The sequence below is a fragment of the Phascolarctos cinereus genome, unplaced genomic scaffold (assembly GCF_003287225.1).
Source record: "Phascolarctos cinereus isolate Bilbo 61053 unplaced genomic scaffold, phaCin_HiC Scaffold_5;HRSCAF=322, whole genome shotgun sequence".
Classification (NCBI taxonomy): domain Eukaryota; kingdom Metazoa; phylum Chordata; class Mammalia; order Diprotodontia; family Phascolarctidae; genus Phascolarctos; species Phascolarctos cinereus.
The window spans coordinates 27,969,949-28,041,304 of NW_027555958.1; the positions used below are offsets into that span (position 1 = coordinate 27,969,949).

Sequence of the window (71,356 nt, forward strand, 5' to 3'; positions counted from 1 at the left end):
ATCTGGCCTCAGACACTTAATTAGCTGTGTGATCCTGGGCAAATCACTTCACCCTGTTTGCCTCAGTTTCTTCATCTGTAAAATGAGCTGGAGAAGGAAATGATAAACCTCTCCTTTATCTTTGCCAAGAAAACCCCAGCGGGACAGGACTGAACAACACCCTAGGTGCGATCAGATACCTACAAAAGACCAAGCCCACCTTTGTTAAGTTCACTAAGAGAGGTAAAAAGTCTTCTTGAGAAAAGGTAGCTTTGAAGGATTTCAACCAATGGATACCAACGGGGTGAACACCAGCATGTAGATTAGTCTAGTTCGCCCTTGGGGAGGGCAGGACGGGACACTTTTGGTCCTCGCCTGGGGACCTCCGTCTATAGGTCAGCAGCTCTTTGCTGCAGCCGGGGTTCCTTGACTGGTCCAGAGTCACACATCCAGAGTCAGAGGTGGGGACCCGGGCTTCTAGCTGCCCAGGCCAGTGCCATCCCCGGGCACTTCTCTTTCTCTGTGGCTGGTCAGGCTGTCGAGGAGCTCGGACTTTAGAGGGGTGGTCAAGGGAATGTAGTGGCCCTGGTGGGTCTGGTTCACCCCGCCCCCTCCCCCCTACACACAAACGCGTTCATCATCCAGTGACCTTGGGTGATGAAGAAGGGGCTGGAGACGGAGGGGCTGTGGGTACTGGTGTCTCCCTCACACCTGGCACTGTCTGGTTACAGACCGCCTAACCCACCGCCGCCCCTTCAACCCCCGAGGGAGCAGCTGCCAAAGGCCTTTGTTAAGACTCTTCCCGGAGGCCCGGGGCGGGCGCTGGGCGATGCCCGGATGGGCCTGGCCCAGGGCCGGCCTCGGCTCGGCGCTCCAGGCGGGTCTAGGAGGCTGGGGCCCCGCGAGCGCGTAAAGGCAGCCTAGTCCTCCTTTGTCTGCGGGGTGGGTACCACAGACCGTCTCCATCCCGTTCGAGGGTTTTGGCTGCTCCCGACGCCCCCTGGTGACTAAACTACAGACAACCGAAATCGGTGGCAATTAGCGGGCAGGCGGCGCGACCCGGAGCCTGCGAGGGGCCGAGCTCCGAGGCGAGGGGGGTATCGGGGGCCCCGGGCTGCGCGCCGCACAGCCGCCTCTGCCGAGCGCACGGGAGGCTCCTGGGCGTGTGGGCGCACGGCGGCCGCGGCGGCGGCGGGGGATGCGCGAAGGATGGTGAAAACGAAGGGCGCCGCTGGAGCGGCCGCGAAACCGCGGGCGAGGAGCCGACCGGCCGCCGAGGCCACCGAGGCGCCGCTCCCGGCCCCCCCCGGGGAAGGGAAAGGGCCGGCCTGGAAGAAAAAGGAAGCTGCCTGTCCAGGACCAGAAAGCCGAGGAGCCGCCATTGCCTCCGGGCCCCTTGGAGAGCTGCTCCTTGGATCTCGGGAGCCAGCGGGAGCGCTGGGTAAAGTTTCAGAAGCGTCAGAGCCTGACTTGCGAGGGTGCAGCCAAACTCCTCCTGGACACCTTGTAAGTATGGCCCAGGCGCCTTCCATCCTTCCTTCCCATCAGACCGGGCCACCGGGAGCAGCTGGCCTGCTTCCCCCGTCCCCCCTCCCCCACTTCCCACCTCCCCGTGGTGCATGCAGCCTTTCTGTGGATGTGTTGCATCCTTGGCCTGCTGGAAGACGGGTTCTGGGACAATATTGGGTGCCCAGGAACGTAGATCCCAGAGAGCAAGAGTTGGATTTCTTCTGGGAGAATCACGGTATTCTCAGAAGGGCTCACAGGGACGCGGAACCTGGTTTCATTCAGCCTGATCGGGTCAGAAGTGCCCGCGCTGTCTTCTAAGAGGCCTTCTTTGTATTGCTGGAGAGGGAGGGTTCTTTGATCTTTAAAACAAAGACACATGCTACGTTTGCTGCCTACAGCTTGTTGCATCGTTCCTTGAGGACAGATCACACTTTGTCAGCTCAGTGTCCTCTTGAGCTCGTTGACCCAGCCAGGCAGCCAGGCTCCGTGTCCTGTTATTAGTTTTCCTTTCATAAAAGTAGGGCCTGTCCTTCCATTTCCATTTGCAGTGGGCTCCTGCTTTCCATGAGCATTCATACAGTTTGTGTGGCAATATGTGAGTGAGGCCAGTGTCCTCACCTCCCCCCTTACTTCCAACCCATTTTTACTTGGCTGTGGAAGTTACCATCAAAGGCAGACACCTGTGTTTAGGGTCTTTTGGCCACCAGAAAGATTCTACATAAGCAACTCAAGAACATGTGTATTTGATGTCTCCAATTTAAGCTGCACAGAGTCAAACAAAACCATATGTTTCCATATGATAGGAAATAGGAGAAAACATTTCGGATGCATTCTAATGGGCTGGTTCAGTCCATTGGAGTTGGTGTGGTGCAGACCTGGCCTCTGGAATTTGTTGAGAGTCTTCAAAGGAGAAAGCCCAAGTTTCTTTAGAATATGGAACCATTGAATATCACAGCTAGAAAGGACCTTAGAGGTCATCTAAGGGGCCCAGCCCCTTCATTGTTCTGAGAGGGGGGAGAGACTCTTGGAGGGGTTCAGTGGCAGATGGTGCTTTGTGTAGGGATAAATGCTGTCAGGACAATTGATGAAGAGGCAGGCAGGCTGAAAGTCCAAGATGGCTAAGACTCAACGTTCAAGACCTGGGCCCTTTGATTTGCCTGTGACATAGGGAGGAGTCATTTAGAGTTGGAGCGACTAAGACCTCACTCTGGTTTTCTTGTGTTCTTTCATGTGCCTGTTTAGACTGTGGAGGATCCATTCTAGCAGATTCAAGCAGAGCATTTATTGAGCGAGTACTGTGTGCCAGTCACTGGGCTAACCAGTGGGGGCAGGGGGAATGTTGTAAATACAAGCAAATAAGATAGTCCTTGCCCTTAAGAAGCATGCATTCCAATGGGGGAAGACAAGGGGAGCTGGAAAGGAGAAGAAGGCAAAGGGAGAAGGTATAGGGTGGCCAGTGAAGAGGTAAAGTCACACAGGCACCTAAAGACCCTATGAGGAATTAGTACATTGGTCTAGGTGGAACTCAAAAGGACTTTGAAGATAGGATCCTATCTGTGGCTTCTTTGAAGGGGGAAGAGAATTGGAAGGTAATTATGCCAAGGGGAAGGTAACTGGGGGCCCCCCAAGCTTTGGAAATGCCTTACCTTCTCATATCTGCACTTCAGAGTACTCCTAAGTGGGCCCAGTCAACTTCTTTTGCCTCCTGTACCTCAAACAGGAGCAATAATCACTTTGGCCTAGCTGGTGAGGTGAGCACTTTAACAGAAAGTCTTTGATGGGATGCAGAGAATAATGGTGGATGGCCTTTCCTTGGACTCTCTTAATGGATTCCTAGCATTTTAAAGCTAGGAGGGGACTCAGAGATCATGGAGTCCAACCCCCTTATTTTATGGAGGAGGAAATGGAAGCCAAGAAATTCAAACCTCTGTCTAGCCTCCTCTAGCCTGGTAGAAGAGCCTGGCCTAGAACCCAGTTTTCTTGATTAGAACCCAGTGTTCTTTCTACTAGCATACCATGAAGCTAGTGGTATCTAGTTTTAATAAATAGAATGGCTGTGACATAGGATTCTTTACAATTCAGATTCCTATCTAAAGGGTCTAGGACTTACTGTCAGAACCCTCCTTATGAGATAAGACCATCTCCTATAACACCTATGACATCTATGACGCCATCCTTTGGTGTGGACATTTGGAGGAGGGGTCTAGTGAACTGAAAGCCCCAAACCCATTGACAGAAAAGGCTTGAGTGGGGCCTTCTGTCTTTATAAGGAAAACAGATGTTAACCCCTGGGTCTCTGAAGGGTTGTAGTCTAAACAGCAGTGAAAGTCCTCAGTTCCTGTCTAATAATTAGCTTGGGGAAAGGATTCTGCGTAAAGTGCTTAGTCCCCTCTAGCTCTGTGTCATGACCCTTTTCTGGGTTTTCTTTTTCCTATTGGCTTATTCCTCTATGTCCCTCACACATGATTGCCAGAATTCACCCTACCTCTGTGTGCGTGTGTGTGAACTTCTTCTCATTTAACAGGCCAAGGTCATTTCTTCCCCAAACACTAAGCTGACAGATTTGGGCCATGCATTGCTTTTTCATTTCCTCTCTGGTAAAACCTTTTAACACATTCCTAGCTCATAAAAAAATTCCGTTAATATGTTCATGCACTAATCAACATTTGAGTGTCTGATGTGAAACCTGAGTCACATGAGTTGTTCCAGCTGCACATGGAGGCTACATCCATTTGTCACGGGCAAATCTGGAGGGCTGCTGATCTGAGAAGCCTCCAGCCTGGTGCTTTCACTGGGGGGCGGCCCTGCCTGCCTCTTTATCCTTCTTCCTCTTGTTATTCTGATCATTATCGTTATTGTTCCTAATAAGCATAGGGCATCATCACAAAGCAGCATCTGCTGCCAGTAGTCATGCCGATAATTAATAGAGGAACTGGTCTGTCCAGGCCGTTATCTGAACAGGGAGCGGGACCCTTGAAGAAACAAGTGAAAGAACCACGGCCATAATGGGCAATGCCATTATAATAGAAATGAACTGGGCTCTTGTCAGACCTTTTTTCCAGAATAGGGACAGCCAACCATAAGAGGCTTTTTCTTGTGTCTCCTTCCCAAGGCTGGTGTCCCGCTCGATCCCTTCTGCCCCCACTCCCAGCCTTGCGTTTTTGTTGTGTATACTTTTATGGGGACATTTTGTCTCTGATAGAACGTTAGAGTTTAAGCTTCTTCAGGCCCAGAACTGTTTTGTCTTCTATCCCTAGCACAGTACCTGGCACAAAGTAGGTTCTTAATAAATGCTTGATGACTGAATGAGTGACAAAGACCTGCCCCTCCTCTGTGGGCTGTGCTCTGCCCATTTTGCTCTGCCACAGCAATCTTTCACAGACAGATTTTCCTTGTCTTTTTTTTTGGGGGGGGGCTTGTTTTCTCTCCTACCAGCAGGGGAGATTTTAGTAGCTGAGCTTTAAAGTGCTGTGCTCCCCCCCCCCCTTTTCAGGGGCTAGTTTATTATTTTGTTCTGCCCACATTAAAAGAATGTTGATAGGATTTCAGGCTGTTGGCAGTTCCAAGTCTGCCTTGAATTTTCCTCCTTTCCCAGGAATCCAGAGTCAGTAACATTTCTCTTTTTGCATTTCATGTCTGGGTGCTTTCCCCTGTGGAATTGTAAGCTGCTCCTCAGCTGCCCTTCCCAACCTCCCTAGCCCCTTCCCATTTCTTTTCCTGGGACCCTAAATAAGACAGGTATGATGGTGGAAGAGAGTTTTGTTTAAAAAAAATAAACCAAAAACGTTCAGTAATTTTTGACCATGCTATCTGGGAGAAATCTTGGTGGGAGCCTGGGAAAATGGACTCATGAATAGCTCCTTCCTGAGCATCCTTGTGGCCGTGTGGAAAGAGTGGGGGCAGGGCCATTGTGCTCCGTTACCATGGTGAAGGCACAGCTGGAGGAGAGGGAGGCTGGGAGGAGTCCTGAGCCGCTCTGGTTGGGCTAGAGCCGCTGAAAGACTTGGGGAGAGGAGGCCTCAGATGTTTGGAACTAATTAAGCTGCAATTACTGCTCTCTCCCTGCACCCCTCCCCCAGCCTTTGGCAAGGAAGCAAGATGATAATACTCCTTGTGCAGAAAGGAAGGGCAGGCCCTTGGATTAGATTAGTCTCATTTGGAGGGGTTTTCAGAAAACAACTGCATTTTGTATTCTAAGGGGGACTGGTAACATTTCCAGGGGGTCCAGCAAGCTCCCCCTTCCCCAAAGAAGATAAAAGCAGGAGGCTGATGGCAAATTGAGTTTCATTAACAGAATGCTAAACTTGTATTCAGCAAGGCCCAGGGTTCAAATCCCACCTCTGACGTTTTCTATGCTGTCCGGGGCAAATTGCCCAACCTCTCTGGGCCTCAGGCTACTCTCTAAGGTTGTAAGTTTTCGATGCCTGAGTGGAAGGAGTTCCCACACCTGGAGTTGCAAGACTGACAAAAGCTAGAGTCTTTTATGTATTGACCTAACACTTATGTTATGATGCTATTAGCAAATGGGTCATGGCTCCGGAAGGAACCCCCTAGACTAGCCCATTCATTTTATAGACGAGGAAACAGAAGGCTGGAGAGAGGGAGTCTTGAGTCCAAGATCACACAGGTAATAAATAAGTGACCATCTTGGGATTTAGTCCAGTCCCGTGCTCTTTCCCCTGCAGGTTTGCAGATGAAAAGCATGAGTGAAATGCTGGAAAAGTAGCATATAACAACCCTCCCAGGCTCCCTGTCCCGCCCGTCTGGCAAGGCTCAGTCCCATGTTTGAACTGCAAGGCATTTCCTAGGACACTCCTGTCTCACCCAACCAGCCCCTTCTTTGGTATCCTTCATGTCCTGGAAGAAAGCCCACCTGCTGGCATGTGTGTTCGTTCGTGGCTGTTGGCTTCTTGTCTCTCATGGGGTGCTGGGCCCTTTTGTACTCCAGAAGGGGTGTCAGAGATGGGAACCGGGAGGAAAGCCAATGTCTTTTCTTATGCTGTGTCTGTGACTACTGAGACGCTCACCATCCCATCTGTTTTTTGGCTTTTGCTCTGCCTAGTGAATACCAAGGTCTGGTGAAACACACTGGAGGCTGCCACTGTGGGGCGGTTCGTTTTGAAGTTTGGGCTTCAGCAGATCTGCACGTTTTTGACTGCAAGTGAGTGACTCTTTTCCATTTCTGCTAAGGGGAAGCAGGGAAGTTCACCTTAACGCTGACTCTCCATCTGGGAGCCGTCAACCTAAGCATTGCAAAGGGACAGGACTGACCTTGTGATTTCACTGGCATAGGGAAGGAACTCCCAGGGGAGAACAATCCCTCTAGCAATGCAGGTCATCAACTCCTCTTCGACTAATAGTCTTAGATGCCTAAAACCCTAACAAGTTAAGAGACCTGCCCAGGGTCACACAGCTTTGACGTGTGAAAGGCAGAACTTGTACCCAGGTCTCCATGGCTTCAAGCCAGCCTTCCTCTACTCGACCACACTGCCTTTTGTGTTTTAGGAAGGGGAGGGGAAATGAAAATGCAGAAACACATTTTTTGCCTTTACTGCTTATATATTCTGAAGGATTATATATATTCTGCTTCAGTACAATAAAAAATTCCTACATCCCCAACTGTCCACATGGGATACAGCATGAGTTTTCACCTGTTGCACATTTGTGTCTCTTATTGTGTTGAACTTCATTGTGATATGAGCATCATTTTGTTGATGACACAGCTTTTCTCGAATTTTATGGTTGTCCTGGCTTAGAGCATCTGGAGCAGGGCCCTCCAGATCGTTGAGTCTGGCTGTGACTCGTCCAAGCTCACACAGAAGATTCTGGAGTCTGTCCCCGGTCCTCAGGCTTCAAATTCAGTGCTTCTCCCACTAGATTAGGGCTTCTTCACCTCCTTTTTTGTGTATCCTGGGTCCCTTTGGTGAGCTAGTGAGGCCTAGGGACCCTGTGTCAGAATAATGTTCTTCAATGTACAGAATATAATACATAGGATTACAAAGAAAATAAATTATGTCGAATTATAGTTATCAAAGGCAGCTAAGTGGCGCTGTGGGTAGTGTTAGGCCTGGAGTCACAAAGACCTGAGTTCAAATCCAGCCTCAGACACTTATTGGTCATGTGACCTGGGCAAATCACTTAACTCTGTTTGCCTCAGTTTCCTTATTTGTAAAATAAGCTGGAGAAGGGAGTGGTAAACTACTCCAGTATCTTTACCAAGAAAACCCCAAATGGGGTCATGAAGGATTGGACACGACAGAAAAACAACTGAACAAAAACAACAAATAGTTACCAAAATATTAAAAAAAAGATAATGAAGAAGAAAAAACAAGTTCACGGACCCCAAGTCCACTGTGGGGGTTTTTGTAAAGACAGATTTTCTTCTCTATATTATGAGCCCCATCATGCATGCACACACACACACACACACACACACACAGACACACACACATACACACACACACACACATGAGTACCAGGTCCCTCTGCTTACCAGCCTCTTCTGTGGAATGGGACCCTGGACATATCAGGTTAGGCCTCCTGAAGGGAGGCATCTTTAGCTGGGGATCCCCAGTGCTTAGGATGGTGTGTCACCCTGAAGAGGCGATCAGTAGATGTGCATTGGATTTAATCACATTCAGAGGGGAAGGCTCTCTTGGGCCCTTCGCTGACTTGGTCACTTTTCTCACTTTGCTACAGCTGTAGTATTTGCAAAAAGAAACAGAACCGACATTTCATTGTTCCAGCTTCTCGCTTCAAGCTTCTGAAGGTAAGTCCTGGAGGGGTGTACCCAGGGGAGTGTCTGCTTGGTGGGGGGTGTTGCCCAGGGATGTGTCTGCTGTCCGCACTTTTTTTCAAAGCTTAGTATCTATAGCATAGGGGCAGCTACGTGGTACAGTGGATAGAGTCCTGGGCCTGGAGTCGGCAAGACTCAGCTTCATGAGTTCAAATCTGGCCTCAGACAATTACTAGCTGTGTGACCCTGGGCAAGTCACTTCACCCTGTTTGCCTCAGTTTCCTTATCTGTCAAATGATTGGAGAAGGAAATGGCAAACGGCTCTAGGATCTCTGCCAAGAAAACCCCAAATGGAGTCATGGAGAGTCAGAAGTGACTGAATAACAACAAAGGTTGCTAACACATGCTGGGGGCAAGGCTGCTGGGGGCATGTCAGGAGGGCTGTTCTCTGGGCAGTTTGGACCTCATCCCATTCTTCCTGGGGGTAGCAGGGCGGGAGTCCCTCAGCCTTTGGCTCCCCCTGCTCCATCTTCCCTCTCCCCTCCTGCTTTGTGCTGCCCATGACAGTGCCCTGCGGTGGGTAGGGGTGAGGGCACAGACCCTACCAAGTGAAGGGAGCAGAACCAGGAGAACAGTTTCTGCAATGACGACAACAACGTCAAGGGAATCAACCTGGAAAAACTTGAGAACTCTAATCATCCCTCTGACTAAAGGTGATTTCAGAGGCCTGAGAACAAAGGCTGCCTCCCACCTGGGCAGAGATGGACTTCTAGGTCCTGGCTGACGTGTTCAGACTTGGCCAGGATTAAGTTGGTTTGGTTTGACCATGTGTATTTGTTACATGGGAAGGATCTACTTGGGAGGTGGAAGGGAGGAGAAGAAAGCAAGTCATTGGAAAGTGAGGTTAGCCAAGTTGATAGGTGTGGGTGGTACCTCAGTTGTTTTAATTTGCATTTTTCTAATCAATTGTGAGCATTTTTCTGTGTGACTATTGATAACTTTGATTTCTTCTTCTGAAAACTGCCTATTTTCACATCCTTTGACCATTTATCAATTTCGGGAATGACTCTTATTTTTATATAAATTTGACTCAATCCCACTATGTTAACAAAGATCAATTAAGGCAGGGGTTCTTCCTCCTTTTTGTATCCTGGATCCCTTTGGCAGACAGTTTAGTGAAGCCTATGGACCCCTTCTCAGAATAATGTTCTTAAATGCGTAAAATAAGACACATAGGATTACAAAGGAAAACAATTATACTGAAATAGTGTAATTGAAATAGTTTAAAAACAAGTTCATAACCCCAGGTTAAGAACTGCTACATTAAGGTGACTCATTGGCATGTCAAGAGATTCTCTCCATTTCTCAGAGCACCAAAAAAAACTAACCTTCAGCCCTTCAAGTAGAAGTGACCTCTAATGGTTATTTAGTCCATCCACCAGCCTCTGGGCAGCTCCATAACCTGAACTTCCAAGCCCAGTACTTATTCCTTGTAGAGATCACCTCTAACAGGTTTCATTCTTCTGTGTCATTCTTCTTCTCTCTCTCCTCATGTCTAATTCTCTGAGTTTTCTGGAATCTCATTATTTTTACACTGCCCCATTTCCACTGAAGAAGTACTATCCTGAAATTATCAGGGAAGAGCGTTGCCTGCTCATTAGAGCAGAGAGATAAGCTGATCAGTGGATTGATTTTCTAGGTCCCACAAGGGGGCAGATGTGGTGACTCAAAATTGATGGGACCTATGTGAGTATCCCATTTTATAAGTAGCAGTAGTGGTTCTGATGGTCCTGGACACCTAGGCTGCATTTCCTTATTTTCAGTAAACAAATATTGTGGAGTGTTTTCTGAGAAACAGCATGGTGGAGAATAGAGGAAAGAACACTGGATTTGAGTCAGATAACCTGGTTTGAATCCTGACCATGCTGTGACCTTGGGTCTCAGATTCTTCATTTGTAGAATGGGAGGACTGGAGGAACAATCTCTAAAGTCCTTTCCAGCTCTAGCATTATCTAATGCTATGATTCCTTGCCTAGGCAGGAGTTTTTCATTTTGCCCCAGAGTACCCAGAGAGGCCCCGAGCCTTCCCCTAAAGAGCTTACAAGATGCATGCATGTGAAATAGGACAACATAGCCCTGATTGTGTGCCTCTACTGCTCATAATTCTCCAGTGACTCCCCATTGCCTCCTGAATGGAGTCTAGGCTCCTCAGCTTGCTATCCAAGGCCCTGTGCCATTTCACATACAATGCATCATTCTTAAAGGACGCCTCTCCCCATTCTGGGTCTGCCTGGAACAGTGAAGCAAATGTCCCTGAACAAAATGGAAGAAGCCAAGGACTGAAAACAAAGTGGACAACCCTCAATTGAGTAATCTCTGAAAGACACTCAACTATATAGAAATAGGATGATACGTTACTTGTGTGATCTGTGAGTACTCAAGTAATGACAAATACGAGGAAAGAGAGAAGGGAAGGGAGGGTTAGTATGAACACAACAAGGCAGAATGAAATAAGGAGGACCAGAAAAACAACAGGGACCCTGGCTACAGCAGTGTCAATAAAAAGATGTTAGAGGAAGTTGAATTCTGAGTGATTTAAAAAACCAGGGACAGTCCTGGAGGATGATAATGAAACATCCTGCACTACTCAAAGGAGAGAGGCCAGGGCTTGAGGGCAAGGACACTGTTGTCTTTATGGTCAGATGCACTCTGCGTATGACATACTTTTGTTTAGTCGTTTTTCATACGATTTTCATACACCAGTTCCCACCCCTGGTCTGGGTTTTTTTCATAAAGGCCTCTGATGTAAGGAGAGAAAGGAAGCAATCAATGCAATGTATTTTTTTTTTCCCATTTGGAGAAGGATATTCAGTGCTTTAAAAAAATGTAGAAAAGGGATCTCAGAAAGCAAAGGTGTGGGGGGAACTATACAGGAGGCTGAAGAGTTGGAAGGATGTCATACACAGGAGGAAGAGAAGAGGGGCCAATATACATTTGGAATTAAAAACAGATTTGAGATTCTTCCTGAAAAAGAGGTAGCTGGGTGCTCTGAGGAAAAAGTGTGCTTTGAAGAATAGGAAACTAAATCCACAGCTGATGCCACTGGGTGAGGGATCCTCTGGTCAAGGTCAGAGAAAGAAGAGATGGAGCAGAGGGGTGGTAGTAACTGAGAACATCTTGCTTTGTTGTGTTCCTGGGGCACGTTTGCAGAGAACCTCCCCAAACTGGTCAGCTCACTCCTGGTGATTCCTGTGGGCACCAATGACACTTCCTGAAGGAACCCAGAAAGCGCTGTCAGAGATGACAGTCTTGGGCAAGAAGCTGGTGGCAAAGGGCGTGTTAGGGTCAACACATCCAAAAGAGTAAAGCAGATTTAGGAAATGGAAATGTTTGAGAAGATGGTGTCTGAGCATTAAATGTAGGTTTTAAAAGAATAATGCCAGGCTCCCGACCAGGGATGAAGAGGACCAGACAAGGGCTAGCGCAGCCATGTCCTTGGGGTCTTGACAATCTAGTCAAAAGGGCTTTAATTTGAAGAGGATGAAAGAGGAAGAAAAATGTGTTTATTCACCAAGCTAGATACCGCGGAGAGCCGCTACAGCATAGGAGGAAGACTGGCAGTGGAGACATTCAGAATTTCACAGATGATGAGATCCAAAAAAAAGGAGTCAGTAGTAAAAGTCGTGGGCTCCAAAGTCTGTCACAAATGCACAAAATTAGGCAACAAACCAGATGAAGTAGTAGTCCAACGTAGGGAAGTAGATTTGACCTCATAGGTATCACTGCAAGTTAGTAGGATGAGACCCATGACTGGACCATAGTTCTGAATATTCTTTATTTAAAACAAACAAGATAGATAAGTATCATCAGGGCTGAGGTAGCATTGTATATTAGAAAGTGTATTCACGTGAGGAAATCCAGTAACAAGAGGGTTAGATGTGAGGAGCATTTGGGAAAAGATCAATGGTGGCTGGGATAGAAATAAGGTCACATCTCCCCTTGGAGGAGAAGTGACCCCTCTCTCCTAGAGTTTATGATATAGGAGAGGAATGAATGAAAAAAGCATTTATTAAACTCCTGATATGTGCAAAACACTATGCTAAGTACTAGGGGTAGAAATATAAATCTAGGTATTTCTGCCTCCAAGAGTCCATGTTCTGATTGAGAGAGACAGCACCTATACCCTTGAGGGTTCAGATGCAGGACAGATCGAACTGTCCCGAAGTCCTGAGGGTTCATTGGCAACTTGGATGGCAGTGCCCACAGGTCTGGAAAGTGGAGCAGCAGGGCAGATGGTGAGGCCTGAAGGATCTTTGGCAGGTCAAATGGTAAAGCCGTGTTTGCCTCCACCAGAAAAAGCCAGGAATAGTTTCTCCTTTACCTTAGATCTGGAGAGAGTTCAGTGGAAGGCGAGGTAGGGTTCCATGGACTAAAGTTTTCCCATGAAAGTCAGCCCAGGAGCAATGGAAAACTATTGGGAATGAAATTCTGAAACCACATGGGATTAAAAATTAAAAATTAAACAAAAAAACACTGGCTGAGAAAGTCAGAGCCCAAAAGATCCTTGGACCATGGATTTGAAGCTAGAAGGAACCTTAGAGGGCATCTAATCCAGGGCCTGGCACACAGTAAGCATTTAATAAGTGCTCTCTGTAAGTAATACAAACCCTTCATTTTACAAGTAAGGAGACTCATGGTCACACATCTATTAAATGGCAGAGCTGGGGTGAAAACCCATGTCCTCTGGTGATGATCCAGTGTATGGGTGGGTATGTGTGTGAGTGTCTATGTGAGTGTGAGTGTGGGTGTGGGTATGAGTGTGTGTTAGTGTATCTGTGTGATGTGAGTAGTATGTGCATGTATGGTGTGTGTGTGTGTGTGTGTGTGTGTGTGTGTGTGTGTGTGTGTATGTGTCTGGGTTTGTGAGGGTATGAGTATGTGTGTGAGGGTGAGGTAAGTGTTTGTGTGGGTGTGTTTGGGTTTCTGCACCATATGATCTCTTGACAGGCTTTACTTGGTTTGAACCAAGTAAGATGAAGTCTAAAACTCTAAGTGTAAAATCTTTAACTTGGGCTAAAAACATTTACTTTGAAAGTACAAGATTGGGGAGAAATAGTGAGCCAACACTCTGAAAAGACCTGGAAGAAGACTGTTGTACTGTAAGAAACATTGAAGGGGATGGTTTCAGAGAAACCTGGGAAGACTTATACGAACTGATGCAGAGAGAAGGGAGCAGAACCAGGAGAACAACATATATAGTAACAATAACATTGTAAAGACTTTGGAAGACTTGTATGAACTGATTCAGAGAGAAGTGAGTAGTATCAAGAAAACAATTTATACTAGAACAAGAACATTGTAAAAATGAACAATTTTGAAAGATTTGAGATCTCATCAGTGCAATGGCCAACCATGATTCCAGAGGACCAATGATGATCCATGCTACCTACCTCCTAACAGGGAGAAAGAATAAGACAGATTTTTGGACAGAACCAATATTGGGATTCACTTTGCTTATCCATTTGTATTTTTAACAAGGATTTTGTTTTTCTTTTTCCTGTGACAGGGTCGGGGAGAGGAGGAGGAAGGGAAAAGAAATGCTTTTTGAAAAAAATGTTATTTGAAAATTAAAAAGAAAAGGTCTGGGGGTTATAGTGGGCCACAACCTCAGTGAGGCAACAGTCCCCATAGCTAATGCTTGGATTGCATTAAGAGAAGCATTGCTTCCAGGATTAAGGAGTGATATTCTGCTGTACCTTGTCCTGGTCAGATCCTACCTGGAGTGGGGTGTTCAATTCTAGGCACCACGTTTTAGGAAGGAAATTAATAAGTAGTAGAGCATTTGCAAGAAGACGGCCAAGATGGTGAAGGGTCTTGGGTCTATGTCTTTTGAGGATTAAGTGAGGTAAGTGGGGATGTTGAGCCTAGAGAAGTGACTCAGTGAGGCTTGACTGATGGTTGTCTTTAGGTATTTGAAGGGATGGCACATGGAAGAAGGAATGGACATGTTCTCTTTGGGCCAAGAGGGCAAAACTGAGAGCAGTGGGAGGAAGTGCAAAGAGGTCAATTTAAGCTTCATAAGAAGAGCTCCTTACCTACTTAACCCCAAGGGCAATGGGCTGTCTTGACAGAAAGCAGGCTCCAGCTCATTGGTGGTGGCCAACAGAAGCTGGGTCACCACTGTTGGGGATGTTGTATAGGGCTTCTTTTTGGATCTGGGTTGAACTTGATGCCCCCTGATGTCTTTCCCAAGTCAGATTCTTCACTAGCTTTCTAGCCTTTTCTCTTTATTCTGGGACCAAACTGGACTGTTTGCCTGAACGTTCCTACCTCTGGCCTTTGCTTGCCCTGTTTCTCTGTTCTTGGGGTACCCTGTCCCCATCCCCACCTGTTGCAGATTTGCCCCATTCTTAAGACCCAGCTCAGATGTCACTTCACTATGAAGCCATCTCTAAACATCCTCTATCCCCTTCCCTCCCCATGCTGGGATTGATCTTTCCTTCCTTGGACCTCCATATCACAGCATTCACTCTATTTTTAGGCATTTATTTTTAAAACTTTTTTATTTTATAAAGTCAGCATCCATCAACAGACAAAAAATGAAACAACAAATAAAATCTTATGTAAAACCATGAACTTCCAACTATGTACAGTTTATTAAAAATACATATACCCTGACAAAACAATACCATTAAAGATTTTATTGGTTTCTTCCAATCTTTAAGTGTATTTATTTTTTGCATTTTTCAAATTTATTTTATGTACTTATGTTTAAGTTTGCGTCACAGTTACTTGTACATGTATAACATCCTGCTACTAAATTGTTAGCTCCATAAGGGCAGGGACCATCGTCTGAAGCATTTTTGCAGTGCGTCCCTAGCATGGAGAAGGCCCTTAGGACATTTTGTTAACAACACATTTTATTGATGCTTTCATACTCATTTCTGAAAACACGTCCCTTTCCTCCAGTCCAATCCCTGCATTTGTAATGTCCTTACCATTCTGCCCTATTGGTCCCATCTCTCCCCGAGCCCCGAGAAGTGGCCTGTTTCATCATGTGTTTTTCAGGGCTTTCCCTGGCTGGCCTTGCCCCTCCTCTGAGTCTGGGTTCCTTCTGGCGGTCTTCTTCTTCTTCTTCTTCTTCTTCTTCTTCCTCCTCCTCCTCCTCCTCCTCCTCCTCCTCCTAGGCCATGGGGTTAAGTGACTCACCCAGAGTCACACAGCTTGTAAGTGTTAAGTGTCTGAGGCTGGAGTTGAACTCAGGTCCTCCTGACTCCGGGGTTGGTGCTCTATCCGCTGCACCACCTAGCTGCCCCTCTGGTGCTCTTCTTATGGACATTGTCCTTGTGTTGGGTCTTCTTCCTCTCCGCACCAGTTAATTCGTTAATACATGGATGAGTGAATGAAGGAGAAGACACCTTTTGACAAATCAGTGTATCTGTGTGTTTCCACAGGGTGCTGAGAACATAACCACATACACCTTTAACACTCACAAGGCCCAGCACACATTCTGCAAGAGCTGCGGGGTGCAGAGCTTCTACACGCCTCGGTCCAGTGCGGATAGTTATGGTAGGTAAAGGGAATGGGGCTGTGTCTAGAGGAATGCCAGGACCCAAAGAGCAAAGGCATTTTCTGGTAATCAGTAGGCCTGGAACCCATTTTACCAAAAATCCACCAGCTGAATGTGCTCAAGTGAGTTCTGAGCTGGGGAGGACAGTGAGCCCTGCTACCTACTTATAGTCATCTCAGAATCATAGCTGGTCGGGCTGACTAGCAGGGCTGAGCTAGGTCTGAAGCCTAGTCCCAGCCCTTCTGAGCTGTGTGGCCCTGGGCAGGTTACTAAACTTTTCTGACCTAGTTCCTCATTTGTAAAATGGAGGTTACAATGCATGCTTTGTATTCTAGTTATCAGGAAAATGCTTTGTAATGTCCTATAGACACATGAGCTCTTATAAATGGGGTAGAACTATGGCATGGATTATCCAGGGAAAAGCTGGGCCAGCTTGGCACTGGAGAAAGGGCACTAAATTAGACCCGGAGACCGAGATTCTAGCCATTGCTTCCTAGCAGTGATCATGGGCATTTGTCAACTCTCCAAACCTCGATTTGCTCATCTGTAAAATGGGGGTAATAATACTTACCCAGTCTTGCCCACCTTGGAGAGTTGTCATAAGGATCAACCAGGCTCATGGATGGAGCCCTTGGTAAAGTGTAAGGGAATGGTTATAATGACAGTGGGAAAAGGGTAGGGGGAGGAGAGGAAGTAATGCCTCTCAGCCATTAGCTTGAGGCACACTGTATTAAAGACTTAAGCTAAGAATGCAGAGCATTGCTGGATGGGAAATAGGACCGGCTTTTGCTCCCATAGGATTTTGAGCTGAAGGGATCTCCTCTAGTCCAACCCTGGCATTTTACAGAGCCCAGGTCACTTTGGCTTATGGAGTCAGAGCTAGAGGGGGGACCTTAGAGGTCATCCAGTCCAATCTTCTCATTTCGCCTATGAGCAAACGATGGCTTAGAATAGATAAGTGATTTGCCCAGTGTCACACAGCTAATAAATGCCTGCTAGTAGTGGAAGGGGAACTTAGGGTGGGGATTTAAACCCAGATCATTCTGACCACATGTCCCATGCTCTGCTTGCTGTATCCTGCCTCCTCTTGGACTTGTCCAAGGTCACACACAAAGGGAGCAGCAAAGCCAGATTTGGATCCAGGTCTCCTATGTCTAAATGTAGTTCTCATTCTTCTGCACCAAACTGCCTTCTCTTCATTTTGTTATAGAAATAGAAAGTGAAAGCCATTTACTCTCTCTCTCTCTCTCTCTCTCTCTCTCTCTCTCTCTCTCTCTCTCTCTCTCTCTTCTCGGTAGTTAATAATTGATCCTGGTTCTGAAAGTCGTTCAGGTTTGATCTGTTCAGGCCACAGAGGCGGTACCAGTGGTGACATTCTTTAGATGTGATAGCTGCTAATGGGGGGAATTGTTCATAGAAGGAGGTCAGATTGTTGCCCACTCTGGATAGGGAAAGAATTCCTTTCTACTCACCAGCAGGTCACCTGAAGTCCCAACTTCTGGATCTTGAGGGGAGTATCAGGGGGGTAGTGACAACTATCCCCAAACTAGCTGTACCTGGTACATCTTCCCAGTGGGTTTTATGTCTCTAGTTACATCTCTGCTAAGACAGACCCCTTGTGCTAACAAGCTGTCGCCTACAGAAGCTTGTGAGATGGGGAGGTCAGGGTCAGGCAGCCCTGCTGGAGTTGAAAACTCTGAAACAGGGGTCTGGAGAAGGAGATGGCCAACCGCTCTGGTATCTTTGCCGAGAAAACTCGGAATGGAATCACAAAGAGTCAGACACAAGTAAAACCGCCAAGCAACAACAGAATGGGGGGCAGGATAACTCGTTTCTAGACTTGGTCCTTAACTGGCTGGGTGATGTTGGGGCAGTCACTGACTGGAGCTGTCCCAGGTCCCTGTATGTGTTCCCGGCATCTACACCTAGACGGAAAGTGTCAAAGTTGACGAATGGGCTCTACAGCGTGCTACCCAGGATGCAGCAGAGGGTGGGATCTCTCTCTCTGCAGAGACCTGCCATCTCCCATGTAATGTCTCCCATTGTGCTCCTTCTCCAGGAATCGCTCCCCACTGCCTGGATGAAGGCAGCGTGCGCAGCATTGTCATTGAAGAGTTCAACGGGAACGAGTGGGAGAAGGCGATAAAGGAGCAAAAGACTATTCAGAGCAAGTCCAAAGAGTGACCCCTCCTCCCTCTGCCTCAGCCCGGCCTGGCCCATGACAATGAGGCACCTTGGGACAAGGCAGCTTGGCCCAACCAAGGAGCCTGTGATGACGTTTCTGGGAGCCCAAGGGTTGTCTCCAGTTATGTCTGAAGCAGGACAAATTAAAGCAACTCACTTTTCATACCAAGAGGCAGCCTGAGACAGCTGGTCCTAGAGGCTAGTGTTCTTTCTTGGACCAAGCAGCCCATGCCTGACTCCTTGGGCTGCGTGGCACCCCCCCTCAGCCCAATCTGTGGTCCAGATCATTTCAATTCCCTACCTTCCCTCCCAACTTTCATGTGAGCTTTTAGGGACATGAGCCTCCTTTGGTTTTTATTAAAGATAATTATTACTGTGGTTCCTCATTTCCTTTGCTTCAGAAATTCAATCAGCAGCAGAGATTACTGATCACCTATTCTGTGCAGAGCCTTGTTCGAGGTGGGCAGGGGAAGGCTTTCCTGGAGGAGGCGGGATTTGAGCTGAGCCTGGGATGATTGGCAGGGTTTGGAGTCATAGAGAAGAGGGAGGGTCATATTTGAGGCAGAGGTGTTGTTAGGGGAGAAATATCTCCGCTTTGAGTTCATGTGCTAAGTTATTACTGCCAAAAATAAATCTACCACAATGCAGAGATTATAGAGGCAAAAACCTAGGTTTTAGTATGCTTACGTACAGGTTCCGGGGGTAGAAAAATAACCTCTGAATGAAGATTGAGTTTCTAACAAGGCTTCTCATAGACAAAATTAGACCAGAGAGACAGAGATCTAATGAATTTACATACTGTGGTCTTGTACATCCTCTTAGGCAATAAAAGTTATTAAAAAAAAGGGCACATTTGTAATCCCATGCAGCCTTCAATATCATTAAAGTTGAACAAAGTTGCGTTATGATCATCTCATACATCCTCTAAAGAAATAAGCTTAGTTAAACAGACTATAGGTAAACTAAGTCAGACTACAGATTAAACTACATTTAGAGGGTTCACAGTGGGCTGATGGGGGAAAAGGGATCTATCTACACATGGCCAAGATAACCAAGGAGTCATGGACAGTTGGGTCTTCTTCGATACCTTCTATCACTTTGGCTTCTACCTCAGCAATGCCCATCTTCTCTTAACACTATAATTCTGCGAGGCAGGTTTTGGTCAGGTGAGGTGAATATTAGAGGCCAGGCTTTCAGTCAGTCAAAAGTTTGCAGGGGGAATGGCTCTGAGCCCCAAATAATAAAAATTATTAAAACAAAACCAAAGATGAAAAACCATAATCCTACAGCAGAAGGACCATGGTATGTATCTTCAGAGGACAGTTACAGAGATCAATTTAACAAATAAAGGGCACAAATTAGGAGGTTAATGTCAGTTAGGAGCAGTTAGTCATAGGCAGAGCCAGACTGTGGAAGGCCTCAATTGTCAAGGCACTGGACATCACTGAGAAGCACTACGTAGATAAGCCATTGTTCTTACTGAAAGTTTTGAACAGTTGAGTCAGGCCTAGACATTTGCAGTGTGAGTGAATGAATGAAAGAAAAAGCATTTGTTAAGCGCATACTGTGTGTGAAGCACTGTGTAGAAAAGCAAGGCAGCCCCCCTCCCTTAGGGAGCTCATAGTCTAATGGGGAGATAATGCACAGGGAAGACTTCAGCTGCAAGTCAGATGGAAAGGTCCCATTTTGCTGGCAGCAGCAAAGCACAGGGTCACTCGTCTTCTTTAGTATAATTTCCACTGATAATATATCAGTTTATGACATGGAACTGTTTGATAAGGCCAAGGACTTTGGGGGCACAAGCTTACTCTGGGTCCTCAGATCTGCTGACAAGCCGGATCTCCACGAGGGCTTCTTCCTGGGATGATGGTGGCCAAGGCTTTGCTTATGAGCTTGCTTACTTGTCGGTAGTGGTGGTGGTGGTGATAGAAGGTGGGCTCCTTCTCTACAGGAGAGATTGCTGCCCTCAGTGATGGCTGTGGGGCTTGGGCTGGAGACAGAACCAGTGATCTGGAGGACAAGGCTCTTAGATTCAGTGTCCTGAGCTATCTCCATCGAGGTCAGAAGGGAGGTGCTAGTTAAGGTAGTAGTGATGGCTTGATTTGCCAGCCACATGCCTCTTCCTGTCTCTTCCTCATGATGTCCCTGACTTCAACTCCACCCCACCCTGCTGCCAAATTAATCTTCCTTAAACACCAGTTTTGTCATCAATCAATAAATATTTATTTAAAAACTTGTGCATACACACAGGACCTGACACATAATAGGCATTAAATGAATATTTGCTGATTGATTATTGATGAAATCATGGTATGAAGATGAATCGATAGTTTGGTGCAAATGGAGGCCAGAGGTGAGGAGGCCCAATAGCAGATCTTTCTAGAGATCTGCCTTCCTTCCACGTGGACCAAACTAACGGGATTGAAACATGAACACACTGAGATCCGTTTCTGATGTGAAGTCATTTGACAGTGCCAAGGACTTTGGTTGTGAGCACTTTCTTTTAGAGGCCTTCGGGGCCTGCTGCTGCCAAGGAGGCAGGTCCTACTATACTTGCAGAATAGTTGCCAGGTTGCATCTCCACGAAGATTGATTCGAAGGGTGAGGCCTCTGGAGGTGGGCCGTGGTCTGCGGCTTAGCGGCTGCCTGTTGGACTCAGGTCTTGGGTTGTCTCCAGTGGGGTTAGGGGGACATGGTGGTGGTGGTCTGACTCTCCTGACACAGGCCTCCTCCTGGCTTTCATTCAGGGTGCTTTGCAGTTCCAGCTAGCCTGGCTTGCCTGCTGTGTGGGTGGCAGTTGGTGGGGATGTCCAGTCCCTTCTGTACAAGATTGCTTCTGTAAGTTTCAGAGACCTGCATTGGCAGAGGAAGGAAGTTCCTCATGGAAGCTTCCCAGATATGAAATCACAGCTAAAGAAGCTAAAGAAAGGGGCAACTAGGTGGCGCAGTGGATAGAGCACTGGCCCTGGATTCAGGAGGACCTGAGTTCAAATGTGGCCTCAGACACATAATACTTACTAGCTGTGTGATCCTGGGCAAGTCACTTAACCCCATTTCCTAACCCACCCCCCCAAAAAAAGAAGCTAAAGAAGACCTACTATCCCATCATCAAAATAATAATAATAATTAATAATAATAATAATAATGAGAACAAAAACAAAACTACCATTTATTTTGAAGTCCCAAGTATGGAAACAAGGGTTGAGGTGGAGTGAGACTCTGTTCCAGTTACTGAACTTACTGCAGAAAGCATCAACCATCTGAGCTACCCTGGTGACAGAGTAGGATGCCATGGACCTCAGAGACAGAATCTGCTGAGTGATGGCGACAGAGGTGGGGAAGCAAGGATGCATCAGTGCCTCCTCTTGGTCCATTGTATAAAAGGGGAGCTAGGATTGTACCTCACAGCAAGAATGAAGGAGCCACGTGCCTAGAGAGGGCGGCCAGGGAGGGGATGTTTGTCAGAGGGCCAGTTTTCCATGAGGAGTAGATCATAACAATAGAGACCGAGGATGAAGAGGGGGAAGGGGAATGTGTACGTAGGGAGAGTGCTTTCATAGTGTAATTTCTTAGACCATAATAATGGTCAGTGACATAGTTCACTATGAAAGTGAATAAGCATTATTAAGCATTTACTGTGTGCTAGGCATTATGCTGAAACTTTTCAAATACGATCTCATTTGATCTTCACAACAACACTGAGAGATAGGTGCTATTATTATCCTCATTTTGCAGTTGAGTAAACTGAGGTAGAAGTTAGTGACTTGCCTGAGTTCACAGAGTTAGTAAAGTGTCTGAAGTGGGACTTGAACTCAGATCTTCCTGACCCCAGGCCTGGCACTCCATCTATTGTGCCACTAAATTCCTTCCCTTTTCTGGGCCTCAGTTTCCTAAAATAAAGGGTTTGAACTAGAAGATTCCTCCTTGCTCTAAAGTTCTTCCAAGTTTCTTTCTTCTTGCTAAAATGAAACCTTCCCTTGTAACAAAGGTAAATAGTATACTAATAGAGTGACAATGTATACAAAGATTCTGTCCTAGGAGGTTCGACTTCTCTCTGAGAAGAAAAGGGAGTTATGTTTCATTATCTGTTCTCTTGGTCTATTATTGGGTTTTTAGTTACTTAGAGTTTACAGGTCACACATCTAAACCTGGAAGGAACCTAGACCAACCCTTTCACTTTACAGATGAGTAAACTGAGGCTTAAGGAGTGTCAATAACTTACCCAAGGTCATGCAACTACTAAGTCTCGGAGTAGAGAGCTTCCACAGAGACTTCCTGGGCCAGTATAATTGTGAAGTACTTAGTATAGGGACCTAGCACATAGTACGCACTTAATAAATGCTTGTTCCACCGGGTCATTGGTGAGATACTTTTTTTTAAATTTTATTTTATTTTATGAATAACAAACACACCCACACAAAGAACATTTCCACATACAAGGCAGAACAGCAAATTGTATCTGAAACTGTTACTATTACATATGGCTTCTCTAAAAAAGCATATAATAGCTTTCCTGTTTTTCTGTGTATCCTACTAAGCTTACTTCTGTTCTTTTTGATACCTTTTTTTTAAAAAATGCTTCAGTGATCCTTTTTTCTTTTCTTTCCCTTTCTTTCCTTTTTCGGCATTATTCTCCCCATCCCCAAATCTTCTCAAATTGGAGGAAAAAAAAAGGAGGGGGAAAGCCTTATAACAAATAAGTATATTAAGGTAAAAGAAGTCTACACTTTTGCCACATCTGAAAATGTATGTATTACTCTGCACCTTGGATCTAATACTACTTTGTCAAAAGATGGGTAGCACCTTTCATTCCCGGTCCTCTGCAGTCCTGGCCACAGCACTGATTAGAATTCTTAAGTCTTTGGAATTTGTCTGTCTTTACAACATTGCTGTTGCATAAATTGTTCTCCTGGTTCTGCTCAATTCACTCTGCATCAGTTCACGTAAGCCTTTCCAGGTTTCTCTGAATCTATCCTTTTTGTAATTTCATAGACCATAATAACGGGCAGCGAGGTGGTGCAGTGGATAGACTACAAGGGCTAGAGAAGACTCATCTTCCTGAGGTCAAATCTGGCCTCAGACACTTACTAGCTGTGTGATCCTGAGCAAGTCACTTCATCCTGTTTGCCTGTTTCCTCATCTGTCAAATGAGCTAGAGAAGGAAATGGCAAAACACTCTAGGATCTTTGTCAAGAAAACTCCAAATGGGGTCACAAACAGTTGGATATGACTGAAAACCAACTGAACAACAATAGACCACAATAATATTCCATTCACATACCAGTTTATTCAGCCATTCTCTAATCAGTGGGTATCTACTTCGTTTTCATTTCTTTCTTGCTTGCTTTTTTAGGCAATTGGGGTTAAGTGACTTGCCCAGGGTCCCACAGCTAGCAAGTGTCAAGTTTTGAACTCAGGTCCTCCTGGCTCCAGGACTGAGGCTCTATCCACTGCACCACCTCAGTGCCCCTATCATTTTTTTAATACAATAAAAAGTCCTACTATAAACATTTTTGTCCATATGAGTCCTTTCCAGCTTTTTAAAATTGCTTTGAGGTATAATCTATTAGTGCTGGGGTTAAAGAGCATGCACAGTTTAGTGACTTTTAGGACATATTTTCAAGTTTCTCTCCAGAGTGGCCGGGGGCTGGACCAATCCACAGATTCATTAACAGTGCATTCGTGTGCCTGCAGTTCCTCCAACAATTGCTGTTTTCTTGTTGGGTTATCTTTGACGATTTAATGGTTGTGAGACAGAATCTCAGCCCTGGTTTAATTTGCCTTTTTTTTCTTATTAGCGATTCAGAATTGTTGTTGTTTGTCCTTCATTCTGGAAGAGAACCAATGGCATGAGGAGAGTGATGTCTTGACTTGAAAGTGAATCGGATTTAAGGGAGGGAGGACTGTACAAAGTCATCAGCCTCACTCTCTGTTCCAGAGCCATCAGGGTCCAGTGGCCAGATACAGATCAGGATGCCTGGAGATGGCCCTGGCTGCAGTAGGAGACCTTGGCCTTTTTAAGCTGAGGTCTTTCCCAGGTCTCAGTTTGCTGAAGACAACGCCCATTCAGTGATTAGAGAATAGGTAAGAATTGAGGCAAAAGACGGCTTAGTTTGCCTTCTCAAAGGAATCAGTCTGGGAATGGAAGACGTGCAGTGACTTGGAATATTTTCTTCACGTGGCCATTGACAACTTGGATTTCATCCTTTGAGAATCACCTGTTCATATCCTTTGACCATTTATCTATCGGGGAATAGCACTAGTTCTTATACATCTGTAGGGACACTTCTAAGGAGGAGGGGCATCACTAGTTTTTTTATATTTCTTCTGTACCTGATATATTCTCATAGTAGACACAGTGGAGATCATGGGCCAGAGTTCCATGGGATGAACAGGCATGGGCGACCTGTATCACTCAGTAAGATCAGAGACTCATGGGTGTATTGGTGACATAGTGGAATACAATATGGTTTGTCATAGTAAGCTCTGCTTCTTGGGAATGGCAGAGAGAAGATTTCTGCTTGGGTATCGGTGGGACTAGATGGTCTCTAGCATTTGCTCCTTTGGCAAGTGGCACAAAACGTCCTTTGAGGACAAAAGATGTCTTCATGCCAGAAGGAGGGCAGAAAAGACTCTGGAGACCATGAGGTCATTGTCGGGGGTGGGGGAATGGAACAAGGTGAGACTAGTGGAGGATGGGTACAACTAGAGTGTGGCTGTTGGGGGAGGAAGCCGCCATCTGCCAGCATCCCATTTACTCTCACTAACTAGGTACCAACTTCTGTTTCTACGCTGCTGAAGGATTCAGAGTGCTTTCTGTGCCCTGCTAAATCTTGGTATTCTGAGACAAAGGCCTTTTCATTCCACCATATTTATGGTCCTGGGGTCCCTTCCAACTCTAAGGTCCTCTGTGCTTCCCAAATTCTTTTCAGCCCATTTCCCTTTGGTTCAATGCTTGTTTCCACGACTGATGCAATCAAAGAAAATCAATAGTTGTGACATAAGCAAATGCTTAGCTACTGCTGCTTCCCAATGTCCTGAAATGGAATGGAAAGTTTGTGTTCTGGGCCAGCTCTGGGAGGTGGTATAGGCTCAGGGCCCATCCTAGGAGTGTAGGGAAAGAAAAGCACCCTGTGCTACCCAAGGGTATTTATTTAGGTGAAATCTGGTGAGCTGATACATGTCCTAACCCATCAGAGGTGATGGATTCGAGGTGCATAATGAGATAGGCATTTTTGGACACAGCCAACATGAAAATTTGTTTGCTTCACAATGTGCATTTGTTACAAGGATTTTATTTTTGTATTTTCTCATTTTTTGTGGGTGGGGGGATTGAGAAGAGTGAGGAAAGCTAGGAATTAGGGTGGCTGAGAGGAAGGGGCGGGGGAGAGAGAGAGAGGAGAGAGAGAGAGAGAGAGAGAGAGAGAGAGAGAGAGAGAGAGAAGAGAGAGAGAGAGAGAGAGAGAGAGAGAGAGAGAGAGAGAGAGGTCATTGAAGCATGTTTTTGAAATGCTTCAGAAGAGAACAGAAGGAAGGCCAGAAGGAATCACAGACAAGCAAGACAGCTTTGAAGGTGACATGTTGAATTTGTTATATACTTAAAAAGAAAAGCGAGCTGTACATGATGGCTATTGGCATCTCTGTTCTACTGAGTGCATGTAAGTGCTTATCTAAATTGACATTTTTGAGTTCAGATTTTTTTTTAAAATGGGGGGTGGTGGTGGAGAGAAATTCAGGGAACAGGCATCCCTGGACTTCAAGAGCAATCCTGGAGGGGAAAAGGAACCACAAGTGGACATTATGCAGTCTGAGGGATGTGTGGAGACAAGGAGTGGTGGGAAGAGAAGAGGAGCTGTCATGAGAGCCGGGTTCCAGTTCTCTCTGCTCCTAACTAGCTGTATGACCTTGGGTAAGTCACACCCCTTCTTATCTACATAAAAAGGGGCATGACCAGATGATCTTTACTCCCTAGCCATCTCTGAGATCAGACCCCTAGCCCTAGACTTAACCCTTTATGTCTGGAACTCCTGCCCAGTATCCCAACGTCCTGACTGATGGTTGTCTCTGTTACCCAATACATCTAGCGTTGGCTCTAGCCACACCTTCCCTGTGGTCATCTCACTGGCCTCCATGTCACTGCAGGTGTGCCCGCCTCCTTCCCCTACTCTCCAATTCTGGATCCTCAAGCTAATCAACTCTCATTGCTTCCAGAACGGATGTATTCATCCACCAGGCTATCACTCCACTCACCATGCCTGTCACTTTCCCAACCAAAATAACTCTCCTTAGCCACCACTGACCTTTATGTGCTGTCTCTCCCTCTAAGAATGTAATCTCCCTGAGGACAGGGTCTGTCTTTGCTTTTGCCTTTGTATCCCTACCACTCAGCAGTGTGTGACACATAGCAATGCTTTTTCATTCATGCATTCACTTATTTATTCATTCATTCTCCTAGCTCCTTTTCAGTTCTATGGTTCTGGGGGGAGAGAGAAATGGAGAGACAGAGACAGAGATAGAAACAGAGATAGAGATAGAGACAGAAACAGAGAAAGAGACAGAGAGAGAAACAGAGAGAGACAGAGAGAGACAGAGAGAGACAGAGACAGAGAGACAGAGACAGAGAGAGATGGACAGAGATAGACAGAGACAGACAGAGAGAGACAGAGAGAGGGAGAAGGAGACCGAGAGACAGACATGGAAAGAAACTGAAAGAGAGAGAGAGGGAGGAAGGGGGGGGCAGAGAGAGAGAGAGGGAGAGAGAGAGAAGAGAAACTTAATTTACTAAAGCTCAAACCATTGGCATAGCTTAAGTCCTAAAAAGCCAAGCCCATGAGGAGTTGGGGCTCCTCAGACTTGACAGATTCCTTGGGGCACTGTGAGTCAACACACCTTCTGACTAAGGGCACCACTGTGGTATTTGCCACAGTGAGAAGCTTTGCTCACCTGTATCAACACTGTATTTTGCTGAATTTCCTTCCCACACTATTGTTAAGTAAGTGTCTTTTGTTCAATGTTGGATGGTCTAGGAGGGTCTCATTTTGTTCTAATGCCAAACCTGAACCACCGGACACACACACACACGTGGCCTGAAGAGGCCTAGCCCTAATCACCTGCTCACACTCACACGTATAGCCATGATGCGTCAGAATCAGGATTTGAACTCAGGATTTCCTGAATTCAAATCTATTTCTCTGGTCACCACACCACACTGTTATTTACCTTCCATAGACTTAAACAACCCTTTTCTTGGTCAGTAATTAGATGCAGAGATGTGATGCTTTCTCAAACTGAGGGCAAAAGTTAAAGAATCTGAGAAATACCAGATTTTAAAAAACTGTCCTGCTTTCCTCTTTGTATACTGCCTGCAGGAAGGATCTAGAGAAATGAGTTTGTCTTACAGATGAGGAGAGTGTGTGTGTGTGGGGGGGTTTCAGCCAAATACGTGGCTATCTGCTTCTCTTTCATTTACCTTTGAAATGCCATGGTCTGTTGTGGGCCCAGTAGAAGAGGAATGTTTGGGATGAGACTGTGGGAAAGAAAACCCAGAGCCCTGAATTGGGAAACTGGTTAGCTGAGTGGTGGTGCACTTGGAATTCAAATATTTCACTTACAAACATCAGCACACTTGCCACTCTCAGCCAAGACTCAGCCTCCATCAGTATGTGGCTCTTTCCTTAAGAGCTTCCTGTTTACTTACCAGGTGGGAGAATCCAGCTGGGCATTATGGTCTACCACATGAAAAAACCCCAGAACTTTCCTGACATTTCTCCTGTGGTTGGGAGCCACCAAAGTCCCCAAACCATTTTAGGCTTTGCTGCACAAACATGTATATTCAGGGAAATGGAATTGACATGTTTCTGTTTTGTTTCCACTTTAACTGAATTTCTCCAGCCTTCCAGACCAGAGATCTAAAGCTGAAGGGACCCTAGAGGCCATCGATTCCATTTCCCTCACATTATTGATGAGGAAAATGAAGTGATTTCCTCAAGGTCATGCGAGTGGCAAGCATGAGGGCAGGACGTGCATCCAGGTCCCCTGACTTGAAATCCATCATTCTATCCACTGCCCCATGATATATTTCTTCTTTCTTATATCTAACATCATATGGAGATCTCCAGTCAGGTTTCTCCTTAGCCAGGAATATATTAAGATTAGCCTATATGCAGCTGTGTGACCCTGGGCAAGTCACTTAACCCCAATTGCCTTAAAAAAAAAGATTGGCCTATATGGATAATGAAACAGGCTTTTTTCTCCTTGGCAGGGAGGTGGGGGGCTACTTGGTCAGGATGTTACATATGTTGTCAAGTGTGGTCACCATGAGAGTTGTTTTTGGTTAATTGGTTTGCTCTGTTACAAGGGAGTGTCCAGTTCCTAAAAGGAATTGGGGTTATGATCCAAAAATGATATACAAACAAAACTCACTTTTTAAGAAGAGAAAGGAAAAGGAATATGTCTATTTTAGAGGAAAGAGAAAGCAGTGGAAGAGATCAAGGGCCCCAGAACAATCATATAAAAAAATGAAGAGGCCTTGGCTATGCATGAGAAGAGTGACTTTTAACTGAAATGGAGTGGTGGGAAATTGCAGCCATCAAGCTTGCCCCCAAAGAGGAGAGAGGAGCAAGCAGCGGGGTGGAGGCGGAGGTGGGGGCTACTCTTCCTTTATGTCATCCGGGTTGGTTTTACTGAACTATTCCCTCCCCACCCTTTTTCATTCTTTGTTTCAACGGATGGCCCACTGGAAGAGGGAGCAATACAGTAGGAAAACAAAAGATATCCACAACCTGAAAAAAGAATGAATTCTCTTCACATTCTGACACAGCCCTGTCCTCCATGGGTACAAGTCCCAGCCCAACCATGCTTTTTTCCCTAATGGGCCCTTCTCATTTGTGTCCTTCCCAAAATCCTCCGCAGAGGCTCCCCACAATAGGGAGACGGCCTCCTTCTAGGTCTTTTCATATTTCATGGCTTCCATGGTAAAGCATAATCTGTTACCTTCATGTTCACTATTCTTCTCCAATTAGGCCTCACCTTGATATCTTTTCTCCCACTTCTCATACACAAATTCCTTTAAATAGTGAGCTTTGCCCCCTCCCCAGCCCCAGACATTCAAATTGGAATTCATTACACAGAAATTAAGTTTCACCACAACTTCTTAGGAGGGTGCCTGCTGTGGACAAATGCATTTGGTTGGAAGGAAACTGACTTATGACTGGGGTCATAAAGTGGCCTTTTGGGGAGCCCTCAGGTTAGTGGTCACCTTCACTCTTCTCATGGACTGAGAACTGGCTGGCACTTTGGAGGTGATCAAGACAGTCAGAGAATTGGAGAATCTTTGAGTTGGGAGAGATTGGAAGCCACCCAGTTCATCTCCTCTGTGGACCTCCCTAACAAGTTATATTTGCATATCGGAGCGCAGATCTAGAGCTGGTAGGGCCCTCACAGGCCATCTAGTCCAACTCTTCTGGTTTGCAGATGAGGAAACTGAGGCTGACTTCCCCATGGTCACACAGGTAGTAAGAGGCAGGATTTGAATCCAGGTCCTCTGCCTCCAGAGCCAAGGCCTTTTCCTGGTCATCAAGAGCTTTGAGAACTTCAACAATGAGGAAGCCACTCCTTTACAAGGCATCTCACTTTTCCAGAGTTCTCACAGTGGAGAAGTTTTCCCTTGGATATAGAATAAATTTCTATCTTAGATAGAGGAAGTTTTCCCTTAGAGGTAGCATAAACAACTGCCTCTCTTCTACCTCCGCTCCCGGATCTGCCTTGCCAGGGCCAAGCAAAACAAAGCTAATTCCTCTTCCATTGGCCAGTCATTTAAATACCTGAAGATAAACATCATGGTCCCTTTAAATCTTTCATTGACCTGGGGAGTTCCTCAAAGTCTGCAAGTCCGCCGGAGGGGGAGCAGGAGCTGGAAGGCATCTTATGGTCTCAATATACCATAATCATGCCTCCATTTGGATGCATGGAGCCAGCAACCAATAATGGAGCTGGAGATGGGGAGGAGGGTAGGGAGAGGGGAGGAGTCCCAGGGTCAATCCTTCAGCTCAGACAGTCAATTATCTCTTTGGATGCACTTAAGGCTGGAAGAAATTGAATTTTTGACACCTGATTGGCCCTGAGCTGTTATTTTACAGGTTCACAAAGTTAGAACTGAGAAGATGGCTCATGTGGTGGTGTTCAGTGGACCCTGAGGCGTATTATTACTGGGTTTTTTTTCCCTTTTCTGGAGCTTGAAATGTTTAGGGGGATTGTAGCTCCTTTGGTCAAAGACATAGTGGCTTAAGAATTCTAGGTTCACAAGCCTCCATAGGCCAACATTAATCCCCTCAAAGCCGTGACCAGGAAGAACTGGAATCTTGCGAAATCTTGGGTACTACTCCTATTTGTATTTTCCTTCCTGTTTGTATTAACAGTCTCACAAAGAGTATCAGAGCTGGAAGAGAATCCGGAGAGCAGCCTGTCACTAGGCTGCTCCAAAATCCTTCGTGGCTCTCTAGTACCCACCGAGGAACATTTAAAATCCTTTGCCTGGTTGATGTTTTAGGCCCAATACAAACTGAAGCTACTCTACCTTGCCTGTGTTAACTGGTGTCACTTCCCTCCATGCAGCCCATGTTTCTTCTTAGACTGGGCGGGTCTCTGCCCCCTCACCATCTGCCAAGTCCTCACCCCTCATGTCTTTGCCAGGTAGCTAGTGCAGAATCCCAGGCTTTTTGAGTTGGAAGGGACCTCAGAGGCCTCCAGTCTGCATGGCTAGCAGCCATCTCTCTGATGTGCTTGTTCTGGAGATCAGACCTGGGATCTCCTTGGTACTGGGAGCTGCCGAGGAGGAAATGGCCTCTATCAATGTAGGCCGATGATGCTTCTGCCTCTTATATTCTTAAGAGACTTGCCAGGGCTCACAAAGCCTGGATGTGTCGGAGGTAGGCCATGAATCCAGGTCTTCTGATTCAACGGGTCACGGCTGCCAGCCATAAGGTGCTTTGGGGTTGGCCAAATCCTTTATGGAGCTGATCTCGGGTGAGTCTCTCCATGACGTTGGTCCTGCAGGGGTTCTACTCATTTCACATAGGAGGAAACTAAGACTCAGAGATGACAAATGACCTGGGATCACACGAGGAACAGAGCCAGCTTTCTTGCCTCCAAGTTCAGCCCTCTTTGCACGCTCACAAGAAATATAAGACCAACTTGAAAATATCAAAGCTTTAATGGAGAAAGAAGAGGAATCCGCCCTCTGTCCCTCACCTGATTGGTCCTCTGTCCTTTCCCTCCCATACTGTCTGGAGGGCACAGATCTGTCCCCTTCCCCACCCATTCAGGCTGCAGGCTGTGTGGAGAAGGGCAGACGCTTACTGACTACAACTCCGGGGAGATGACCTCTGCTGTCTGCTTCCTGGAGTCCTCTGCACCTTGGGAAACAGAACAGTTGTAGACTGACCCTGCAGGTGTAGACAGACCCCCGGGCCTCTGGAGCTGGGGCAGGGATGAGGTCAGGGCTTGAAGAGAGCCCTGTCTCCTGGGAACACTCCGCTTTCATTGCTGGGTGCTTGAGACTCTGCAGTGTTAGAGGAAGTTCAGAGAGTTGATGACCATGAAGCGGGAGAAGATGACATAGAGGTGTCGGAACCAGAGGAGCTGACTTTCGTGACACAGCATGGCCTTCTGGAGGGAGGGAGGAAGACAAGGATGAGGACCGGTGCCTACCAAGACAACGGTCCCGGCTTAGCTGGGCAGGACACTCCCCAAGAGGATGCCAAAGCTCTCTCCTTCTTTCTTTGGATCTCCAGGGCTTAGGATAGGGCATGGTAATGAGATGCTCATTGGGCTGGACAGAGCTACCATGCACCTGCAATTTATAGAGGACGGAAGTGAGAGAGATGAAGTGGCTTGTGCAGGGTCCCCCAGCTAGGAAGACGCCAGGACAGTGATGGGAGAAAGGCCAGAGGCAGCCGTGGGAGGCTCCCCTCCCTTGTCCCTTACCCAGTCTGTAGGGTTCTCAGGTGCCTTTCTCCCGTCAGAGCTGCCCCTCATTAATTGCACCACATAAAAATGTGGTTGGGAAGGAGGGCAAAAGCCTTGGGGCCAGAGATGGCTGGACAAGGAGACTGAAAAGAAACTCTTGTACTGCCTGAAGGACAGTGTGAAGCCCCCGGAGCCAAAGCATCTGGGTTGGGGTCTGGGCACTGCTAGGAATGGCCTGTATGACCATTGCACAATGACCTTGCACAAGTCACTTCCCCTTTGTGGGCCTTGCTCTCCCCATTTGTAAAGAGAGGGTGCTGGTCTGGATGACCTGGAAGTGCTGCTCCATCTCTCCAACCAAAGCTCCCATGTGACCAGTAGAAGCCCTTCCCTGACCTCCCTCTTCCCTTTGCCTTCCTCTTTCAGTGTTCTCCTCAGCTCTCATGGGCTCAACTTTCTTCTTCTCTACATAGAGAACTCCCAGCTCCCACAGCCACTCCAAGCCTCTCTCCCGAACTCCAGTCCTGAATCACTGACTGACCCTTGGATGTGTTGAACTGTCCATGCCACAGGCGCCTGAAGCTCAACATGTCAGTTCTTCTGGCTGCCCAAGTTGGAAGACCTAGAGTCATCCTCAACTCACCCTATGCATTCACATCATTCACATTCATCACATACTTATTAAGTGGCCCCCTAGGTGGTACAGTGGATTGAGCACTGGGCTGGGGCTCATGTTCATGAGTTCAAATTCAGCCTGAGGCACTTACTAGCTTCACCCTGGGCAAGTCTCACTTTCCTCATCTGTCAATGAGCTGGAGAAGGAAATGGCAAACCACTCCAGTATCTCTGCCAAGAAAACCCCAAATGGGGTCACAGAGAGTTGGACTGAACAAATTTATTAAGTGCCTCAAGATTCATTCATTCAACACTTACTAAGCACTTACAATGTTCCATTCACTTTGTAAGCCCCTGCAGTGTTGTTCAATCATTCATTCGTGTCCAACTCTTCATGACCCTATTATAGTGTTTTCTTGGCAAAGATACTGAAGTGGTCTGCCATTTCCTTCTCCAAAACCACCGGGGTAGACAAAGTCAAAATCCCAAACAAACCTTGGCCTCAAGGAGCTTACATTCTTCTAGAGTAACTTACCCTTTTCTAGGATTGTACGAGGAGGAATACTAGTTCCAATGACCGCTCCCCCTCCCAAAGAAACTTCTGACATGACTGCCTAGCCCAGAACAGAATAAAAGGTAGTGGCAGATGGTCCTCTGAGTGTAGGCCTGCCAGAGCCTCAGGAGACTCGTGGTCTTCCCTCACCTTGGCCTGCTCTGCTTCTTTTCTGGTTAGCACAAAGAGGACATCCTGGGTTTGTAACCAGGTGAAGGGCAGGTCCAGGATGGACATGTATTTCCGCAGCATATTCACAGACTCCAAGGTAAGGACTGAGCATCCTGGGAAAGGGATTGGGTAAAGGAGGCAGAGAGAGGAGAAGGAAGGGAGACAAAAGGGTTAACTCCGTCATTATGAGCTCATGGCTTCTTCCCATGTACTTCTTCCCCACCACCTTGCCCCCTTGCCAGTCCAGCTCTACTTCCTATGCCGCACTGCCTATCACATTCAGGAGGGGACATGGTGACAGTGAGGAGAATGCTGGACTAGGAATCAGGCACCCAGCTAGGCCACTAAGTCACAGTGTGACTGACTTGGGCAGGTCCCATTGTACAATAAGGACAAGATGTGAAGGCATGGATAAACTGATTCCATAGCGGCTTCTATCTCTGCGGGTTCACAAGTCTTTTCCAGCCAGATCTTCCACCCCTTATTCCCCTTATGTCCCTCTGTGGCCAAAGAGGCGGGAAGCCATGGTGGACCTCGCCCTTTATTTTTGAGTCGGAGGGTGGGGGACCTGTGCCTGTGATGAACATCTGGGCCTGTTACCAGTGGCAAGTCAGAGAACCTTCCTGGGGCTCAGCTTTCCCCACTATCAAAATGCCCCAAATGCCCCAGCTCCTCCGAGATCACTCACGAAATGCAGCCCAAAGCTGGCAGCTACCCTGTCATGCATTCACATGCAAATAAGGGCTAAGGTTTATCTGGAGCTTTGGGGTTGGCAGAGTGTTTCCTGTCTGCACTCCCCTCTTTGATCTTGACAAATTGCTTCTGTTTCTCCCTCCCGGTTCCAAATATTCTGCATCATGCTTCCCCTGACTCCTCCCTCCCTCCTGGACTTCCTCATAGGAGTATAGCTTCTTACTGTACAGTGTGACCCCACTGTCCACTCTATTTACCCAGGGACTTGCCAGGCCAGATTGGCCTCTTCTAAAAGGACCTGGGCTGGTTCCTCCTCCCTTTTGCCTAAACTTTGGGCATTTATGTGGAGGCACCCAAGGGGGCTGGACTAGAATCTCAGGAGTTCGTACCCTGCAGACCTTGAATTTGTTTATTTGGATAACTATTTCTTCCTAGTTGGTTTCCTTTGTAACCCTAAGAGTTTTATCTTATGCACTTAAGCACATGATTCTGAGAAGGGTCCCAGGCCTCCCCAGGCTGCCAAAGGGACCAATGACTTACAAAGGCTAAGAGCCCCTGCCCTAGGTGCTCCTTAAGGGCAGCTCTGCTCTCCCCCTGTGGCTGTCATCAGAGCAGTCCTCATCAGGAGGCCGAGAACCCAAATTGGGGTGAGGAAAAGCTGGACAATCAGGCAGGCCCAGCCCCGCCTTGGGAGTGGGAGGGGAGGCTTAGCACCAAGGTGAAGGTCACCTAGCCCATGCTGGCCTTCGAGTAGGCTGTAGTAGAGGTCTGGGAGCGGTAGATGGCGCTCAGCACTGCTCCCTCGTGGGCAGCCGCCCACGTGTGCCCAGGCGGGGTAGGCAGGAGTCACATGGACTCTTCTCTCTGGGCAGGCGTTGGAGCCCGGCACTTGTCAGATCAGAGACCTTGGCAGAAGTGCCGTGATCCTGGGGTCCTTGTCCTGGGCAGGGGGCTGCTCTGCTGGGCTTGGGATTTGGGGGGTGGGCTCAGGAGCCAGTCTTACTTTTTAAAGTTGTATTACTAGTCTTACTTTTATAAGATGTTCTTATTTTTAAAGTTGTTTTATTCTTTGATATAAGGGATGACTCTGGCATGGAAGAGGAGAAATAGAGGGGAAAGTCCAGGTGAGGTAAGAACTAAAGACATCAATAAAATCTATTTTTTAATAAGTTTCCAAGATACCTTTGTTTTACCCCCTGCCCCCAAGTCACTTCCCCTTAAAACTCCTCACTACAGCTGCTTATTTCTAAGAACTGTACAAGAAAATGCCTCCTCTGTGCTGGGCAGATTTCCTTTCCTTCTGCAGAATCATAGAGCATTGTGGCTAAAAGTGAGCTGAGAGCTCATTAACTCTTATGGAAGCTGGACTGCAGACAAGGAAACTGAGGCAGAGGTCAAGTCACAGGCCTAGGGTCATACAGGGCCAAATCCTAGGCTGCATTTGAACTCAGGGCCTCCCAACTTCACCATCAAGCTGCCTCTTTTTTCAGAAGAGGAAGCTGAGGCTCAGAGAAGCCTCATGCTTATTTCAAGTGCTCTTCCGACCCTGTGAGGTATCTATTATTAGCCCCATTTTATAGATGAAATTCTCAGAGAGGCTAACTTACTTGCCTAGAGTCACACTGCCAGTGTGTGTCTGAGGTGGGGTTCAAACCCAGCTCTTCCTGACTGTAAGTGGTCCTTTCCCTCCCCAGTGTGAGCTAGAGGCTGGGAGGGGAATAGAACCTGGGGTTCATGAGCCCCCAGGGCTCCTTCCATTACCACCACGCTGGGTCTCAATAAATGATGGGCTTACCCAGGTCAGCCAAAATGACCCCTAGACACCCTTTAGTGCGGAGACATGACGAATCAGAGCTGGAAGAGACCTTCACAATCCAGTCCAACCGCTTCATTTTACAGATGAGGAAACAGAGGCCCAGGAGCTAGAACCTGAGTCTTCTGATTCCAAACTCCACTCTTTTCACTATACCATGCTGAATTCAGAAGGTGAGGGGACCCAGGAAGTGTCCTCCCCCTCTCTGGTGATTGGCTAGGCTGGCTAAAGGCGGGTATGGAGGATAAAGGGTGGAGAAGAGTAGGGGTTCAGGGCCTACAGGATATAGATGCATCTGGTGCTCATCTCTTAATCAATTTAGTTACACCAGCAGACATGGTGAGGAGAAGGTGAGGAGCCTGGGTGGGGGTCCTACGAATGGAACGTGTATGGGAGCAGGGGGAGCTGAGCAAAGAAAGGAACCTTTGGCCCCCTAGGTTCTCTCTGAAGGCCTCACTCAGCAGGCTGGGCAATGAGCCAGGGAAACCCCGGCCTGAAGGAGAGTGGCCACAGCTGCTGTGACCCTTGGGAGGGGGTAGTACAGGAGGGGAAAGCATCTGGAGGCCTCCAAACTGCCTCCCAGCAGCGCAGCCCTTAGGGACCAGGGCAAGAGTGGTGCCATCCTTGGCAGCCGGGCAATGATCCCTCCCGCTCTGTGTGTGTGTGTGTGTGTGTGTGTGTGTGTGTGTGTGTGTGTGTGTGTGACCTTGGGCAAAGTCAGCACCTCTCTCAGCCCCCAAGTCTCAGGCCAGTCTCAAGCTTACTCAAGGGCGAGGAGGCTAACTTCCATCCAGGGTAAGAAGAGTCTGATGGGGAATGAAATCATGGGCGGAGCTCAGCACTTTGGAACACCCAGACGCCTCTTTCTCTGACCTCTCCAAGGTGAGCCGGTTCACCCAGCGGGTCCAGCTGGCTTTGCTGTAAATGATTTATCATTTATGAGGGCACTGGGCTGATGTGGGAATGGAGCAGGCACAGGGCCGGTCCATGTTTCCCATATCTCTCCAAGGAAGTATTTGGGCTGCACGCCCCTGTCACTCAGCTCTCATTAAGCCTTTCCGAAAGCCAGCTTCTCAGGCCTGCCCGATCACATGCCAGCTGGGCAGCACGGCCCAGCCTATATTTGGAAGGGCTTAGTGTAAAGTGCTGCTCCCAAGCCTGAGCCTTCCCAGTGGTTGCTATGTGCAGGCTGGGAGACAGAGATGATGTAATCCCTCCCATCCGCTCAGCTCTCCTCCCCGGGGCTGAGGAGGAGGGGGCTGCCCAGCCTACACTAATGCTCAGGTGTGGAGAGGATTGTCTGGAATAAGAGAATATTTGATGCTGGGATCCCAGCCGGGAGCTGCCAGAGCCAATACCTGTGGCAACCTCCTTTGGAGGGCTCCAGAGCTGTGTGGGGGAGGGGTGACAACAGGCCTTGGAGCTCATCTCACCAAACTGTCTTGTTTTACACAGGAGGACACTGAGGCAGGCCTACACAGGTAGCTCGATGTAGTGGAGAGGGCCCTGAGTTTGCTCTCAGGAAGACCCCCTTTTAAATCCTGCCTAAGATACTGGCTGCTTGACTCTGGGCAAGTCAATAAACCTCCCTCTGGGGCCTAGTTTTCTCATCTGTAAAAAACAGAGAGGGATAAGGTTGGCCTTGATGGCTTCTGAGGTCAGATGCAGAACCACGATCCTATAATGGGTGGTCCTACACTTGTCATTCTGATAATTAGGGGCAGAGCTGGGACAAGGAGGCCACATATGCAGACCTCCGGTGCCCTGGTCATCATGCCAGGATGCCGGCTTATCACCCTCCCTTTCCTCGTCTTTAAATGCTCAGGTCATCTGGATCACAATTTCTTTACCTTGGATCCTGGAACTCCTCTGCAGTGTCTGAGGGAGCCTACGGATCCCTTCTCAGAATCATGGTTTTGTATGCATGACATAAAATACGTGGGATTAGAGAGGAAACAAATCATTCTGCAGTATAGTCAGCAAAGTATGGCTTGTTTGTTTTTTAGAGTTCACAGGTCTCAGGTTAAGAATTTTGGACCAAGCTCTTCCTTTTATGGAAGAGGAAATCGAATCTCTCTGGGAGGTGAACTCAGTTACCCAAGCCCACCCAGGTAAGTACTGGGGAGGCAAGACTCCAAGCCAGCTGTTGGCACTCTGGATCAAGTTGGTCCCTTTCCTGGGAAATCACTGCCCTTCAGGGGCTGCATCTCCCGACTCCCAAGCTCTTCATTTCTATTTGCAAGGGGGATCAGTGAGTGTCTTCCCCTGAGCAACCTCCAAGCCAGTTTGGTCTCAGCCTTGCCCCCTTCCCTGGCCCCTCTCTATGCCCCGACAGCCACGGTGATGCCAAGTCTTGGTGAAGACAGAAAGTCTGACGGAGTGCAAGCATTCTTGGTCATATTGCTGGGTCCCAGGTTAACAGGGAATTTCCTAACCATGCTGCCTTGCTCCCAACAGTGCCATAGGGAGCGGCTTCATTTTGTAAGTGAAGGAGTTTAAATGCATATCCTGAATGGGGTGTGCAGCCCAAGAACTTGGTGCCCTCCCTCCGCCATCCTCCTTCTTGCTGCCCTCCCAATGCACAGTGTGGTGCTCTCGGTTTAGAAGGACGATGCTTACATTCAGGGCTCAGTTCAGACACTTTCCTTTGGTGTGATCACAGCATTGTCATCAGTTGGACCAGGAAAGGACCTCATAGGCATCAGGGTCACCCCCTTAATTTTACACCAGAGGAAACTGAGGACCAGAGAGGTTAGATGAGAGAGAAGTCTTTTCCTGAAGGATTTGGATTCACTGTCTCTGATTCAGTCTTGAAATCCAGCAGCCCACTTTACTATGTGACCACTCAATGTGTCAGAGATCCAAATCTAACTTTTTGTTGGCCAAGGTCACACAGGTAATAAGAGGCACCCGTGGGGTATGGGGCAAGTGACTTAGCCTCTGGGCACCGTGGTTAGCTCATCCGCAGCATGGAGACGATGGTATTTACCTTCCCGGTCCTGTGGCACCGCTGGAAGGAGGGCTCTTTGCAGACTTGGAAGCCCCATTGAAATGTGAGCTGTAAGGACGGCTCTGGGCTGCCCTGGCTCTGTTAGGAGGGGGAGAAGCTGTCATTGAATGGGACAAGCCCTTGGTCCGGAGGTGGAAGATCCCAGTTGAATGTCCAGCTCGATCTGTTATTCACACAACACAAGAGCTTAGGCTCATGGTTTGGCAGTGAAAAGGACCTTGAGCGAATCTTGGGATTGTGGCTCCACAGCCTCATCCTAGACAAGGAAACTGAGGCCGGGGGGGGGACAGTTTGCCCAAGATCACAGAGAGGAAGCGGCAGAGCCTGGATTCGAACCCAGAGCCAGTGTTCTTCCCATAAAGTTCTTGAGAGCAAAGATTACTTTTCATTTTAACTTTATATCCCCAGTGCCTTGCACACAGTAGGTGTCTCACAAGTATTTTGGACCTCAGGTCCCACTTTTGTGAAATGAAGGAGCTGGACCAGATATCCTCCCGTGTCCTTCCAGCTGTGAATTCCATGACTGACCCATTCAAGGCATGAGGGGCTTCACAAAGGACCTCGGGAGGCGGAAGCCTTGTCTCAGAAGGTGCTGACTCCTCCTGAGCAGGGCCCCTACTCTAAAGAGTGTCAGAGAAGTAGGGCTGGCAGTGCCCACAGTGCCTGGCACACACGGCACAGGCCTCTCAAGGGCAGGGGCTTGCCCTCCCCTCCCCCTGGGGCAGACAGCCTCCAAGCTTTGGTCTCCCTTCCAAGATGCCAAAGGGAGAAAGAATCAGACTCTCCCAGAGCTGGCAGGAGAAGATGCGCATGACTCAGGGCAAGCCCCTCTTAGGGGGAAGCAGCGCCCTCAGCCCCCTTACTAAGCACAGCATTTCACTTTTCTCCTTCCTTCTTCCAATCAGGGATGCTCCCCATCCTAACCCACCAACAGGCCTGGAATGTCCTCACTAGAGGTTTTGGCTTTGGGTCTGGAATGCTTTGGGTCTCTGAATTCCAGAGCTCAGCACAGTTGGGCCACAGTACGTGCTTAATAAATGCAAATGCATGGAGACTGGGGAGGAGTGGGTTGGAGGATCGGCTCTTTGGCCAACCCTCAGGGTGACCTTGGCCAAGGTCGATAACCTCTCTGAAACTCAGTTTCCTTCCTCTGCAAGACGATAAAGTCTAGCATTCTGCGATCCTTCCTCTGGACTCGCCTTGGGCCTGCCAATAAACATTTCAGAAGGATGGAGGAGGCACAACAGTTTCAATGTGGGATTCCTTTGACTCACAGCCCTCTGCTCCTGACCCCAATCAGCGCTCCAGGTGGAAGCCTTTCTCCTAGCTAACTAGCTGGCTTGAAAACAGTGCAGGGAATGGCCTTACCTTCAGGCAGTTTTCCCTGGGAATGTAGGAACCTGGAGAGGGAAAGAGAGACAAGTGTAAGCCCTCTCTCTCTAAGGACTGATCTTACATTTCAATAATGCCCACTGCCCCCCTCTCCTCCATGATTTCATTGGCACAGGGATCTTCCAATTACAATCTGTAATCTTACAGATTTAGCTGTGGTGGTCAGAGGCCAAGTGACTTGCCCAGGGTCACACAGCTTGACAAGGCCCTGTCAGGAACAGCACTTGAATCCAGTCTTATTGACTCGGAGACCATCTCTCTAACCACCAGACCACCCCACTGCTCTATGGATTGCTGTTTTCAAATATCTTCCTTCTCTATGATAATTTCTATCCATATATGTTTAAAGATAAAATACTGACACGTGATGTAGGAGATAGAGGTATACCCCAGTGCCAGGGAGCCAGGTTCTGCTGACACATACTGGCCGTGTGATACTGAGCACCAGCCCAATCTCCATCTTCTGCCTCTGTGAATTTGTATTGGTCCTTGTCTCTCACCCAGCATCTCCTCCCTCTCTTAGCTTCCAGATGCTCATTTTCCTTCAGGACTCACCGAGAAGCCTTCTCTGAGCCCCTCAGTGAAGGAGTTTCCTTCCTCTGCACATTTCCCTGGTGCACCTTGACTGGATTTCATCTTGGGTCCCATCGATCCCTGTTTATCTATGTACACGTCCCCCACCCCTCAAAAGGACAGATGCTCCTTGAGGGAGGAGAATGGGTCATTTTAAAATTTTCATTTTCTAAGTACCTAAAGACAGTGTGGCAAAGGAGGGAAGAAGATGGTTGTCAGGAGGACCGGGGTTTAAATCCTGCCTTTGAGGGTCACTAGCTTTTAACCCCTTGCCTTAGCACAGTACAGTTGGAAGAGCACCAATTCTAGTCAGAAGCCAGGGTTCAAATCCCACCTCTGAGGCTTGTGACTGTTGGGCAAGTTCCTCAACCCCCCTGGGTCTGTTTCCTCATCTGTCAAACAAGGGGGTTTGGTCCTGGTGGTATCTGGGGTCCGTGCCAGCTCTATAAGGGAGCTTATATAATTTTAGTTCTAGAACCTACAGGCTGCGATCTGAGTTGGTGGAGGGAGTGCCCACACCGGGAGTTCCCTCCAATGAAGGAAGTTAGTCATGGATCTATCATGTCTCCAGGTAGCCCCAGAGCTCAGCATGGTGTCTTGCTTATAATACTTAATAAATACTTGTTTAACTGGTTCTATCCATCATTTTTGATTCTCATCATCTTTCTGTAGTGAAGGTTAAAAAAAAATGTGTCTGACTCCATTCATTTGGAAAGTGAAGGCTAAAGAGGGGATGAGTCAGAGCAGTGACCCTTTCTGGGGGCCAGCCCTCTTACTGTCCCGCCTCTCCCCTCATAGTATGTGGGAGGCTGCTCTCAGGTGGGACACTCCTGGGGGGGGTTCCCTTCTCCCAGTAACTAGAAGATGTGTGGGAAATCTGAAGGATTTAGATTCATTTGTATACCAGCCAGGCACCTGCTCTGGCTGTGACTTCTTTCACTCCAGTGCCATATTTAGGGCAAAGGCACCCAAATATTCCACCCGTGATTTCTGAACCAATCAGTTCAGCACATGGAAGGGGTGAAGGCACAGCCATCAGGGCCAGCCTGGGCTGCCTCTCTGCTCTCAGCCCCAACTGGAGATAAGCGGGCAATGCCTGGGCCTGTCCTGTCCTGCCCTGTCCTCAACCTTGGACACAAGAATGAGGGAGGGAATGCACCCAGGCAAAACTTGAGGGTGTCTTCTGCCTCCCTTGGGGCAGATGCCAAGGTCAGACAAGATGGAAGACTCACAACAGATCTGGGAAAAGTGCAGACTCCTGATGTTGGAGTATACACTCCCTCTCTGCTGGTGCTCCCAGTAGCCAACAAGACTGTGGGAAAGGGGATGAAAAAAGAGAGAAAGAAATTCTGGAGAGGCTGGAGGGAAAGTGAAGGCCAGATTGCCCAAGTGTGATCTACTTTAAAGTGGCACCTCAGCTGCGGAGCAGTCAACCCCCCAGATGCCAGTGTCACATGGTGGGAAGAAAGCCAGCCTCGATGTCAGGAGCCTTCGGAGGGTCTGAGCTCAGTCCTTCGCTGTAGGACCCTGGGCAAGTCCCTTAGCTACCTAAGCTATAGTCTCTTCATCTCTCTCTTTTTTTCTTTTTAATATAAATTTATTTATTTTTTAGCTTTCAACATTCACTCCCACAAGTTTTTGAATTCCAAATTTATACCCCATCTCCCCCTTCCTCCCACCCCAAGATGGCATACATTCTGAATATCCCTTCCCCTAGTCTGTCCTCTCTTCTATCTCTCTTCCCTTCTCTTATCCCCTTCTATTTTCCTGTAGGGCAGGATAGACTTCTGTACCCCATTTCCTGTATTTCTTATTTCCCAGTAGCATGTGAAAACAATTTTTAAAACATATATTTTTAAAACTTTAGGTTTCAAATTTTCTCTCTTCCTCCCTCCCCACCCACCTTTATTGAAGAGGCAAGCAACTCAATATAGGTTGTACATGTGCAGTTATGCAAATCATGTCCATAGTAGACATGTTGTGAAAAACTAACTCTATTTCCCTTAATCCTATCCTGCCCTCCCATTTATTCTATTCTTTCTTTTGACCCTGTCCCTCCTCAGAAGTATTTGAATTACTCCCTTTCCCAATCTGCCCTCCTCTCTATCATCCCCCTGCTCTCTTGTCCCCTTCTCCCCCTATTTTCCTGTAGGGTATGACAGATTTCCATACCCAATTGAATGTGTATGTTATTCCCTCCTTAAGCCAAATCCTATGAGAATAAGATTCACTCATTCCTCTCACCTTCCCCGTTTCCCCTCCACTGTAAGAGACTTTTCTGTTTTTTTTTGTGAGATAATTTACCCCATTCTACCTCTCCCTTTCTTCTTCTCTGAGTATAATCCTCTCTCATCCCTTAATTTTATTCTCCAGATATGACCCCTTAATCTTCAACTCACCCTGTGCCCTCTATCTATCTATCTCATATACATACATATAATTTTTTCCTCCAACTACCCTAATACTGACAAAGGTCTCATGAGTTATAAATATCATCTTTCCATGCAGGAATATAAACAGTTCAATCTTAATAAGTCTCTTATGATTTCTCTTTCCTGTTTACCTCTTCATGTTCCACTTGAGTCCTGTATTTGAAAGTCAAATTTTCTATTCAGCTCTGGTCTTTTCATCAAGAATGCTTGAAAGTCCTCTATTTCACTGAATGACCATTTTTTCCCCTGAAGGATTATACTCAGTTTTGCTGGGTAGGTGATTCTTGGTTGTAATCCTATCTCCTTTGCCCTCCGGAATATTATATTCCATGCCCTGTGGTCCTTTAATGTAGAAGCTGCTAAATCTTGTGTTATCCTGATTGTGTTTCCACAGTACTTGAATTGTTTCCTTCTGGCAGCTTGTAATATTTTCTCCTTGACCTGGGAACTCTGGAATTTGGCTACAATATTCCTAGGAGTTTTCCTTTGGGGATCTCTTTCAGAAGGAGATCTGTGGATTCTTTCAATTTCTATTTTGCCCTCTGGTTCTATATATCAGGGCAGTTTTCCTTGATAATTTCTTGAAAGATGATGTCTAGGCTCTTTTTTTGATCATGGCTTTCAGATAGTCCAATAATTTTTAAATTCTCTCTCCTGGATCTATTTTCCAGGTCAGTTGTTTTTCCAATGAGATATTTCACATTGTTTTCTAATTTTTCATTCTTTTGGATTTGTTCTACTGTGTCTTGATTTCTCATAAAGTCACTATCTTCCAATTGCTCTATTCTAATTTTTAAGGAAGTATTTTCTTCAGTAAGCTTTTGGACTTCCTTTTCCATTTGGCCAATTTTGCTTTTTAGGGCATTCTTCTCCTCATTGGCTTTTTGGACCTCTTTTGCCATTTGGGTTAGGCTATTTTTTAAGGTGTTATTTTCTTCAGTATTTTTTTGGGTCTCCTTTAGCAAGCTGTTGACTTTTTTCATGATTTTCTTGCATCACTCTCATTTCTCTTCCCAGTTTTTCCTCTACTTCCCTTACTTGCTTCTCAAAATCCCTTTTGAGCTCTTCCAAGGCCTGGGACTGATTCATATTTTTCTTGGAGGCTTTGGATGTAGGAGCTTTGACTTTGTTGTCTTCTGGTTGTATATTTTGATCTTCTTTTTCACCAAAGTAAGATCTATAGTCTGACTCTTTTTGCGCTGCTTGCTCATGATCCCAGCCAATTACTTGAGTTTTAAACTCTTTGTTAAGGTAAGAGTCTGCTTCCAATGTGGAGAATGTACTGTCCCAAGCTTCAGGGGTTTGTATAGCTGTTTTCAGAGATACTTGTAGGGACCTGTAAATTTTCAGTTCTTCCAAGGTGGTATGATAAGGGGTGAGGTGTTTACTCCTTTCCTGGCCTGTGACCACAAGTATTCTTTCTGTCCTGTAACTGTGAGGAAGGGTTCCTCTCCACAGCCACTACAAGCTCACCATGCCAGCATTCCTCCTCACCCCAGCACGCCCCCAGAACTGTGACCCAGATCCAAACAGGGGCAAAGCAAGAGATTCCTGCCTCAGCACTGGCAAAGAGATCCCTGCAATCCCTCTCTGATCAGCCACTGGACTCCCCCTCAGTCTGTGGGCCGGAAGCTTTGGGAAGCAGCTGCCCCCTCCCAGGGCCACACTCTTGGGGAATGGAGCTGAAACCCCAACTTCCTGTCTCAGCACTGACAGAAACAGACTTTTCCCACTGACCTTCCAAGCTGTCCTTGGCATTCGTGGATTGAGGAGTCTGGAAACTGCCACAGCTGCCGGAGATTCAGTCCTCTGAGGCCTGCTCCAGGTTCACTGTGGCCTGTGTGCCCTGTGCTGCACTGCACTCCCAGCCTGGCGTGATACACCTTTCTGATCAATCATCTAGGTTGTCTTGGACTGGAAATTTGTTTCACTCTGTCTTTTTGTGGGTTCTGCTGCTTCAGAATTTGTTTACATACATTTTTTAGGAGTATTTGGAGGGGTTTGGAGGAGAGCTCAAGCAAGTCACTGCTTTCACTACACCATCTTGGCTCTGCCCCTCCCCCCCGCCCGTCTCTTCATCTCTCAAATGGTGATGCCAACACTTGGGATTGTGAAGGAGATGCTTTGCACAATGCTTCAGTACGTATTTCAATATTTGTGGATCTGTGACTGTGTCAGCTCTTTGTGGACAAGAGCTGGTTTCTCTCCCCCCTCCAGTTCACCCTTTATGAGGGTGACCTTCCTGAAGTGGAGGCTGACCATGGTACTCTCCTACTCAGTAAATGTCAGGGGCTCCCTATCGCCTCTAAGTAAGATCCTGTTCACTGTACAAAGCCCCTTGCAGCCCGACCCCCCTTATCCTTCCAGTCTTCTTATGCCTTTCTCCCCTGACATCTCTGCCTGCAGCACGGGCCTCCATCCTCATCTCCCCTTCCTGGCTTTCTTCAGATCCCAGCTGAAATCCTACCTGTTACAAGAAGCCTTTCAGCATCCCCCAAAGGCCAGTGCCTTCTGTTAAAGATCTCCAATTCCTCCTGCCTGTGGTTAGTCTGGGAGCTCCTGGAGGGCAGGGACTGTCTTCTGACTTTCTTTATACTTTATACTTCTAGCACTTAGCCTGGGGATAATAAGAGAACCTGGTGCCCTGCGGGGTGGTTGTGAGGATCAGATGAAATAATCCATATGTAAAGTAACATAAAACCTTCAATCTGGTTTGGATGTCTATAAAACTTGCATATTGTAGGTGCTTAATAAATGCTTGCTGACTGACTGAGGATCCCCCTCCACCAGGACAAGCAATCCCTTCACTAATGCAAATTTTGACCCCTTTATGACTTTTATAGATAGTCTTTAAGAGTTCCTGTGGTCTAAAGATTTATCATCCTACATAGCATGGTAGAAAGGGCAATGGACTTGGAGTCAGGAGAGCCTGGGTTCAAATCTTGCCTTAGACACTTACTTGTTGTGTGACCTTGGGCAAGTCACTTAATCTCTTAATGCCTCAGTTTGCTCATCTACAAAATGGAGGTGTGGACTCAATGACTTCTGAGGTCCTTTCTATCTCTCAGATGCTGTGCTGATGAACCTGTCAAATTGAGCTAGGCAGACACTCAGTCATACAGCCTGCTTCTGGGCCCATACTGGAAGCCACTCTGGCTGGGGGACCTGCCAGAGTCTGAGCTCTCCTCAGGGCCACGCTTCACCCCACAAACCCTGAGGATTTTAGTGGAGATAAACCTTAACATACCATCTAAATAGGAGCCATTGTTGTTACTGTTACCAATTCTATGCCGGAAGGTGAGGCCCTGAAAGTGTGTGTATGTGGGGGTGGGGGAAGTGGAATGCAGAGAAGGATGGGTGGGAAGCCAGGCTTTTGGGTTACCCAGATTGTCCTCATCTAATTGCTCTGTCCAATGGTCAGTCAGGGATAAATGGGTCACCGACCACTAAGGTGAGAAAGTGCTATTTAGGGCAACTTCCTGTTCCCTAAAGGGAACTCTAGCCAGCCAGCTGGGCACCCTTGTCCTGACTTCCCTATCTACTTACAAGGCACCACTCTGGCTACCTTATGCTTGCAGTCAGGCCAAGAGAGAGGGACGAGAGAATGGCAAGGGAGCAAAGGAACGGCCAGGGTGCCCTGAGGTTCCCAGAGGTGGCTGCAAGGAGCACCTCGAGCAGGCGGGAAGTGTTTTGACTAGACAGAATAACCAGTCTTGGAACTTGGCACTCTGCCCTGAAGCCGAGCTCAGTCAGCCAGTCAGTGATTCAGTCTAGCCGGCCACAGCCCCTGCCTCACGTCCAGCCACCCTGGCCATCTTCGGACTTAGCACGCCATTTGCATGGCTGCTTTTGGTCCCTTCCTCCTCTGCCTCCTGCTCTGGGAGGAGCAATCGATCAATGTTACCATTGGTCTGGGGGAGGGGGTGACAATCAGTGGCCCCACTGCCCCATTCTTTATCTCTGTGATTCCCCAAACCATGGCTCCCCTGGGATTGTTGTCCCTATGAGAATAGAAGCACCTTACTGGTAGGGACTGCTTCACCTTTGTCTGTGAATCCTAATGTCTAGAACAGTGCTTGGTACATAGCAGGCACTTAATTCTTTTTCATTCATTCACTCACTGGTCACAGAGAAAAGAGGAAGAAATACTCTTCTACTCAGAAGAGAGGTTAGGGTGGGAGGAACTGTAGCACAGGATGGTATGTTCTCTGTCACAACCTTTAGTGGCTGGGTTTTGCTCAATTTTCTCTTTGCTACAAAGAAGGAAACAATAGGTGGGTGTATGTTGGGAAAGGGTTTTGATCTTTAAAAGGTATAAATAAAAGCTATTAATTGGGAAAAAAAAATAAAATGTAAATTGAAGGGGAAAAAGACATAATGTAAGTGCTCTCTGTGACTCATAGGAGAGCAGGGCATTGTGTCTATACCTGGACACAGCCCCTGTGGGCTCTTTAACTCCTGGCTGGACACATCCTTTCAACCCTCACTTATATGCTGCAGTGGATAGAGTACTTGATTGCAAGATCTGAGTTCAAATCTTTCCTCACATACTCACTAACTGTGAGATCCTGGATTTGTCACTTAAACCTCTCCCAGTCTGTATCCTCATTTGTAAAATGGGGATAATGACAGCAACTGCCTCGCAGGATGGTTGTGAAGATGAAATAAAATTAGATGTAAAATAACTCATACAAAGCCTTCCAGGTTAGCCATTATTCTTACTGATGGAGGACTATTTGACAGTGGGCTCCTTAACCTGCCCCCGAGCCCACCATCCCATCCCCTACTGAATTCTCCTTCTAGTCCCAGGAAGGGCTGAGAGCTAAGTCTAGAGAGCACTGCCTTCTTCCTGTTCTCTGCAGGCCACACATGCTCACAAGGGCTTTACAAACCCATGATTCTCCAGGGCCCTTGGAACTCTCTCCTGGAGAAGCTCCCACTAGGGGAGAGGTAGCTGTTCTCATGGTTGCCATTTTGGGAATCATGTATTTAGGCTCTCTTGTTGGTCATGGCTTGGGAAGGGGGGAGGGCTGGGGATGGAATCATGTGGGCATTGCGCCATTGAGTGAAATCTTAAAACTGATGCGCGTCAGCCCTTTTATGAAGTTGGCTTCATCACCAAACTGGCAATACTGGCCCTTTGAATGATCACAGGACGTAGAATCTTGTGTTGTTGAGTAGCTTTAGTCATGTCCGACTCTTCATGAACCCATTTGGGGTTTTCTTGGCAAAGATACTGGAATGGTTTGCCTTTTCCTTCTCTAGCTCATTTGACAGATGAGGAAACTGAGGCAGACAGGGTGAAGTGACTTGCCCAGGGTCACACAGCTAGGAAGTATCTAAGATCTGATTCTCTATGCACTGTGGTGCCACTAGCTGCCTTAGACATAGAATCTAGGCCCCCCTCCCATTTTACAGAGGAGAAAACTGAGGCTCAGAAAGGGTGGCAATTTGCTCCAGCTCACACATGTAATGGGTAGTAAGGACCGGGTTTAAGATCACAGGATCTTATCTTGAGAGCTGAAAGGGTCCTCGGAGGCCACCTAATCCAACTCTCTTATTTTATAGAAGAGGAAACTGAGGTCTCAGAAAGTTGAGTGACTTGCCCAATATCACAGAAGCTGGATTTGAACCTAAGTTCTTGGACTCCAAGTCCAATAACATTTCCACTGCACTAAGGACAGCCCTTGCTAGGCACAGGGTGGCCGTTCCCTTCCCCCTACCCAACACCCTCCACTTCCCAGGGCAGACCCAGGGTGATGACGTTTCTCACGCTCCTGACTGTAAGAACAATCAGTCTCCTTCCCCAGGGAAGGATGTCTTCCAGCCAACGACAAATCTTTAGGGTCTGGAAGGGAAGGGGAAGCCCTTAATCTGTGAAATCTGAGGAGGGCTAGCGCTGAAGACTTTTAACCTCTCCCCAAGATGTGCCTGGTCAGCCTGAAGTTCCTGTTCTTTTGCCATCACCTGGTACAGTGTCCTGTGGAACAACAAACAGCCTGGGACGTACCAAGGTTTCCTTTCTAGGAAAGTCCTGAGTTTTTGTTCCAGATTATTTAGTGGGGCTGCCAAGGCCCTCCCTGGTCTCCCCCTCTCCCTCTCGCATAGGTAACTGACCTCAGGCCTTGTGCTTCTGTGCCTTGTTTTCCACATATGAGAATCATGGAACAGTAGGGCCAGAGGGAACCCTAGGAAACCCCTAGTCCAGCCCCTCATTTTACATAGGAAGAACTGAGTTCCGGGAAGGGAAGTGACTTGCCCAAAGCCACATCACTAGTTAGCGAATCTTCCCATTCCCAGGCCAAGGCTCTTTCCAGTCCTGTGCTTGCTGCACCTTGCCAGGTCCATTCTTTGACTTCTGTTGCTGCCTCCACCTTGTAATGCTCTACCCACTGCTTCTCTATAATCTGGAAAATTGTCTGTTTCAAGGCCCAACTTCAAATTTACTTGCCCTAGGAAGCTCTCCCTGGCTAATTATGCCCTAGGTCTGTATCCCTTCAACATTTAGCTACTTTGCTCTCAACTACCCAATCTCCCTTTGTTGAGAGACATTATCCTGCACATTTTTATTAGCAGCTTTTTTTTTTAACTGGATCTGTGATGTCATTAGTATGAGGCACCCACAGTATGGAGACTACCTCTACCAACACAGATTGGCACCTGCTCTTCATTTCACTGCCTCAGTTGCTTGGGGGTCATGGGAGGCTATGGCAGGGTCACCTCGCTAGTGACAGGACCTGAGTTCCCAGTCATCCTGACTCTGAAACTGGCTCTACCCATTACACCATCCTGCTTTTCCTGGGGAATAATTCTCAAGCTGCTTTCTTGCAGGAGCTGTGTCATGTTTCTTTTGTTTCCCTCTCCTCAGCCCCTCAGCAGCTCCCAAGGTATCCTTTCCTAGGGCTGCCAACAGGCTCCAAGAAACTCACTCATTAACTTGATGGTTTCAATGGCAATGGTATTAAGGAAGCATTTTTGTTTCAGTGAGAACAACTAAGGATCTTTATTTGTAGGGCGACTTGGGCTGGAGGTAAAAACAACTCTGTCCAGTCATTCTATTTCCGGGATATCCCATGGTACCCTGGGTGCTCAGGTCCCCCAATGTGGGGGAGGTTCAAGACTGGAGATGAGGGGGCCATCGTCTTCCACGATGCAGCCTCTTCTCTGCCCAATGCTAACATGGAAGAGAGAAGCCTGTCTGTGAGAAACCTGAGGGACCACCAATTTGGTGCAGGCGCTCCAGATATTCAGCACATACGTGCACACACACACACACGCATGCACATGCATGCATGCGCACATGCACACAGCCCTCCCCCATGTCATTTTAGAGCCAGTATATGGCTCCTTTTTCTTTCTCTCAGGCTACACTGTAGAAGGAAGAGAGTCTGATGCATCAGTGCCTCGGGCTCCATTGCTATCCTGGTGCTAGCAAAGCTCTGCCCTGATGCGGATCTATCCAGGCAGTTGGTGACCCAGTTTGGGTGGATTCCAGGTCAGGGACTGTGGTCTGGTGTTAAAACTCCTGACTGTTTTCCTCCACAGCCCAGGGAAACAAGGGGAGGAGTTAGGTCCCTGGACTCACACGGAAACAAGTCTGGTGACACACCAATTAGTTGTGACAGTTGGTGTGTGTGTGTGTGCATGTGTGTATGTGCAGAGATCTCTAATGAGGCGCTCAGAAGGGGGTACGTACTGCCATTATTGTCTGCCCCTCACCCTACCTGCCCAGAGCTGCCTGCCAAAGGAGTTGCTGGGGGGGGCGGGGAGGTAAGAGTGACCCCAAAGTTAATATAAACCACAGGAATCATTGAATGTCTGATCTGGAAGGGACCCTGAAGATCGTCTGTCTTCAGGGTCTTAACCATTTTGGTGCCTGCATCCTCTTTTAGAATCATATTTTTAAATTCATAGAACAAAATACATAGGATTGCAAAGGAAGCCAGTGGTACTGAAATATAGTTATCAAAGTACCCCAGGTCAAAAGCCCCAGCCTAGACCAATCCTCTTATCCGGCAGACGAGAAAGCTGAGGCCCTGAGATACACCCGGGGTCACCCTGCTGCCTGGCGTAGGGCCCACACCACCTGAACCACTCAGGCTGGGCCTCCCTCTTTGTTAAAATTGTATTTTATTTTAAATTTATGGAATAAAAAAAGCAATGCCATAACATAGCATAACCAAAAAAAGATGATTGCACATGAAACTACAAATCTACTATACATAACCCGCTATTCCTTTTAAATAAACAACAAAGTTTTTATGTAAATTTCTTTTTCCCCTTTCCTCTCACATGTCACCACATCACTTGGCTTCTGATGAGCAAAGAGTGCCTTCAGTGGGAGTCTCTCTTTCCCCCACCCCAGCTCCTTTCTGCACATGTGACCTGCACCTGCAGTTGCCAGGGAAACCACAGACAACATCCATGCAGAGTGGCAGCTGAGGGATCTCCCATACTTCCATGCCTCTCCTCACTGCTGGTCTGAGGCTCACTGCCCCTGAGGTGGGGGAGTGGGGCCGTGTCCACAATGCTCCATCAGGGCACTGCTACTTTATATTTGAAGAGCATTTGTTAAGAGCCTGCTATGTGCCAGGTGCTGGGCGAAGCTCTGAGAATACAAAAAAAGGCAAAAACACATTCCCTGCTCTGGGGAAGCTCATATCCTCAAGGCAGAGCAGAGACAACACACAAAAACACACACACAAGACACATACAGGGCACATGGGAGGTGAAGGCTTCCTACAGAAGGTGAGACTGGAGTCAACAGGAGCAGATGAAGACACAGAATCGGATTGTAGGCACGCAGAAAGCCAGGGAGAAGCTATGACAGAACTGGAGGAAGACAGCGTCGGCATGAAGAGATGCAGGCTCAGTGTCCCCGGATCATGGAGTGTATGGAAGGGAGTAAAGTGAAAGCAGACTGGAAAGGTGGGAAGGGGACAGGCCAGGAAGGGCCTAAAAAGGCAAATGGAGCAGTGTGTTTGTGTGCCTGGAGGTAACAGGGAGCCATTGTAGTTTACTGAGTAGGAGTGTGGCGTGGTCAGACCTGGGCTTTAGGAAAAGCATGCTGGGTGGGAGTGGGGCAAGACTGGAGACAGGCAGACCTAGCAGGAGGCAACAGTTCAGGTGTGAGAGGACAAAAGCTTGTACCAGGGTGGTGGAAGCATTGGAGGAGAAAAGGGCGCATATTTGAGAAATGTAACAACAAGTGTAGTGGCTAGAACGCAGGGCCTGGAGTCAGGAAGACCTGAGCTCAGATCCTGCCTCAGACTCTGGTGGTGTGACCCTGGGCTAGTCACTGTTTCCTCCTCTGTGAAATGGTAATAATAAGTGTACCTACCTCTTAGAGGCCTTGTGTGGATCAGACAAAATTATATCTGTAAAGCACTTTGCAAACTTTAAATCTCTATATCAATGCCAGCTATGATGACGACGACGATGATGATGCCTGAAGCTTTTCTTGGCCAGCTGCTAGTGCCTTCCCCTTTGAGGCCCAGAGACACTAAGTGACTCGCCCAGGGTCACACAGCTGGTAAGCAGCTGAGATGGGAATGGAACTTGGGTCTTCACGAATCCAGGCCCAGCATCCTCTCCTTTACACAATGCCTGTTCGACCTAAGATACCTGTGGCTGTGATGTCAGAGGCTCAGGTAAGATGCTTAGCCCTCCAAATTCCTCCTTCACTTTTTAAATGGAGCCTGAAATTCCTGTGGGAAGGCTGACAGTATTTCTTTCATTCCAATAATCACAGATAAAGCTGTGACCAGTTACTGAAGGGCAGATGAAAAGATCTCTACTTGTGGATTCACTGTCTGACCCTGGGTTTAGGGGTGAAGTTGGTCCAAAGTTTCTGTGGGATGCAACCCTCCTGGGGTTTATCTGCAAGGCTAGATCACAATTGATTAGATCCTGGCCAAATATCCTAGTACCACCTCCACTGATTGGACTGTCTGATTCCACAGTTTGCTGCCAAAGTGATTTGACTGTGGTACTTCCCTACTCAATAAACTCCATGGCTCCCTATTGCTTCTAGGTTAAAACAGAAACTGTTTAAAGCCCTTCCCAATCTGGCCCCAGTCTATCTTTCCAGCCTCACTGGACATCATGCCCCCTCAGCCAAATTGGTCTTCTTGCACTCCTCCATCTCCCTTTGGAGGGAGGTGCCTCTGCCTGGACTCCACTGCCTCCTCCCCTTCACTTGACAGAGGCTGGAGAACCAGCTACTCCAGGAAGCCTTCCCTGATCCTCCTCTACCCCGGGTTAGCTGCTCACATTCTGCCTCCCAAACTGCCTCGTACTGGACAATTTGGTATCTGTTCTCTCTTTATCTGGTCTATACTTAACTAAGTCCTGCTAGTCTCCCCCCTTAAAAGGTAAGCTACTTAATAATTGGGATTGTTTCATTTCCCAGCACTAGTCCAGGGCCTGGCACAATCAATCAACAAGTACTTATGATTACTTGGTGAGGCAATTGGGGTTAAGTGACTTGCCCAGGATCACACAGTGGAAGCGTCAAGTGCCTGGTCTGAGGCCAGATTTGAACTCGGGTCTTTCTGACTCCAGGGCTGGTGTGCTATTCACTGCGCCACCTAGCTGACCCTATAACAAGTACTTATTAATCATCTTCTGACAAAGAGGAAAAAGGGAAAGAAAAAAGGGGGGCGGGAATCAGGCCAGCCAAATTGACTAAGATAGCAACATTTCTGAGAGCAAATGCAATATTCTATACCCATGGTTCCCCACCTCTGCAGAGAGGTACATTTTTATACCTCTTTTTATACCTCTTCTCTGGATCTGTGGGTTAGAGAGGCTATTTTGGAAGCCGTGTAGAAGAGGGATTGGAGAGGGGGGAGACCATAGGCAATACAGGGTCTGCTATCACTCCTTCTGGGTAGTCAGTGGACAGAGGGCAGAGACTGGAGTCCAGTTTGACTGCCTGGGAGAAAGGAGTTTGGGGAGAAGGCCTATGGGAAAAGGCATCAGCTCATTCACCCTAGTCCGGGAGATGGCAGGCAGAGCTAGCTGTGCATGGTGGGAGAGCTTGCTCAGACACCAGGAGCCTAAGCGATGTGGTCACGCTCTATTTCCTCTGTGAAACCAGCCATGAAAAAACCCAAGGGCCCCTAAAAATAAAATTAACTCTTTGCTTCCCACATCATCCTGAGGATGTGAGGTCACATGGGGAGAGGGGAAAGGAGGGAAGAAAGTGGCTCATTGGCCCCTCACTGCTGACTTTCAGTCTGGCAATCTGAGGATGAAATCTGTGTTGGCTGTCTGGTCAACACCTTGCTGTCCGTGGTGCTGAGGACACAGGGGCTGCCTCAGAATCCCTTTCTCAGGATCAGGCCCCTGACCCTGTGAGCCCTGGGTCCAGAGAGGGCAACTTTTTTCAGCAGCCCTTTACTACTCCTCTTCTAATCTAACATGGTCACATAGTCTCTTGCCTGGTCCTACCCCTGGACTCATTTTGGGGAGTAATAACTTGCAATTCTATATTGCTTTAAGGTCCCCAAAACACCTTTCTCGCAATAATACCAGGAAATATGTAGAGTCAAGTCTTATCTTTATATTTCAGATGAGGAAACTGAAGTTCAGAAGTTTGCCCACGGTCACAGAGAACAGAGGCCAGAGAAGTGCTTTTAGAAAACAAAAAGCATTTATTAAGCACCTACCATGTGCCAAGCACTGGGCAAAGTGCCAGGGATACTACGCAGGTCAAAAACAGTCCCTGGTCACAAGGAGTTTATAATCTAATGGGGGAGACAACACATATAGAAATTAATACGTATAGTACACGGACAGAGTAGTTAGGAGTTAAGCCCAGAGCTCTCCTAAAGCCAAGTGCGATACTCTTTTCCATATATACTGCTGCCTCCGTGAGAAGTGCTGTATTTTTCAGCATGAATTTCCATTTATTCTTTATGACTCAGTTTTGACTTACCTATCTGTCCCCCAGGGGGACAGCCTCTGCTTTTACAGGTACCTAAAGTGCCTAGCATAGGGCTGGGCACCTTATGGAGGCTTATCAGTGCCGTGTAGAATAACGGGAAGAGCACTGATCTTGGGAGTCACAGGATCTAGGCTGGAGTCACTTACTAGCTGTGTGACCTGCTTCAAGTCACTTGACCATTTCAAGCCTCAGTTTCCTCAACTATAAAATGACCATAGTAATACTTGCAGCCATGTCATACAGTAGATAGAATTCTGGGTCTGCAGTCAGAAAGACCTGAGTTCAAATCCAGCTTCAGACCCTTACTAGATGTGTGACCCTGGGCAATTCATTTAACCTCTGTCTCAGTTTCCTCAACTGTAAAATGGTGATAATCATAGCACCTACCCCCAAGAGCTGTGAGGATCAAATGAGATAATATTTGTAAAACACTTAACACGGTGTCTAGCACATAAGCTCCTCCCTAACAGGGTTGTCTGGATGGAAGGGTTTAACAAACCTTTATACAATACGGAAATGGAAATGGTCATTCTTACTCTTGTTGGCCAATCCTGTTGCTCAGAATAGCAGGAGACCACGAAGAGTCAAGCATTGGATGTTGCCTGAACAGAGATACTGATTCTGGTAGCCCAACAGAGAGCTACACTTAAGGCGGATTTCGTGAGGACTTTAAGAAGGAAGAAAAGGACTTTCAGTAACCAGAAGCAGAAAGATATTCTTTTCTCATATATATTCTGTACACATGTGCCTCACTGTCATTGTACTTTAAGAGCTTACTCTCCCCAGGGGCCTTCTGGGAACATTTTGTACCTATTGTTCATACCATACTTTCTTAGTAAATAACCTTTTCTAAAAGCCATTTAAGTATGGCTGGCAAATTGTTAATGTGAAGTACTCGGATGGGGGCTCAAAAGCCACAGTACTGAAACCCAAACCCATAGGATTATTCCTAAAACCCTGAGTAGTTGTAGTCAACTGTCTCTCTGGGGACAACAAGTGTCAAGTAGGAGTACAGATTGGGTTCTTATATCTTTCTGGCTCTGGAATATCCCAGGCTCCCCAGAAACATCCTCCCCAATACCTCATTCATTAGGCAGTTGCTAGCAGTGGTCAGACCCATTGGGATCATTCAGCTGTTTCTGTTAAATGCCTATTCATGTCTAACTGTCCCCCATCCCAGGCAATTGGGGTTTAAGTGACTTGCCTAAGGTCACACAGCTAGTGAGTGTCAAGTGTCTAAGGCCAGATTTGAACTCAGGTCCTCCTGACTCCAGGGCTGGTGCTCTATCTATTGTATCACTTTGCTGCCCCCAAGTCTAGATTTTTGGAAAAGTAGCCATGCCTTCTGTTGTGAGCCTCTCTTCCACCTGGAAGTATAATGTGCCCCAGGGACTCTTTGACATGAAGTTCTTCCAATTTTTCACTGGCTTTTTAGACTTGAACCAATTCAGAAAGGTGAGCCCTGTAGGGACGGGCAGCCTGTGCTCCAGGGATATACGGGTGGCAGTTCACAGGACTCTTTGTCTGAAAATAGCACAAGATATTTGCAGAAACATTGCTGGTCCCAAGGGGTCTGGGTAACTTCTGAACAACAGCCTGAGAGAAGGAGGTGTATAGGAAATAAATGGACAAAGGCTGATGAACTCTTCCCAGGGCATCACCTGAGGGAAGGAGCCTACAAATTTTGGACCCCTTGGGCGAGGTCGATCTTTATGTAGGATAACTCTTCTGTCCATCCATAGTCTGCCCTCCTGAAGAGGGATGCTGCAGCTAGCTCAGCTCATTCCAGGGTCAAGCAGGAACATGGAAATGCTCTCTGGAAAGCTAGTATGGGCTGCTCCACCTTTCAGCATGTGCCCACGGGCCAGGGCTCTGGCTCTGGGTGTGGCTACTCGCCGTGGCAGGAAGATGAGTCACAAGAATTGGTATTAGTGTTCCAGCTCTGCCACCAACTACCTGGGTAACTTTGGGTAAGTCGCTGTTCCCCTCTGGGCCCATGTCAAATGAGGGGATAGGACGAGCTGGTCTCTAAGGTTCCTTCCAGTTCTAACCTTTCATGATTTCCTTACTCTGTAGCCTCTGTCTCCTTTGTAGGTGGGTCTGAATCCCCACTCTCCTAAGCTAAGGGAGTCAGGCTTGTTCCAAGAGTGGTATAGTACACAGAGCCCCAGGGGCTTGGTATCAGGAAGACTCATCTTTGGGCATTCAAAGCTGGCCTCAGACACTTACTAGCTGTGTGACCCTGGGCAAGTCACTGTTTGCTTCAGTTTCCTCATCTGTAAAATGAGGTGGAGGAGGAAATGGCAAACCACTCTGGTATCTCTGCCAAGAAAACCCTAAATGGGGTCACAAAGAGTCAGACATGACTGAAAAATGACTGAACAACAATCTATCTGTCGTCTATCTATCTATCTATCTATCTATCTATCTATCTATCTATCTATCTATCTATCTATCTAAGCAGATTCTGTCCCTGAGAGTCAGTTGACTAGAACTACTTAGGATTTTAGGAATAATCTTATGGGTTTAGATTTCAGTACTGTGGATCTTGACCCCCATCAGTGTATTTCACATTAACAACTTTCCAGTTATACTTAAATAGCTTTTAGAAAAGGTTATTTACTAAAAAATTTACTCTTTCAATAACATATAAATATATGATATAATCTATATCAACTTATTATATATACAATATGTGTAATATAAAATTACATAGAAATATGTCTATAATATATAACTACATACAGAGAGGGGTAGGGAGAGAGAGGTAGAGAGAATAATATCTTAAGTTCTGCCCATTTGTAGAGGAAGGAGCCCTGACATAGAACTGAGAAGACTTGGGGTATAGCCTTCATGTGGCCACTTCCTAGCCAGAAGACCCTGGCTATATCATGTGACTTCTCCAAACTTTAGGCTCTATAAAGTCAAGATCATAATCCCTATACTGCCTTGTCATAGGCATGTTGCAAAAGTCTAAGGAGATAATGTGTACTAATGGGTATTTCTGGGAAACTGTAAAAAGCTCTTCAAGTATCTGGAATTCTGATTCCTATGATTCCTGACCTCCTAAAGGGTAATAGAGGTGTATGTAAAGAGAGGCCTTCTCAGAGTCAGAAAGAGCTGGGTACAAACTCCACCTCTAGCACATACTCTACTGACTGGGTGATACTGGGCAGTTCACTTAACCTACCTCTCAGGGTCTAAGATTACTGGTTGTAGAGTGGAGTGGGGGGTGGGGGGACTGTGCACTGGTAGTGGGAGTTTCTTCACTGGGAGTTCCCTACACTGATGAAATCACAGACGTAGTACTCTTCTCCACCCCCAAAAAAGGATGGAGTAAAGATAAGTTGGATGCTGTGGGCAAAAGAGCACTGAGATCTTTGGGGGAAAGATGGCATTGGGTTTCCAAGGCACCATTGTTGTTATTGGTTGTGGTTAGACCTGCCTGCTCATAACAGTACAGGCTTTTGGGTCCCCTCCCCCTGCCAACACAGGTGGTTCCTTGTTTTGGTTGGTAGGAAACATTGCAGGAAGTGACCTCCCCTCCCCCATCCTTCCTCTTCCCCCAGTTTGTCCAACTCCCCCCCCGCCCCGCCCCCCAGCACACATGGCTCCTGGCTGTGGTCAATTCTAGAAATGATGGAGACATTGCAGGAAGCACTGACCCACTCCCCCCACCATATCCTACCTTACTGCAGAGTAAAGGGCAATGTGGTTGGCATGACCGCTCACCCACCACTGTCAAACGTCACCACCTGTAGAGAAAGCCAGGCCAGAGTCAGACAGGCAGGGCTGCTGAAAAGGGAGGGGGAGAGACACCTGTTCTGCTACACTTTATTAAGAAAGAGGGAACAGAGTGGCCCTATGCCAAGGCATGCAGGTGGCCAGGGCCAAGGCTCTGAGGAGGAAGTGACACCAGATAGGGCGCTGAGACCAGTGAGGGCCAGTGTTGGGGTCCCAAGAATGGGAATTGCTCACAGCCAGGGTGGAGTGGAGGCTAAACGCTCCTCACAGATACTGGACTGCCCAAAGGCCTTCACTGTAGGGAGTGGTTGTGGGGGTGGGGGATGGGGAGGATTCAAGTTCAGGGCTTGGGAAAGGGTCATTTTTACCTCCTTGGTAGAGAAAAAAAAAACATATTCTTTCTTTGAGGACAGCCATTAAGTTCACTGCAACAACAGGCAAGTCTATGGCTCAGAAGGGCCAGGAATAGTTCAGCAAACCATCTATCACTAGTTTTTAAGGAATCCAAATGCCTTCGATACATTTTGTATTAAGACCAGGCAGTGCACGAGTTCTCTCTCTTGATGATTCAGAAGGTGCCTCCAGAGGCACTGGGCCATCATCTCAGGAAATAATGAGGATTATCCAGACACCTAGGGCTGCTACTAGAACATGCCTGCTCACAGACTGGTGGAAATCACTGTATTGCCAATATATCACTGTTATTGTCATCGTTACTGTAAGTGTCTTTCTAATATGTCTCTCCCCAACAGCAGATTACTGTTCAATTCAACCAGAATTTGTCAAGTACCTGCCAAGGGCAAGTCACCGTGCTAGGTTCTGGGAATACAAAGACAAAAATGAAACTGACCCTGTCCTCAAGGAGCTTAGACTCTGTTGGAAGAGAATAACATACATTAAGTAGATACAAAGTAAATGCTAAGAAAGCTCTGAAGCAGGGGCCAGCGCCAACAAATATGGCCAGGAAAGGAAGGAAGGAAGGAAGGAAATAACCATTTATTAGGTACCTAGTGCATGCTGCAGGTATAGGAGATGGCATTGGACCATAAGCACTAAGAGCCTAATATATGCAAGCAATTATGGAGGAGATGAAATGAATAAGACAGTGTTTTTACCCTCAAAAAGCTTGGAATCTAATAAGAGAGTTGAGACAGCTATCCATAGAAATGCCTAAATACAAGCTGGAAAATGATATTTGTTCCAGGTGACTGATTGCCAAAGCCTATAGGCACTCAAAGGAGAGAAATTCCTCCTAGGTAGGTTGACTAGAGAGAGCTTCCCAGTGCCTCGGAGCTTGGGGGGCCCAGGAGCTCATCTGGCCCATTCTGGGATACTCTAGGCTTGGAGGACAATCCCTGCCACAACTCCACAAGTGGGCATCCAGATAATGGCCTGAGAATTTGGTTCAATTGAAATCAGATGTTAAAATGTACAAAATGAAAAACAAGTTAGGAAAAAATCTCGCAAATAACAAATAAATGACAATTTGTTAAAACAAATGTGTAGAATCCAATGATCAGAAACATCCTGTTTCCATGCCCTCTTCTGGTCTCTGGGTTTTTTTTCTGTAGATTTTTTCCTGGTCTTTATCATAATTCTTTATTACACAATTGTAGGCATGACATATACATACATACACATCTGTATATTTTCCCCAATTCTGCTTTGTTCACTGTGTGCCTCACCATGTGCATAGGCCCATATTTCCTGGTGTTTTCTTTACAGTTGTACTTTTTTTCTCCTTTGGACCACATCTGTGCCTTCACTGGTATAGAAAACTCCCAGCGAGGAAACTCTCTTCACCAATGCAGATTACCACTTGCCTGTAATTTAGAGTCCCTGGAGAGTTGCTTGGGGTACCGAGGTTAAATGGATTTAACCAGGGCCACACAGCCAGTATGTATCAGAGGCAAGTTTTGAACCCAGGTTCTCCTGACTTTGAGGCTGGCTCTTTAGCTGCTATGCCAGCAGCTCAAACTTTTTGGTCTCAGGATCTCTTCACATTCTTAAAAAATATTGATGATTCCCCAAAGAGCTTTTTTTGTGTTGGTTTTATCTACTAATATTTACCATATTAGAAATGAAAAAGTCTTAGTATTATTATGAAAATAGTTTTGATGTTGAAGACCCCCAAAAGGGTCTTGGGAAACGCCAGGATCACCAGATCACACTTTGACACATTCTTGATTGTACTATTTTGCCTCCTGTTTCTTAATGTTTCCACACGTCTATTTTTCATCTCTTTAAGGTTTTTGTAATAATACCTGGCATTTATACAGCATTTTATAGAATTATCTCATATGCAGCTTTCAATAGTCCTGTGAGGCAAATGTTAATTATTATTATCTCAATTTTGCAGATGAAGAAACAGAGACTGAGAGAGAGATTAAGTGATTTGCTCAATGTGTCACCGCTAGTAAATAGCTGAGGCCAGATTTGAACTGAGGTCTTTCTGATTCCAAGTCTAGCTTTTTAGCCAGAATAACCTCTTTGTGCATGTGCTCACCCATGGGCACTCAAACACACACACACACACACACACACACACACACACACATATGCACTTACGCATGAAGACACATTCTCTTGAGGATATTCTTATACTAAGTCAATATGGATATAGCAGTTAAAGTCTGCAGAGCTCTTTCTATACATTAGCTTAGTGAAGAATGCTATATCCTTCAATAAAAATTCTCTCTTTGAGGCTATCCCTTTTGTATTTCCAGTGCTCTGCACACAGTAGGTACTTAACTATTTAATTAGATGGGAGCTTCACAACTATCCTATGAGGTAGGAATGACAGGTGTCTTTAGCCTGATTTACACAGGAGGATACTGAAGCCCAGAGATGTGAATAAATCTTCTCAGGGTTAGTAATGTCAGAGGTGGGATTTGAACCCTGAGCTTCCTGATTCCAAGTCCAGCACTTTACTTACTATACTCCACTGCCTTTCCTTGATGAGAATGGAAAATATAGACTTTCTCAAATGATATTCTACAAGAGACCATATTCTTAGAGTCACATCACTGGCTACAGGGGGCAAAGAATACGAGGTCCTACGGGGTTGTCTGTTGACTATTAAAAAAGTCTTTGATTTAGTAGAACAAAATGTACTTCAAGGATTTCCTCCAAGGAGGCCTCCGTCATGCACATAGCAGAATCCTGCAAGATACTTAGATGATGCCACAAAAGAGATGGCCATTCAACAGTCGGAATGATTAATACCTAAGGGAGATACACGCTAATCCAGAGCACTGGCTGATCTCACCGAGGGACAACGTGTGGCACACTAGAAACAACCCTGGATTTGTATCTTGGCTTTGCTGCCCACCATCCAAATGACCTTGGGCAAGTCACTGAGCCTCTGCAGAACAGTTTCCTCTTCTGTAAAATGACAGATTAAAACTACATGACTTCCAACTTTAAATTTATGATCGTGTGTCCAGCTCAGAGTCCAGTGGAAGAGGGATTCTTTTTTTTTTGGTGAGGTAATTGGGGTTAAGTGACTTGCCCAGAGTCACACAGCTAGTGAGTGTTATGTGTCTGAGGTGGGATTTGAACTCAGGACCTCCTGACTCCAGGGCTGGTGCTCTATCCACTGTGCCACCTAGCTGCCCTGAAGAGGGATTCTCTGTAGGTGATAACATTCTCTAATGTGGATTATCATTTTATGCTTTGGGGTGGTGTATCATCTTGGGCCAGCCAGACCAAGTCCTAAAACACTTATAGCCATTCAAAAGTGTTCATCATAACAATCCATGTAAGAAACCCGGGGGATGAAAACAGCCTGTTGTCCAAACTATGGAAGTGCATTAAAAACTTCCTAGTTTCTCTAGAAATACTAAAAAATAATATTTTTTCTGAAATTTTTGGGAAAGGTTCTTTGAAAGATGAGTGATAGGTCAAGGACAAAAAGGCTTTTCATAGGGAAACTGAATTAAGCCTGATACTCAACCTTTTTCTACAAATTTTACAGTTCATATCTTTACAGTGTTTATGTCATTGACTCCCCACCCACTGGGAGCAGATTGACTCCAAGACCCACCCTTTTCCAGAAGTGAGGGAAATGGTCAAGGAGAGAATGGGAAGGCTAGCTGGTTGCTCATCTATTCTTAAATATTAACCCAGACTATATATCAACATATTTTTTCCTTGTTCAAGATTCTCATGAATGTTACCTGAGATCATCTGGGAGAAGAGAGTTCTGTTGGAGGGGATAGGGACCATGCCAGCTTGGATCTCTCTCTGTCTCCCTCTGTTCCTGTCTCTCTGCCTGTCTCTCCCTCATCTACCCAGTAGAAGTTAAGTTCCCTTGAGGGCCTACTCTTTTTGGGTTTGGTCTTCGTGCCTAGCACAGAGAAAGCCCTTTATCAATGCCTATTGGGTTAGTTATATTTAAACATATTTCTCTCCGACTGTTTAAAAATTTTTAATGTTTTGCAATTGAATAAAATCTCTTTTCTCTACCTCCCACCTCCCTCACCCATTGAAAGAACAGAAAAGAAAAGAAAAGCTCTTGTGACAAATGTTCCTAGACAAGTAAAACTTGTTAGATTGGTTACTGGATTGGATTTCTCAAGGTCATGCAAGTAGTAAAAAGTAGGGCCAGGATTCTAATCCAAGTTCCTTTCCACCAGATCCAGTGTTTTGTCCCCTGCAGCAAACACTCTGCCTTCTCAGTCTGGGGGGCTGAGAGAATCATTTTCTGGTTTGGCTCAGTGAGATACCTCTGCCCTAAGAGGGACCTTTGCCAGAGCCCAGCATAGGATTGTTTTCCAGAGTCCCACCCCATCGCAAGGCAACCTCATGGCCCTACCTCTCCCCTGCCTCCTGGAGACATGTTTGAAAGTACTTTTAGTTTAGTTGGATGTTCAGGAGAAATCCCCATTCATATTGAAGGTCTCACTACTCTTGGCTACCTCTTCAGCACAGCCTCATACATCTGCTGTATTAGAACAATATGAATTCAACTCTCGGCTCTGCCATTAACCCAATGTGTGACCTTGGATAAATCACTTTAGCCATTTGGGTAATAAATGAGTGTTTTGAAAAAGAAGAAAGTGCTAATAGATAGATACATGTGCAATGAGGGGCTGGCCAATAAGTCTAGTACCTATGAGCATTCACAGAGCACCACTGATGTAATTTCCCACATGGAAGAGACTGAGGAGCCCCTTTCGGGGTGAGTTGATGGTGAGTAGAGAAATCTATTGGAAAGACTTTTGAGCACATGTAGACACTCCATAAACAGCTCTGGTCTTCTAGCACATGGGGAATGGCATCTGCTTTGATGGTCTGCAGCTGCAGACCTATAACTGGGGCCCATCAAAAGTCCTTAGTTGGCCCTGGACTCTCTCTCACTTGAACCTCTTTTTTCTCAGTTTAATTTGTCTTTTCATCTGACTTCTTCCTGCTAGACCACGCTGTATGGGGAGAGGTGATGATGTGAGAGGAGAGGCCTCTGGCCCTCTTGCCATCTGAAGCCAACATCTGGCCCCAAGAATATGGGCCTCACCACTGGCTCTTTCACTTCAAGTAAAGGAAGTTGGCAGGGTACAAGGAAGGTCAGAAGAGCGAGCCCATCTGGGAGTCTGGGACAGCATCCATGCTGGTGTTCTAGCCAGGCCAGTGTTAATGCCCAGGGAAAGCTGGGAAGAGGGCTCATCTAGCTTTCATGCTGCATCTGGATATGAACACTGGATGAAGTCTGAGCTTCCTCTCCCCAGAGACTAGGGTGGAATAGCAGAGAGTGTGCCCCTGCAGTGCTGGGGGAAACTTTTATACATATTTTTGTTATACCTTCAAAGTAAATATTTTGTTTTAAAAATTATATTAATTAGTTAAATGAAACTGGGGTATTAATAACTAGGAAATAAAATCAGGGGGGAATACACCCTGATCGGGGGCTCAAGCTGATGGTATTAAAGAAAGACACCCAACCCTTCAGAGATAACCCTAGAACCCTGAGTGGGCGATGAGGCCAGAGAGCATATTTACCATATGTGTAAGCTACAATTATTATACTTATCCTGACTCAATATGATCACCCTGGGTGCAGGCCAGAACAGCAGTAAGGAAAGCTATGAGTGAACCCCATCAGCTCCTTGAGGGCAGAGACCGTCTTTTTATTAATTATATCTCCAGTGCTTAGCACACAGTAGGTGCTTATAGAATGTATATTAGATTGGATAACAAACTCATTCACACACTTGAAATGTGGGCTAGAGAGGAGCTTCAGGCACATCCCGGGAAGTCAGAAAAATGGTTTGGTTCAGATGGTTAGGTGGAATAGCAGGTGGAGCGCTGCACTTAGAGTTGGGAGAGCCAGAGTTCAAATCCTGCTGGCTGTGTGACCATGAGCAAGTCACTTAACCTCTCTGTGACTCAATTTCTTCATCTATAGAATGAAAGGATTGGACTGGATGGTCTCTCACATCTCTTCTAATGATATATGTATCATCTTACAAGAGTGAGGATTCCTGCTCGATGCTTGCAGTCTATTGGCCAAACAAGACAAGATAATGTTGGCTGAGACACATGCTAGTCAAGATTCCATCAGTGGCTAGCTGAGTGACATTAGGGAAGCCGCAGGAGATTTCACTGGCATGAGGCACCCTAACAAGCAAGAGAGCACTACCACGGGAGCTCCAGGAGTCATCACACTTTCTAGGTTCTCTAGGGATCACACAACATTATCAGAAACTCCCACCTTGGGAATGAACCCCTGGGATTTTGTATCAGTGTCTGGGAAGAGCACCACAGTCTGTGGTCCCTGGAAACACCTGTCCTTTAACTGAAGGAAAAGCATTTTCTAATCTGAACTGGATGTGGCTGGTTTCCCCAGGTACGCCCTCTCTGCTTGGGAACCCAATGTGTGGTCAATGAGCGGATTTTGGGCAGCTGACTTCCAAGGCCCTAGATGTTCTTTTAGATGTCTGAATTGCTTAAACTGGAGGCTGATTTAAATGTGTCTCTCACATTGGAGAAGAGGTTAAATTCCGGGGCTGATGGAAAACAGGCCGTATTGTGTCATGGGTAAGAAAGCCACAGGGAATTGGGGTTGACAGATTCTTTGGTGGTTCCTTTTAGGTACCCTGGGATTACAGCCCATCTCACCACTGACAAAGGCCTTAGGACCATGATTCAAAGGCTGGCTAAGGATACCTTTCCCTTCTCTATCTGCCTCACATGTGTTGAGTGCTTTATTGTTACAAAGCACATCAGCACACTTAAAAAATCCCATTTAATCCTCGCAGCTATGCTATGAAATGGACAGGTAAGTGCAGGATACATTTTAGTCTCTGTTGAGGGCCAATCTTAAGAGTCTGATAAGGGTTTAAGATCCAAGGCAGAGTTTGACCTCTGCCCAGGCTTTTACCCAAAAGGGCTCACTGATTAAGTGGTACGGCTCCCCAATTCCTTCCTCATTAAGAGGTCTCTGAGACATTCCTTCTCGCTCTTTGAACCTTAGATTTACATATTCACTCCTCTATGCAGGTGGCGCCAAGGTGCCTGGGAAAACCTTGGAATCTACAGCCCAATCTATGAACCCTGATAAGGAGGAAATTCATGATTGTCACATCCTCAGCAGATGTTCTGGGGAGTAACTCATGGGGAGGACTCTTTGAAGTTAGGCTAGATCTTCCCTATATATTCTGTGCCCTCAGATGAATAAACTGAGTCAGTAATTCTACTCCGCCTGGCCTATGTCATAAGTTATTTCACGCCTCTCTGTTCGGTGTGCAATCTTGTTGCGGGCGACAGGTCTCATCATCACTGAATGGCTGGCTCAGGGTCGTATAGCTAGTATACATCAGAGGCAGGATGTGAACCGTGATTTTGCTGGCTGTGAGGTCAGCTGTCTATCCACTATACTACACAGATAGCCTTTCCACACATGCAATAGGTGTCTCCTTCCATGAGTTTCCTCTCTGTACAGAGCAAAGAATGCCTTGCCTACTTGTCACATAGCTGGTATATATCAGAGATGGGACTTGAACCCAGGTCTTCCTGGTTCTGACTGGCTCTCTAGCTGCTATACCACCCTACACAGTGATTCATAAAGGCTGCCTACCAGCCAGTCTCAGTCACTTAACCAAGTGAAGTGACTTGACCAGAATTCAGGTTTCAGGACTGGTCGTCTTATACCAGTGTCTCTTTTTGCACAGCTCGGCCCAGGGGGTCACCAGTCTAAAGACAAATGAGGCTGAGCAATGGTAGGATCTTTCCAGAGCAGACCAAGCAAATCTCCCCCAAAACAATCATTGTCCCTAATGTGAGTGCTGGGTTTACAGATTCCCATGTGGGGCATACAACAAAAGAGCAGATTTCTTAATCCCTTCCTGTGCAAAGCCCTGGGGTGGGAGATACAAAGCGCAGATGAGACACAACCCCTGCCCTTCTGGAGCTTACAGTCTCATCATCTTTGACACACTGACACACAGATAATGAGGATAGTCAATTTTATATTACAAATGCACTAGAGCACTACAAAACCAGGTGCTCTGTGAGATCTGAGGGCAAAAGTCACTCCTGCCTTGGGGAGAGGCACTGGGAGAAGGGACCTGAGCTGGACTTTATTGGGTAGGCTCACTTCCCAAATGCAAATCTTTTTCCTCTGGATCTTGGAGGCAGCTGGGGTCTATTGGTAGAAGACTGCTAGACTTGGAGTCCATAGACTTGGGTTTAAATCCTGGCTCCAACATTTAATAACTGTGTCAGGCAGTGGGTAAGTCAGGTCACTTCTGTATTCTCCTCTGTACCACAGGAATGCTTGTACTTCCTAAACTACCGGCTTGTAGGTAAGTACTTTGGAAACCTCAAAAGTACCAAAGAAATGGGAGTTGTTCAGCTGAACACAGGCTACATAGCACTCATTAGTATCTTGCCTTAACAAAATGACCTTGTTAGTTTTGAGAAAAACCCCAAAGATATTTGGATACCGGAGACAACGGGATAGGGGCACACAGGAGGGGAGCAGCATGGCATAATGGAGAAAGTCAGAAAGATCTGAGTTCAAATCTCATCTCTGACATTTAGCTGAGTCACCCTGAGCAAGTCATCTCACCTCTCTTGAGTCTTGATTTTCTAATCTGCAAAATGGGTATAACACTGCCTTTGATACTTGGCTCATCAGATTGCTGTGAGGCTCAAATGAGATCGTGTATGTAATTGCTTGGCAGGTCTTGGGGACTATTGTATACATGTGTTAGTTATCACAACCTTATTAACCTGTTATTATTACCCTGGGTCATGTAGCCACTGAAGAAGAAGGTAACGAGTCTGGGCACCTTCTGGTATAATCATGTCCACTAAGAGCTGTGGACATGGAAGAGGATAATGGTAACTTAAATTTCTACGTGAAAGCATGAAGCATCTTTCAATGAAAAGTCAACAAAGTGACCATCACTGCTAGTGGTTTAACATGTACAAAGCACCTTGCTTTCCCAACAACCCTGGGAGGCAGGAGCATCAATAGGATTATCTCCATTTTACAGATAAAGGAACTGATACTCCAAGAAGGCTTTGGAGCACATGAGTGGCAGGGCCAGGATTCAAACCCAGGTCTGCTGGCTCCAAGTTCAGGGATCCAGGATTCAGTACAAACCCTGTGTGGGTGAACAGGAGGATAAACTGAGTCCCTGGGCTTTGTCAGCTAGGGTTACATACCAGATCAATGAGGTTGGCCTTGATGTGCCTTAGGAGAAGGGTAGCCATGAGCTCTGTGTTCCATTGTATATTTGGGTCATCCGGGAGATGTCTGAAAGAGAGTACAGTCAGAATGAGTGGGGCTCCTGGGAAGTCCTTACTGAGGTCCTTTGGAAGTCTCCTCCTCAAAGCTATTCTCACGTGTCATCATGGTGAAGAGGTGACTAGATCACCAAAGATTACACCACTCTAGGATAAGCTCTGACAGATCCTACCAAGCTGGACAGCCTTTCACTGGCAGTCTGTGGGTCTTATCTAAGAGGACCAGCCTATCCCAGTCCAGTGAAGCTCTGCACCAGAAAGTTGGTCAATAGGAAGAGAGCCAGAGATTGGCCCTATGTTATTATTAGTACAGGGGACTCTCACATGAGGAAGTTCCTCTATCAATGCTGGTCACCACCTTCCCTACAACCTCTCGTCCTACAGGGCTGTTTAGAACACTTAGACGCTGAATGGCTGGCTCAGGGTCATATAGCTAGTATACATCAGAGGCAGGATGTGAACCGTGATTTTGCTGGCTGTGAGGCCAGCTGTCTATTCACTACACTACACAGGATAGCCTTTCCACATCTACAATAGGTGTCTCCTTCTATGAGTTTCCTCTCTGTACAGAGCAAAGAATGCCTTGCCTGTTTGTTACACAGCTGGTATATATCAGAGATGGGACTTGAACCCAGGTCTTCCTGGTTCTGACTGGCTCTCTAGCCACTATACCACCCTACACAGTGATTCATAAAGGCTGCCTACCAGCATGAAGGGTTTCCTAGCTGTGACAATGAAGAAGGTGCTTCCACTGATGAGACCACAGATTACTAACACATTGAAGAACAGCTCTCAGTCCAGCCCTGGGAGAGATGTCATGGGGCTATGGGACAAACAGAAGATGAAGTCACAGGGCCATAGGCTTAGAGACTGAGGGAAGTACAGAGGTCATCAAGCAGAATCAACGAGTGCAGACCGGAACTGAGGGGTTCTAATCTTAGGGTCTCTAATTCCTAATTCAGCCCTCTTCCTACTGCCCCCACACTCTGCCCCTTCCTAATGAGGAACTTCCAGTCTAGTTGGAGAGGTATGAAACTCCCCAAGATCAGTATTTGATGGCACCAGAACCAAATACTAGACTTTTGTTTTCTAGGCTCTTAAGTGTTCTGGGGCTTCGGTGCAGGCTACACTTGATGAGATGTCCTCATAGAGGAAGGGGCTTAATGTTGGCCCTTGAAAGATGAGGGAATTCAGAGGTAGAGAAGAGTGGGGAGGTGATTTCAGGTAAGAGAAACCACATGAGCAAAGCCATTGGGGTTGTAATGAGCATAGCATTTTGGTGACACCATGGACCAATGGAAGGCTCTCCTATTTCCAGCTGTGTTTTCCTTGCAGTCAGGAGCCATCATCATCATCATCATCGTCTTTGAAAGAGAGATGCAGTAAGTAGAGGCTCCAGCCTCCAGAAGACAGGATTCCATTCTGGTTTGGCAACTGATTGGCTATAGGGGATGATGATGGGGAGAAAAGAGTTAAGAATCACTGAGGTTATGAATTACAGTAAGACTAGTGCCTTCCAAAGTTTGAGGTTAGGGGGAGAGATGATCAGTCATGTATAGGACATTGATTCTTCAATGCTGAAGGTTCATCTAAGTGGAGATGTCCAGCAGGCAACCAGCCATACAGAACTGGAGTGCAATACAGAGATTAGGGCTGGCCATTGATACTTGAGAATCATCTGTATAGAGATGATGATTGAATCTATGAAAGTTGATAAGATACCCAAGGAAGAGAAAAGAGAAAGAGAAAAGGTCATAGTCCTGAACCTGAAGGACTCTTCTACTCAGGGACTGGGAGGGTGGATGATGAACTTTTATTATTTATTATTTATTTATTTATTTGTTTTTTAAATTTTATTAATTTATTTTGATTTATCAACAATCACTTCCACATGCTTTCAAGTTTAAAATTTTTCTCCCCCTTCCTCCCCACCACCTTCCCCAAGATGGCACACAATCTGATATAGGCTATACATTTACATTCCTATTAAACATATTTTCACATTAGTGAAGTTATAAGTAAAAATTAAAACCAATAGGAGGAACCATCAGAAAGAGGAAACAAAACTCAACAGAAGAGGGAAAAAAATGACAGAGATTCAACTTCCATAGTTCTTCTTTGGATGTAGATAGCATTTTCCATCCCGAGGCCTCTGGAGATGTCTTAGATCCTTGTAATGCTGAGAAGGGTTAAGTTTATCAACATTAGTCATCGCACAACGTGGATGTTATTGTGTACAAAGTCTCTTGGTTCTGCTCACTTCACTCAGCATCAGACCATGCAAGTCTTTCCAGGTTTTTCTGAAGTCAACCTGTTCATCATTTCTTATAGCACAGTAGTATTCCATTACATTCATATACCACTGGATGATGAACTTTTAAAGACTTAAAATGAGTGCTCAAACAAGTAGGAAGAGAGTTGGGGACAACAGTGTCAAGGAAGCCCAGGGATGAGAGAATATGTGGGAGAAGGGGCTGGTTAGCAGGGTCAAAAGTGTCAGAGGTCAAGGAATATATGGATTAAGAAAAGGCTACTGTATCTAGAAGTCAGGACCTCATTGGTTATCTGGAAGAGAGCAATTTCCAACTAGTAATAGGGTTGGAAGCTTAAGTATAAGGATCTAAGAAGAAGGTAGGTGGTAAAGAATTGAGAGCAGTAGTGATTGGGGAACTCTTTCTGGGAGCTTGGTGGTAAAAGGGGAGAGAGATATAACTGAA

General features: G+C 46.7%; 2 protein-coding genes and 1 long non-coding RNA gene across 3 annotated transcripts in view; 2 read left to right on the forward strand and 1 right to left on the reverse strand.

The window, feature by feature from the left end:
* The first annotated feature begins 831 nt into the window (after positions 1-831).
* On the forward strand, positions 832-18,364 carry CENPV (centromere protein V). Its single transcript, XM_021006981.2, is given in 6 exon segments — positions 832-1,281; positions 1,283-1,485; positions 6,551-6,649; positions 8,188-8,257; positions 15,679-15,793; positions 17,854-18,364. Coding segments are annotated over 6 exon segments (705 nt in total). The 5' UTR covers positions 832-1,188; the 3' UTR covers positions 17,979-18,364.
* Positions 18,365-31,457: 13,093 nt separating this feature from the next.
* The window catches only part of PIGL (phosphatidylinositol glycan anchor biosynthesis class L), a 148,400-nt gene continuing 108,501 nt past the window's right edge, over positions 31,458-71,356 (reverse strand). The window contains 6 exon segments of the mRNA XM_021007098.2: positions 31,458-31,643; positions 33,262-33,395; positions 40,167-40,198; positions 58,834-58,876; positions 58,879-58,900; positions 68,559-68,649. Coding sequence (XP_020862757.1) covers positions 31,545-31,643; positions 33,262-33,395; positions 40,167-40,198; positions 58,834-58,876; positions 58,879-58,900; positions 68,559-68,649 — 421 coding nt within the window. The 3' untranslated portion in view covers positions 31,458-31,544.
* The window catches only part of LOC110222199 (uncharacterized), a 15,334-nt gene continuing 643 nt past the window's right edge, over positions 56,666-71,356 (forward strand). Inside the window, exon 1 of the long non-coding RNA XR_002328308.2 lies at positions 56,666-57,115. This is a non-coding gene — a long non-coding RNA (uncharacterized LOC110222199). The remainder of the gene's footprint in view (positions 57,116-71,356) is intronic.